Source organism: Gossypium hirsutum, chromosome D09 (genome assembly GCF_007990345.1).
Source record: "Gossypium hirsutum isolate 1008001.06 chromosome D09, Gossypium_hirsutum_v2.1, whole genome shotgun sequence".
Classification (NCBI taxonomy): Eukaryota; Viridiplantae; Streptophyta; class Magnoliopsida; order Malvales; family Malvaceae; genus Gossypium; species Gossypium hirsutum.
Window position 1 is genome coordinate 9,471,590 of NC_053445.1, and position 72,089 is coordinate 9,543,678.

The 72,089-nt window shown below is 33.9% G+C and overlaps 2 protein-coding genes across 2 annotated transcripts; one reads left to right on the plus strand and one right to left on the minus strand.

Moving 5' to 3' along the window:
- Positions 1 to 6,379: 6,379 nt before the first annotated feature.
- Positions 6,380 to 6,967, minus strand: LOC107892749 (uncharacterized). The gene has a single exon (XM_016817802.1). The coding sequence runs from the start codon at positions 6,965 to 6,967 to the stop codon at positions 6,380 to 6,382; it is 588 nt and encodes a 195-aa protein (XP_016673291.1).
- Positions 6,968 to 18,534: 11,567 nt separating this feature from the next.
- Positions 18,535 to 40,802, plus strand: LOC107892253 (nuclear pore complex protein GP210). Its single transcript, XM_016817277.2, has 36 exons — positions 18,535 to 18,861; positions 18,948 to 19,213; positions 19,630 to 19,796; positions 19,883 to 20,099; positions 20,258 to 20,604; positions 20,858 to 21,037; positions 21,178 to 21,316; positions 21,400 to 21,548; positions 21,784 to 21,895; positions 21,978 to 22,570; positions 22,710 to 22,833; positions 22,938 to 23,218; positions 24,074 to 24,187; positions 24,414 to 24,476; positions 25,596 to 25,787; positions 26,622 to 26,681; positions 26,778 to 26,846; positions 27,242 to 27,388; positions 27,505 to 27,624; positions 27,777 to 27,896; positions 28,522 to 28,677; positions 28,759 to 28,821; positions 28,935 to 29,035; positions 29,857 to 30,268; positions 30,498 to 30,600; positions 30,679 to 30,788; positions 32,178 to 32,249; positions 32,541 to 32,616; positions 32,701 to 32,808; positions 32,935 to 33,076; positions 33,683 to 33,763; positions 33,850 to 34,066; positions 38,918 to 38,984; positions 39,669 to 39,760; positions 40,057 to 40,117; positions 40,197 to 40,802. Exons 1-36 carry the CDS (start codon positions 18,680 to 18,682, stop codon positions 40,553 to 40,555), a joined length of 5,862 nt encoding a protein of 1,953 aa, XP_016672766.2. The 5' UTR covers positions 18,535 to 18,679; the 3' UTR covers positions 40,556 to 40,802.
- The last annotated feature ends 31,287 nt before the right edge of the window (positions 40,803 to 72,089 follow it).

Sequence of the window (72,089 nt, forward strand, 5' to 3'; positions counted from 1 at the left end):
AACATTTCATAACATATATCATTCATGTTAGAAACCAATCATAATCATGCATATTGTCCCTAATACAAGCCCTCGAGGCCCAAAATACACCTTAAAAACAAATCGGGACTAAATCAGAAATTTAGAGAATTTTTCAGAAACTTATAAAATTTTTAAAATTGAGGGGTCACAAGGCCGCGTAGCTAGTCACATGGCCAAGAGATACGCCCGTGTCTCTGGCCATGTGGGCATTCGAAATAGGGACACACGGCCGTGTCCCAACCCATGTCTGTGCCCGTGTAACTCACTGACTTGTCACACGGCCAAGCTACACGCCCGTGTGCCAGACCGTGTGAGCATACTGACTTGCATTCTTTAAAAGATACAGGGGACACACGGTCATGTCACTTGGCCGTGTGTCACACATGGCTGAAACACACGCTCGTGCCTCTGCCCGTGTGGACGAAAATAGGCCATTTTCCAAGCCACATTTTTCACCCAATTTGGTACCAACCTAAACACAACAATTTGCATATAACCAAGTCATAAATAGGCATCCAAAACCAGCCAAAATCAAACTTAAAACTTGTAATATCATTACATACAACCAATACGCCCTTAGGCACCTCAAATGACAACTTATAATATGAATATTCATGTATTCAATATATCCAAATGGATAACTCACTTATATGCATATTTGTAACCAAATTTTATCAAGCAAATTTACATCATTTCTTACCAAATTACTTACCATCCAAAACATACCATTTGGTACCAATTAAACTATTTATTCACCTTCTATTATTCCATCACAAATCAAGACATTCATCTATCATATAAGGCAACATATCAAGACACCAATTCATGATCAATTCTTTACATTCCAAAACACATATATGAAATGCACATGAAGCTACCTTTTTACCACTCTTCATTCAATCATAAACCAAACCAAACATCAACCATAATAAGCAAAATATGCAAATATCCAACATTCCATAACACAAATCAAACAAGTGGCCAATCTCAACAAAACACATATAAACCAACAGTGGTCAAATTAACCTATACATGCCATTATAACCAAAATGTAACCAACTAAAAATACCAAAAGAGCTGATGGATAGTGTGATATAGCTTCGACAAGCTTCCAACCCAAACGAGCTTCTGAATAACGATAAAACACAGAAAAAAACCCAGAGTAAGCATTTAAGCTTGGTAAGTTCGTATAACATAGAATTTAACTTACCATTTTACCACAATAAGTAAACATAGTATATCCCAACCAATTTGGCCAAAAGCCTAAACACATGTTCACCAACATATTAGCCATGTAAATCACATATATAATTCAATACAAATGGATAAATTCAACAAGAAATCACATTTCATATACATGTATTATTCATTTCATATATCAATGTATCATGTAACATAACTTCCATGTGTTTCATGTAATACCTATAATAGTTCATAGTGAACTCATATAATCTAGTAACATAACTGTGCGCGTTGAACCATTTAGAATATTGGTGGATACGTGGGTATTACACACGAGGTGTATTGAACTGTAATCCATCAATTCAAGTACATGTATGCTCATACGAGCTGTAAATGGTAAGCTCCTCCAAGCTGAATAACGGTAAGCTCATGCGAGCTGAGTATCGGTACGCTCATAAGAGCTAAAATTAGTAACCTTAATGACATGTCATTTTTATCCTACGAATTTCTAAGATTCAAACAGGGCACAGTAATTGTCGCACGTCGTCGAATATGCGATCGGTATTCATATATGATGATAATGCAAATAAAATACGTCTAATTAGATCAAAGCATATAATTACACAATTTAATTACACGAACTTACCTCGACGAGTGTGCGTACATACGAAGGCGACTAATCCGATATTTTTCCTTTGCCCCGATCTAACTCCGTACGAGGTCTAACTGGATCTATACGAATGAATTTAACTAAATTCAATATAATTTATATTCAATTTAGTCCAACACACTTTTTAGAAAAATTACCATTTTACCCCTATACTTTTAATTCTTTGCAATTTAGTCCCTAGGCTCGGAAAATGAAATTCATTCAATTTTATCCCTACCTAAGCCTAGCCGAATTATAAACATATTTATAGCAGCCCATATAATTCAAAAACTCATAATTTTACTACACAACTTACCACATTTTTTAAATTTAATCCCTAATTGATAATTTCATCAAAAATTCCTTTACAAAAGTTGTTTATCTAACAACCATTCATTTTCTACCATTAAACTTCAAAAACCTAACTTGTTAATAAATGGAAAAAGTCTAATACTTTAACAGTTTTACAAATTAGTCCCCGGGCTAGCTAGATTCAGCTACAATGATCCCGGAAACATAGAAATCATCAAAAACGGGTTAAAATTTCATACCTAATTGAAGAAATTAAAGATGGCTGAATAACCTAGCTTCTATGGTTTTCTTTTCCTCCATTTTCAGTTGAGAAAGATAAGCACAAGATAATGTTTTTATTTTATTACTTTTATTTTAACTTAATTTGTCATTTATTAATTAATTACTTAATTAACCTATAACATAATTAAAATTTACACAATTGCCAAACCATTATCATCCACTAACATACTAAAGGGCTATTTACCATATAAGGACCTCCACATTAATGTTATATAGCTATTTAATACCTTTAGCTATTAGAACTTAACTTTTACACTTTACCTTTTTATCAAATTGAAAATGTAAACAGTAAAATTTCTTAACAAAATTTTTATAAGGTAATGCTATTGTTAACACCATTTTTGTAAAACGGGGTCAACTTGGACTTAAAAAAAAGAATATGGGAGTCGCCACCAATCTTTTTTTAATGAGGTGTGATCGGGTCACCTCAAAAAGTAGTTGTTTTTAATAAATGATTTGATTTTATTAAAACAACAAATTTCATCCACGAAATTCAGAAAAATGGGTTCGGGAGTTGGTTACGTACGAGGAAGGATTAGCACCCTCGTAACGCCAAAAATTGGTACCTAGTTGATTAATTAACGTCTTAGTGTCGAAGATTCAAAACTTTAAAGAGATTTAAAATATGATCGTTTATTGAAATGTTGAAAATTTTCGAGAAAAGGGGCATATTTTACGTTAATCGAGAAAGAGAATTATATCCAGTAAGTTAGGACACAATGTCTTGAATTCCCGATGCGCGAATGAATGCCAAAATTTACTTATTTAAAATATTTAGCTATCTCGAGTTTAAAAATGGATCATGCCCAGTAAGTTAGGACACGATCTTTTTTTAATTCCCGAGATCATTTAAAACTTGGGTTTGAAAAGATTTGTGTATTTAGATTTATTGTGAAAATCGAAACCCAGTAAGTTAGGGTACGGCCTTCTCGAATCTAAACACGAGATTTTACTTATTCGAAAATCATAATTTATGCCTTGAATAAAATCACTAAATAGTAAAAATAAAACACGATGTTAAAACTCGTAACAAAACAATATTGAATTCGATAATGTAAGCATAAATAATACGAGCAATAGCAATGAAAATAAGATAAATAAAATGGACAAATTAATAACATACAAAATAAATATATAAACAAATAAAGTTAAAGCATTCTTTTAAAATAATAACAAAAATGTAAATAAGTAAAGAAAATGAATAAAATATAAAAATATAAAAGGATGTATATATTTGTATATATATATGCATATAAAAATTATAAAATAATATATATAAGTATGTATACATATATTTGTGAAAATAAAAACATAAATATAGATATATGTAGATATGTATATAAGTTATAAAATATAAAAATATATAAGTATGTATACATATATATAAGTAAATTATGAAAATATGTACGTGTATAAATATATATATTATAGAAATGTATATATATAACAAAGTTTGAGATTAAAAAGATAAAAATGAATAAATAATAATAATAGTAATAATAATCAATAATAATAATACAAGATTAATGGTATAATATAATAGTAGTAATAGTTAATTTAATAATAAAGTAGATGAAATAACAAAAGGAGGATTAAATTAAAAAAAACAAATCCTAGGGGCGAAATCAAAAAGTGAAAAACAAAGAAATAGATTAAATCTTGACGCGCGTGAAAGGAGGGGGACCAAAAAGGTAATTTACCAAGTCCCCCAAACGCAGCGCTGAAATGGACTAAAATGGAACAAAATAAAATTATGCGGCTACATTAAAATAAAAGAAAAGAAAGAAAAAAAAGGCCAAATTGCAACACCTTGCAAAATCAAAGGGACTGTACGCGCAAATACCCCTTTTTAAGAAAGCACGCGGATCCTCCCCCAGGGTCGGGTCACAGCGCGGGTCAGGGCCAAAACGACGTCGTTTTGGCACCTGAACCCTAGTTTCAAAATGGAGCCGTTTTTTGGGGATATTTAAGCCCAAAAATTTTGAAAATTCTCATTTCAGCAGTCTTCCCTAAAAAAATAAAAAAACCTCCCCTTTTCTCTCAAACATCCAACCTTTAGGCCACCATAGCGCTGCCATAGCGCCACAGTGAACGGTGGCCGATGTTGCGCAAGAGGGCATTTCAGCCTCTCGGTTTAAGACCCGATCGAGGGCTAGATTTGTTTAGCCCAAAGGCCGAGAGAAATGACTCTTAAACTCAATCTTTATAGCCGATTTCGACGATGAGCAAACTCCCGACGGCACAACTGAAAGGTGTTTCAGGTAAAATCTTCCCTACCTCCTTTTCTAGTTGTTTTTGTTTATAAAAATAAGGAGGAAAAAATAGAAAAAAATAGAAATATAAAACCGAAAATATATCTTAAACTGAAGAAAAACAAAAAATCACCTTAAATGCTCTTTGCTTTTTTTTATTTTCTGGAAGTGTTCGTAAAAAAAAAAGGAAAGTGCAACCCCTTTTGATGAATACATTCAGCTTTCTGTAGCCTAAATTACATGTTATTTTTGCTATTTTTCTTGCGTCTCTATTGTTTGCGTGTCTTGCAGGTGACGGCGCAAGTGGGGGACGGCGATGTGACCATGGCGGTGGCAGACGCGCGGTGGCGGCGGCTGGCAAGTCAAGGGTTAGAAGACCCTAGGTGCGGCTCATAGTTGTGTTGCACTCATAGTTTCACGAGACTTTCTTGTTATCCTTGTAAGAGAAAGTTGCGGGCTTCTGAATTATTATCTTTGGTATTACTGGCACTCCCACCTCATTACTCCTTGGTCGCGAGATGATGACCACGGGATGGTTTACTTTCGAAACCCTTGTTGTTGATTCCGATGCGCATATGTTTCCTTCTTCCTGGACCTCTTCGTAAAACTTCATTTCTTTGTAATCCATTATACTTTGAACGAATGCTCTAAACTTCGTGCACTTCTAGATCTCATACCCCTCTTCGCAATGGAACTCGCAATAATTTCTCGTCTCTTTGCATCTCCCTTCTAAACCCGAACTGATTATCCCCCTTTCCACCATTTTCCTCCAGACCCATTTAAGAGGGGTTCTTACTTCTGCGATTTCTGCCTTGGATTTTCTTTCCATGTTTCCACTTATCATGTTTACCCCTTTATCAGCATGGCTAGGCAATGGATTTTCCGCACTGGATGAATCATCAATCTTGACAACACCCATACTGAATTGCTTTTCAACTAGCCTTTTGAAGGCTGTGTAATTCTCTATTGAATGCCCCGTAATCCCCGCATGATAGTTGCATTGTGCATTAGTGTCATACCATTTGGGGTACGAAGGTTGTAAGGGCTTTAAGTAGAAAGGGGAGACAATATGTGTATCAAACAAGCTTTTATACAACTCCCTATATGGTACCGAAATTGGCTTATACTGAGGCTTTTTCGTATTTTGTCTTGTGCCGAATTCCTACTTTGATGAACCTTGTTGATTAGTAGCCACATTTTCTGGTTGGTTCACCATGATCGATTTTGAGTAACCCTTGTTATAGGTGCTCATGTTGTTTACCTCATTTTCCTTTTTCTTCGGGTTCGACCTTCGGTTACTTTCTCCATCCTCAATCTTCCTACTTTTTATGGCGTTTTCAATCATTTCTCCGTTCATAACTATGTCAGAGAAGCTTTTCGTGGCACTTCCCAACATATGAGTGATAAACGGTGCCTTCAATGTGTTAATGAAGAGTATTGTCATCTCTCTTTCTTGCAGTGGTGGCTGGACCTGAACAGCAACCTCCCTCCATCTTTGTGCGTATTGCCTAAAACTTTCGTTGGGCTTTTTCTCCATATTTTGTAGAGTAATCCTATCAGGGACCATATTGGCTACATGACTGTATTGCTTCATAAATGTTTGTGCTAAGTCTTTCCATGAACTAATCTTGGTACGACTTAATTAATTGTACCACTTAGATGCTGCCCCTGTAAGGCTATCTTAAAAGCAATGTATAAGCAGTTGGTCATTGTTAACGTATCCAGTCATACGCCTACAAAACATGGTAATATGAGCTTCCGGACAACTGGTCCCATTGTATTTCTCAAATTCTGGCATTTTGAATTTATGGGGAAGTACCAAATCCGGGACCAAACTTAAGTCTTTAGCATCAATCCCCTGATAATTCTCAATACTTTCCATTGCCCTGAATTTTTCTTCGAGCCATTTACATATTTTCTCTAGCTGTTTTGGCAATTCTTCTTTTGTTTTCTCTTTCTCAACCACTTCGTCGAAATCGGGGACAATGGGATTGGTAGGGTTCTCTCCGGGGCTAGAACCTAATCCAGTTTGGAAGTTCATTGGTATTGAAGTGCCAACCTGAAACTGCTGAGGCCTAATTGTAATAGAAGACCTGCGTGGGTGTATATCAGCTTGGGGCTGTACATGTGGAGGAGTAAAGCCTAGAGGGTATAGGGGTCTATCATTATCTCCTTCTTCAACATTAATTATGGGGTCCTTTCCTTTGTCATTTCCCACAGCTAACAGTTGTGTTAGCTGAGTCATCATGCTTCTTTGGGACTCCGCCATCTTTTTTACTAAATCTTGCTGAATTTTTTCAGCCACTCTTGCATTTGGTCTTGCATATCTTTTTAGAGCTGTTCAAGCTTTTCTAATCTTTGATCCATGTTCTTTGATTTCGCCCGAGTATCATAGGGGTGTTGATTTTTCAGGTTAACTGAAATAATTTTATTCAATTAGGGTCTTTTAATGGTCGTTAATGCATATGATACGATGCAATGCATAAAATGAATGCAAAAAAGGCGTCAATCCTAATTCAATTTCATTTTTGAAAACTTTACTAGAAATCAAACTTCTTTACATAAGATGGATTACATATACGGCTTAGCCCTAATGTTCAAAAATCTAATCTTCTTATGTAACGAGGCTAACTCCTGTCCCCAACTCGATTCCAACCCATACTTCACGCTCAACGTATCAACTTGTACTGCCAAAGTCTGCAAGTGATCAGCTACCTCTCGGATCTGAGCCAGGGCTTCTCCCATTACATGATCTCTATTTCTGACTTGGTTCTACAAGTGGTGCAGCTGTTCAATCTGACGATCTTCATTAGCTTCTAAGTACTCGATCCGGATCTCACAATTTTGTAGTGTCGTTTCTAACTCTTCATCTTTTCTTTTATTTCTTCGATCTTGCTTAAGCTTGTTTTCAATTCTATCACAGAATTCTGATTTCAATGTCGATGGAGAGATCCTTCTAACTTGGTCACTCTATTCTCTAGTTCGCCTTTTTCCTTTTGGTTTTCTAACAAACTCTTCTTTAGAGCCTTATTTTGTGTCTGGACCTCTTGGAACTTCTTTTCCTAGCTATCGGCCTTGTTCTTTTCTTCTCAAATCTCTTCGCACCACTGCTCTGAAGTTTTTCCCAACTCGGCAGTTCTCATCGATAAGCGGAGCTTCTTGTAATCTACCTTCAAGCTATCTAGATCTTCTTCGGCCTTAACTTTCCCTTTTCTTAACTTTTCTACCTCGAGCTTCTGAACATCCGCATCTAATCTCAAGTTCATCTTTTCTTCTTCCATTTGCTCTATCTTCCTTTCTAATTCTACATTTCTCTTTTCAAAATCCTGCTTTATGATTTCTAGTTCAGAAGGGATAACTTCCAAATGTTCCTCTATCGACTGACTGTTTTCATGACTCGGCTCGGGGATATTGTCATTGATTTTTCTAACCCACCATTCATTATATTCGAGAGTTGTCATTGGTCCCACAGCCAATGTCTTCATCCGACGAGTCTGGTTCTACGCATTGGACGTCTCTCGAATATTCCTTTTGTTACCATCACCCCCGTACGAGAATTCACACTCAGCTAGTCCGTGAGTTGCGGGTATAAACTGTCTTGACCTATACTACCTCAGCACTAGCAATAGGGCATAACCAACAGCTCTCCAAATTCCCAGCAAGGGAACCCAGTCAAAGTCACCGTATCGATACAAAATCTCATCTGGAAGCAACCACGGGGCTCTCCATTCGATGTCCTCTTCACGCAGATTCTGTAGAATTGCCATCCACTTTTCTTTCGAGATGCCATCTCTCCTTAGTGTAGCTACTATCTCTTTCAGTGGTGAATAATTTTAAGAGAAAACCTGATACAAAACCTTATCAACTCTCCAGAAGTGACTGTGGAACAATGCAAGTAAAAGCTGCGCACATCCGACAAATCTACCTTCACCCGCTCTCCGGCAGGCATTTAGCGACCTGAATGTCTTTGCCAAAATCGTTGGGACTGGTGTAACCCTCTTATCAAGTCGGTCGAACAAGTCAGTGACTACCTCATCAATATGTCCCAAAGCCTTAGGGAATATAACTAAGCCGTATATGCTTAAAGCAAAAACATCTACCCTCTTCTTCACATCTGGGTATGCAAGAATTATATCTTTCAAAATCTTCCAAGAAACGCACTTGCTATCCTCTTTCTGTTGGATTCGAGCTGTAACCCACTGCTCGCTCATCTCGGTTATGTTCATCGGCCTCTTTTTTAAGAAGGTCGGTGCATTTATAGCTCTCGAGTAGACTCTATCGACTTAAATTTTTGAGCATCTTAGTAAAGCCATGTATTCTTCTACCGTAGGTACCAAGTCAACTTTTCTGAACGTGAAACAACTATAGGCAGGGTTCCAGAACTGTACGAGAGCCCGAAACAGACGCTTGTCTACCTTTATATCTACCAGATACAACAAATCCCCGTAATTAGAATAGAATAGCTGTCTAACCTCCTCTTTCCATTGATCCCAGATTTCCTTCAATTCTTGCAAACTGTTCTGAGTTACACTAACACGGGTAAAGTCCCACAATTCTGATACATATCCTTCAGCCAAACTATCACCTTTATTGTGTTGTGTCGTTTCTGACCAAGCTCGGACATCCGCATTGTCTTCCACCTTATCAAGAAACCTCTTTTCCAAGACAAGCTTTCTATATAGCAACCGAATATGAACTAACTCCTTTTAATAGTGAAGTTTCATGTAGTTGAAATGTCATGCATTCAAAGTAAAATACAGAAAGTCAGTATCAGGTATAAACATACAATCCAAGACAATATAGCAACAATAAAACACATATTCGGGTATCTAACAATGTTAATGTGTAGTTCTACCTAGGGTGAGTTCCTAAGGTTCACTACATGCAGCTTGGCTTCTAGGGCAAGGGTACCCGAACTGGTAGATTCCTCGATCCTCACCCATTATAGGCTCATATAGACCGAGTTCAGTTCAAGGGAATACATTTCCCTATGGCTATGCGGAGATAAAAACCTCAAGAAGACATAGGTACGGATATATCCCGGAAGCGATTCACTATCCCATGCGGAGGTGAAAACCTCACGAAGGCGTAGTTTCTCACTTCCACTTAAAAGGGTGTGACCAGCGGTCATGCAATGCAATGTGCAGAAAGATACCAAAACTTAAACTAACATATCAATTAAGAATCACGATGATAAAAATAGGATGAAATGCAGTAAAAGGATCGTATATTCTAACCAAATTTAAATTTTTGGCAAAAAGACACAAATTAATCAACTCGTGGCTTAACTCTCTTATTTTATCATCCTCAGTGGAGTCGCCAAGCTGTTGACACCATTTTTGTAAAACAGGGTCAACTTGGATTTAAAAAAAAAAAGAATACGGGAGTCGCCACCAATCTTTTTTTAATGAGGTGTGATCGGGTCACCTCAAAAAGTAGTTGTTTTTAATAAATGATTTGATTTTACTAAAACAACAAATTTCGTCCACGAAATTCAGAAAAATGGGTTCGGGAGTTGGTTACGTACGAGGAAGGATTAGCACCCTCGTAACGCCAAAAATTGGTACCTAGTTGATTAATTAACGTCTTAGTGTCGAAGATTGAAAACTTTAAAGAGATTTAAAATATGATCGTTTATTGAAATGTTGAAAATTTTCGAGAAAAGGGGCATATTTTACGTTAATCGAGAAAGAGAATTATATCTAGTAAGTTAGGACACAATGTCTTGAATTCCCGATGCGCGAATGAATGCCAAAATTTACTTATTTAAAATATTTAGCTATCTCGAGTTTAAAAATGGATCATGCCCAGTAAGTTAGGACACGATCTTTTCTTAATTCCCGAGATCATTTAAAACTTGGGTTTGAAAAGATTTGTGTATTTAGATTTATTGTGAAAATCGAAATCCAGTAAGTTAGGGTACGGCCTTCTCGAATCTAAACACGAGATTTTACTTATTCGAAAATCATAATTTATGCCTTGAATAAAATCACTAAATAGTAAAAATAAAACACGATGTTAAAACTCGTAACAAAACAATATTGAATTCGATAATGTAAGCATAAATAATACGAGCAATAGCAACGAAAATAAGATAAATAAAATGGACAAATTAATAGCATACAAAATAAATATATAAACAAATAAAGTTAAAGCATTCTTTTAAAATAATAACAAAAATGTAAATAAGTAAAGAAAATGAATAAAATATAAAAATATAAAAGGATGTATATATTTGTATATATATATATGCATATAAAAATTATAAAATAATATATATAAGTATGTATACATATATTTGTGAAAATAGAAACATAAATATAGATATATGTAGATATGTATATAAGTTATAAAATATAAAAATATATAAGTATGTATACATATATATAAGTAAATTATGAAAATATGTACGTGTATAAATATATATATTATAGAAATGTATATATATAACAAAGTTTGAGATTAAAAAGATAAAAATGAATAAATAATAATAATAGTAATAATAATCAATAATAATAATACAAGATTAATGGTATAATATAATAGTAGTAATAGTTAATTTAATAATAAAGTAGATGAAATAACAAAAGGAGGATTAAATTAAAAAAAACAAATCCTAGGGGCGAAATCAAAAAGTGAAAAACAAAGAAATAGATTAAATCTTGACGCGCGTGAAAGGAGGGGGACCAAAAAGGTAATTTACCAAGTCCCCCCAAACGCAGCGCTGAAATGGACTAAAATGGAACAAAAATAAAATTATGCGGCTACATTAAAATAAAAGAAAAGAAAGAAAAAAAAGGCCAAATTGCAACACCTTGCAAAATCAAAGGGACTGTACGCGCAAATACCCCTTTTTAAGAAAGCACGTGGATCCTCCCCCAGGGTCGGGTCACAGCGCGGGTCAGGGCCAAAACGGCGTCGTTTTGGCACCTGAACCCTAGTTTCAAAATGGAGCCGTTTTTTGGGGATATTTAAGCCCAAAAATTTTGAAAATTCTCATTTCAGCAGTCTTCCCTAAAAAAAATAAAAAAACCTCCCCTTTTCTCTCAAACATCCAACCTTTAGGCCACCATAGCGCTGCCATAGCGCCACAGTGAACGGTGGCTGACGTTGTGCAAGAGGGCATTTCAGCCCCTCGGTTTAAGACCCGATCGAGGGCTAGATTTGTTTGGCCCAAAGGCCGAGAGAAATGACTCTTAAACTCAATCTTTATAGCCGATTTCGACGATGAGCAAACTCCCGACGGCACAACTGAAAGGTGTTTCAGGTAAAATCTTCCCTACATCCTTTTCTAGTTGTTTTTGTTTATAAAAATAAGGAGGAAAAATAGAAAAAACAGAAATATAAAAACGAAAATAGATCTTAAACTGAAGAAAAACAAAAAATCACCTTAAATGCTCTTTGCTTTTTTTATTTTCTGGGAGTGTTCGTAAAAAAAAAAGGAAAGTGCAACCCCTTTTGATGAATACATTCAGCTTTCTGTAGCCTAAATTACATGTTATTTTTGCTATTTTTCTTGCGTCTCTATTGTTTGCGTGTCTTGCAGGTGACGGCGTAAGTGGGGGACGGCGACGTGACTGTGGTAGACGCGCGGCAGTGGTGGCTGGAAAGTCAAGGGTCAGAAGACCGTAGGTGCGGCGCACCTAGGGTTAGAGTGGCTGCTTTGTTTTTTTTTCTGAAAATGGGCTAAGGTATTTTAGGTATTTGGCTGTATTTGTGTTTTGGGTATTGGCTATTGGGCTGGGCTTGGGTTAGTAATTGTTTAGGTTTGTTGTTTGGGTTGTGGTGTATTGGGTTTTTGGGCTCGGGTAAATTTGGGCTCGTACAGCTATCATGCTGAAGACCATAAAAAATAGTAAAATAATTTTTTCGACTTCAGATTTGTGGTCCCGAAACCACTATTTCGATTTCACTGAAAATGGGCTATTACAATATATCTAAAGCTTGTTATGGTTGGACGCACTTGAAGTTGCAAGTTTTTAAAAACTGTGAGTATAACTCTATAGCATTCAGAATAAGTTCTCAATTAAAATTACATGAAAAAATACTACTGATAAGAACCTTGCAAGAGAGAGTTTATTCAACTCTTCATGATTCAAATGTTCTCCTACGGTAATAATATCATAAAATTTTTTTTACTTATGATTGAATAAAAGTCTTTAACCATGAAACCTGACCATTCCCTAAAGAGAATGTAACAATATGTAATAAATTCGAAAGATATAATCTTTGACGTGGATATAGTAAATTGGACTATAATAATAGTCATGGGGGATGGTCGTAATAAATTTTCTCACCACCAAAATTGGAAAAATGAAGAAAGTAAGAAATTAATAAGAATTTTCAATAACTTTTTAAGAAGAGAGACAATTTATTTATGAAGAGTCATTGGTTATGTACCTATTGTACACTTGGAAAATAATATACACTCTCAAAGTTTACTATTAATAGATTTTGATTGGATTCAAAGTCTACTACTGAAGTTTAATTTGTTTACTTCTTATCGTCAAGACTCAACGTAGAATAAAAAAAGGTACGTATTTAAATATCAAATAAATTTGATATATGGTTTAAATATTTGAGATGGTCTTCTTTTTAAGTTTTGATTACATGGGTCACATATTGTTTTAAGCATCTCATTTATTCATGAAAATGAATATTAATTAATTAATTTATGTCGCTATAGTAGGTTTTATAATTTAATAATATATTTGATTAAAACATATCTAGTATTCAAATTTGTGTTAATAAACCAATGAATTTTATGCTTATCCAGATTTGATTTAGTTCAAAGAATTGTTAAAGGTAGTAGTTTATACGTTTTATATTATTTTATTTGTTAATTATTTAGAGAAATGACATGAACAATTGTAAATGAAAAGTTCTATGAACTTGAATGGTTGGATTTTGAATTAAATTTCATGCATGTTATGATAATGGTTATGAAAAAAATTGCTAGTTTTTCATTATGTCATATTTTTATGTTTGAGATGTGACTTTTAGTGATATATTTAATATGGGTTTGTTTCTATATATGACCTAGGTAGTTATTCTTGGTAGTTACTGATTATGTAAAACTCTTGTTAAAAGGGTTTTAAAAGTATTTTGAATCGAACTCGGGACTTTTTACACCCAAAGCAAGAATCATACCACTAGATCAAATGCCCTACATTTGAAGATTTTGGCATATTCTCTAAAGCGAATCTTGCATATAATTATTTAGAAACTATATTTATTGACTTAGTGGTATTTTAGACTTCATATTGATTTAGACATTTCTAGTAGTAAATATCACAATAGTACTTATACAAAGTAAAGGGAATGATAGTAAAATTATCAATTTGTTACAATGTTAAAAGTAAACTAGAAGTTTACTTATACAAATGCATTTACTACTTGACGTGACCAGTTAAACAATCGTGGATCATATATGATGTAATAATTAAGAATTCATATAGACATTCATTAAAGAACCAGAAGATTCTTTAGTTGAAAGAATTCTCATTTACTTATTGTTCTCAATGAAAATTGATTGTTAGAAACTCATTAGCTAAAATTGAGATTTAATATCTTGCATTTCTGAAATGAATATGGGCTCATTCATCCACCATGTGGATGATTTTGATATTATATGATTTTGGTAGATGCATCTACAAAATAATCACATATGTGTTATCAACTTGCAACTTGTCATTTGCAAGATTTCTTGGTTAAATAATTAATTTCAGATCATGCAATTAAGACAATTCATATTTATTGATAAGCTTATATCTCGGTCTTTTATTGATTGAGTTTGAAAAACTTTTGTAAAAGTTTGTTATTTATGCGCATAATGGTTTAGAGAAATTATTGGTTGAATGCCTCTGGTTAATGTCTAAATCATTACTTATGAGAACTAAACTTCCTATTTCAACATGAGATTATGTTGATTTAGTGTTGTACGCATCAAGCCAATACCTTATAAATACTCCCCATTACAATTTGTTTTTGGTCAAGATTTAAATATTTTTCATCTTTAAATTTTTGTATGTGTGTATATGTTCCAATTGCTCCACCACAACAAAGATGAGTGAATACTCAAAGAAAGTTGAGAATATATATTAATTATGAGTCTTATTGTATTATTATATGTTTTAAATGTACTGGAGATTCAATTATGACATGATTTGTGATTACTATTTTGATTTGATAATTTTCCCGACATTAGGGGGAGAGAAATAATAACTTATAATGAGTCAGGGGGAGAGTAATTTGAACTAGAAATTCAACAAGGATAACTCATTACAAGTTCTAAATATGAAAATTCTCATAAAAGAAAATAATAAATGTAGATGATCATATCGTGGAGGCAGGTGCTCCAGAAGAGACCCAAGACATAACTAATAAGTAAAACTCAAAAAGAGATTCAGGTACCTGAAACTGAAGATTAAAATAGTGAAAATAAGAGATCTCGATAACTTATGTCAAATTGAGAAAATGTCGAACTGATAATAAAAAATGGTCGACAATGGTTTTGTATGCAATATTATTGTTGAAATAATGAAATAAAAGGAGGGTCTTGAATAAATCTATTGAGAAATATAGATATGAAATAGATTGGTCATAATAAAAAGACGCAACTCAAGTACAATTAAATTTGTGGAGTTTTTGGACCAATAGTCCAAATATCTAAAGGTATAAAGCCAGTGAGGGTGCAAATGAAGTAGTTTTGCAAAATAGAATAAAATATGAAGTTTTTTCTAAGTCCTGACATTGATTATGAAAAACTATAATATTTTTTTTGCGATGGATGTAATAACTTTTAGATATATTATTAAACTAACAATTCATAAAAGATTTAACTTATGTCTAATAGTTACTGCTACAACCTTTTATGAATCATTATATAGTAAAGTTTATATTAAAATCTTTAAAGGATTTAAAATGCCAAAAGCATATTGAAATTATCGGGAAATTGTTCATTTATATGAATTGAAATAATTAAACATATGTAGTAAATTTGACTTAGTCAATAGTAGTTGAAAGAGAATTATAAAATGATCTAAAATACCTATTTGTATTTTTATAGAGGGATCATGATTAAAGTTTATTATGATTATTGTTGAAACTCATGAAGAGATCAAAATATATTTCCCCCAAAATTTTTCCTCACTCATGACTTTCAAAAGAATATTTATATAAATGCTTAGCAAATACGTACAAATGGTCATTTGAAAAGCTAGTATTCAAGATTGAATACATATAATATGAGATATTATATGATGTTTTCAAGAGAGTGAGTAAATACGCACTGTACTCTTTTTCCCTTAACTGAGGTTTTGTCTCATTAGGTTTATCTAGTAAGATTTTTAATGAAGCAACATATTATGTTTATTATAGATATGTGTACTCTTTTTCCTTCACGAGTATTTTTTTCCACATGATTTTTAACTTAGTAGGGAGTGTTATGAATATCTTATTAAGTGGATGTCCATTAAGATCAAGATAAGTTTTGATGTACTTTAAATTCTAGTAGTGATTAGAAGTAGATCTATACTTTATTTATACTTCTTATGCCTATAAATAAAAACTTTGGAAAAGTTTTGTAGATATCCTAATTGATAAATAAAAATACATTCTCTCTTTACTCTCCTATCCTATTTGTTCTATATTATCTGTCTTTTATTTTATAACAAAAATCAATTTCTTATAATTAATAAAAATTAAATGTGTGATATTAACATTATATATATAATATTAATATATTGGAAATCTAATATATAATAGATAACATCAATATATTGGTAATCTAATCATTAATGTATAAATTTATTTATTTATTCTTAACTTATATGTCAAAACTCAAAAAAAAATAAATATATTTTATAATTAAATTAAATATTAAATTTTTTATAAATATCAATTGCATCTTACCAAATTGATTTGATTCAACACAAATCTTGACTCGACAAATAGTATGACTCATATCAATTTGAGAAATTAAGATAAAAAAAATCAAGTAAGAATTAGTATTTTGTATTATCTTGAATATAAAATTACAATCACAATAAATTATTAATACAAATAATAATTATAATTATATTACATAATTATTTTAAAATTATTATTTTATTAATAATATTTTTATTATCAATGAAATAGTTGTTATTACTTAATTAGACTTTGGACTCATATTAAAGTACACTTATTATTTTAGATTAATTATCACTTAATTATTGTTACGATTATATACCGATTAAAATCAATATTTAACACTATAAATATGTGTATTAGTAAGACATTTTAGTTCAAAATAACATTTAAAGAATTACTGAAAAAATGATATTTTAGTATTATTTAATAGATTTTCTTTTCATTACAAAAAAATATAATTTTCTTTATTATTTGAGATGTTTAGTTATTATTATTTGATATTTGACAGTTTTACTAATATATGATTTTAATAATATTTACATAATTGTGAATATTGTTTACTACTGTAATTATAAAATATTACATCAAAGACAATGAAGTAATACAATAATGGTTCTGTGTAAAATGGCATTGTTTATTGATAATGCTATTTGTTATTATGTTGTGATTTTAATAATATTATGTTGCTCGCCATTGATTATTTTATTTAATTACTTAATATTTTACTATCAATTGTTTCACATTTTTTTTTTATTACTTTAAAATGTTATTTTATTATTTCAAATATTTTTTAAAATTAATAGACTTTTATTATAAATTAGATAAATTTTCATTTAATTACTAAATATATATTTTAAAAAATTTATAAAAACTATATTATTTAATAAAATTTAAAAATAAACATGTAAAATCACAAACAATTTACGCGACATGAAACTAGTATATATTATAGGAATGAGTATTTTGATAAATAAAAAATTAAAAAAAATTGAAAAGCGTTATCATGATTAAAATAATATTTTTAATTTAAGGGGGGGGTGGTTAAAAGTTGGATTCTCGAGCTTAAAAAGAAAAGGAAAAAGAAAAGCAAGATTCTTGTATAAAGTTTGTATAAACTTGGTTCACGTTACATGCAGATTTGTTAATCCTATTAAATTCTATGAAATGTGTATAAAAATGTAAACTACCATTTTAGAATACAATTGTTAGATTAAAATAATATATAATAAATAATAAAATAATTTTAACGTAAGTGATTAAAATGATCGAATTATGTAATGTGAGTATCTAAATTACAAATTTTTTATTTTTGAATATTTAAAATAAAAATTTCTAATAGTTAAATGATCATTTGTGCAATTTACTTTAATAATAACATGTAAAATATGTACAAAATTAAAATGTAAATATTATACTAAAATAAAATATGTATAATACAATTAAAATTTAAATATCATATTATATTAAAATAAAATTTTAATTTAATAATAAAATTAATATTTTATTGATTTAAATAACACCATCCATATAAATTTTTTATTGGATTTTTTAGCAACTCAGTCATAAGGAGCAAACAAAGATTTTAGTCACTTTTATACATTTGATTATTGGAAAACTGGGAATTCGGAAAACCGGGAATGGAGTGAACTGAAAATCACCCAGCACCCCTCAAATTGATCATCTAAAACATTGGTATGCGCAAAAAGGTAGCAATATTTTTCAACAGTCAAACCCTAAAGAAGCATGGACGGCGACTCCTTAGCAAAACGACTAGTAGATAAAAGCCACTTTTACAATTTAAACGACGAACAAACTGATACCAAGTCGTAAACCACGTGACAAGCAACATCCCTATTGGTACCAAAATATAAAACTACCTCCTTTTTTATTACCACCAATCATCTCCCGCCACGTACTCCCACCGCTCCCCCCTTCCTCTAAACCCCCTCTTAAACTTCTCTGCTGTTGCTGCTTAGGGCTTCCTCCTCCTCCTTCAAAAGAGCTCAACTGTCACTAAATCTTTTACTATGCGCAAGCTTCCCTAGCTCTGGCTTTAGCAAAAACGTCGATGTCAAAGATGATTCGCTTCATTTTTTGTCTTTTTTCCACTGTTTCGTTAACGGCGGTGATCGGAACGGCGTTGCATTCGAGCTCTGGTCCTCACATAGCTGACGTCAACATACTTTTACCTCCGAAAATGACGAACCCCGTCGAATATCGGCTTCAAGGAAGCGACGGTTGTTTCAAATGGTGCTTTCTCCGTACATTTGAAAACATTACGTATATTTCTACGAATTCGAAAACGTATGACTTTTTTTTTATCACGGTTTTTTCAGGTCGTGGGACCATCATGAGATTTTATCAGTTCTGCCGGAGTATAATGTGACCAATCATTGCTCGACAAGTGCACGGCTGAGATCGATTGCGCCGTACTCCGGTAGAAAAGAAACTGCGGTTTACGCTAGGGACGTGCACACTGGAACCGTGATCCGGTGCAAGGTTTTCATTGATAATTTTGATAGAATTCAAATATTTCATAATTCTATTAAGCTTGATCTTGATGGACTCGCTACTCTCCGAGTTCGTGCCTTTGATACTGAAGGTAATTTCAAAAATTAGGAACACACACACACACACACACACACACACACGAATAGACTAACATTCACTTCGTTTGATTATTGCTTTTCTTACTTAAAGAAAAGAATGATACCGAAGAATTAGTAATTTACAAAAAAAATTATTCGAATAACTATGTGCATGATTTTAGTTTTATATGGAAAGAGATCGTAATTTTTTGATTTTGGTCATTTGTTAGTTAATTATGATTTTTTTATTGCAACATTTTATTAAGTAAATTGTAACGAAGCATGTCAGCCAGTGGTGAAGACAACTAAGTTAGCATTATGTTACTTTTAGCTTATATCGAAGAACATTCACTCTTATTGTTTATTTTTTGGTTTTTGTGTGTGTATATATATTATGGTTTATTATCTTCACTTTTTACTTGTATTCCAGACAATGTGTTTTCATCATTGGTGGGTTTACAATTCATGTGGAAGCTGATGCCAAAAACTAGTGGGTTGAGTCATCACCTTGCCCATGTTCCTTTGAAGGATTCTCCCTTAAGTGACTGTGGTGGACTGTGTGGTGACTTAGATATCCAGATAAAACTTGAAGAAAAGGTAATTGTGTGGTACAGTTTCTGTAGTAATGAGTTGACTTGTAATCTTGCATTAAATCGAAACTTATTCTGTAATATATGCTGCAGGGTGTATTTTCAGATTTATTTGTTGTAAAAGGCATTCATATTGGCCATGAGAATGTTTCAGTACAATTGCTTGAGCCACCGTTAAAGGGCATGGGTGATAAGATTGTTCTAACTGTTGCAGAAGCTATGTCACTATATCCACCGTCACCTGTTTTCGTCCTCATTAAGGCTACTCTCCATTATAGTCTTAAGGTTATCCGTGAGAATGTTCCTCAAGGTTTTCTTTTCTGAATCCCTTCATTAACATGTTCTAGTAATTGAATTGATGGGTGTTTCTTTATGCTGTCAAGTCCATTTGGAGTAAACTGGCTATTTTTGTTGCATTGATTGATATTCTTAGGAAAAGACTAAGTATCTTTCAACTGGTATTTGCAGAGGTATCTCTTCCATCGCCGCATCATCGATGGTCTGTCACAAACAGTTCAGTTGCTGAAATGGACTCTACGATGGGTGTCATTCATGCGCTAACATTGGGTGAAACAACTGTCATTGTTGAAGATACTAGAGTCGATGGCCATAGTCAGATGTCATCTCTTAAGGTGGTCTTGCCAGATACCTTGTCTATGTACATATCACTATTTTCTGCTTCCGGTGATCCAATAGAAGGAATGGAACCCATTCCACCTATGGCACGTTGGTATGTTGTTTCTGGAAAACAATACCTCATTCAACTCAAGGTTTTTTCTCGGGGTCCATATGCACAGGAAATCTACATTACTGAGGTACCTTATGGGTTATTTCTGTTATCCATTGATATAGTTGAGCTATGTTAACATCAAGAACTTTTTGGTTTGATTCGCTTGATGGTTGGGTTCTTGTACTTTTTTTGACAATACTTAAAGGGTCAAAAATTTTTTAGGTTAAAGATTTTGTTGTCACTCGGTTGTTAGCTCACTTGTCTAATTTGATATGCTAATATGTTTCTTATTATTTTCTTGGTCATTTTCAAACCAGACTTTCTTTTTTCCATTGCAGAATGATGATATTGAGTTTTATGACAACCAATCTGGCTATTGGAAAATTGTCCCAGTGTTAGAGCCTATTGCATCTAGATACGGCTGGAGGAGTGCTAGAATTTTGGAAGCTACTTCAGAGGGACTGGGGAAACTGACAGCCTCTTTAGTTTACTATAATGGACATCATGATACCAAGGAGGTGAAATGTCATTTACTTACCTTTGTTCTTTTCTTCCTATGCTTTTAAGAGACAAGATTATAGAAGCATCATTATTTTTTTCCTTCTAATTTTATTGTTTGCAATTGATTACTTTTATCTCTCTTGGACTTGTCATTTAGGTTCTCAAGGTTATGCAAGAGGTTATTGTATGTGATCAAGTAAAGTTTAGCTTGGAAAAAGTAACTGGTGAATCTCAAATTATTCTCCTTCCTTGGGCACCTGCAGTACATCAGGAGATGGAGTTAAAGGCTGCTGGAGGTTGGTAGCATTTTACTCATTCAATTCATAAAATAAAATTTACAAGTTCTAACACCTATTTATGGGTTTCAATGCTATTGTAGGTTGTGCAAAAGACTCGAGTGACTATAAATGGTTTTCTTCGGACATTACTGTTATTTCGGTCACTGCATATGGAGTTGTCCAGGCGAAAAAGCCTGGTAAAGCTACAGTGAAGGTGGTGTCAAGTTTTGATTCATTCAATTATGACGAGGTAATAAATTTGTTTCTTCTACTGCGTTTTTCATTCTTTTGGTTGCAAATCCTAGTATAGCATAAAATTTATAAAAATTCTATGATAGCTCTGGTGCTGTTGCTTCCTTTTTCATTGATGTTTAAAATTCTAAAATATAGACTTGTTTGTTTTTGTACCCTATTAAAGCTTCCAGTTTCACTTGTTCATTGTTTATATTTTCTTTTGAAGTTGCTTTCTGTAATGTTTTTGACAGGTTATGATTGAAGTTTCAATTCCATCCTCTATGGTTATGTTACAAAACTTCCCTGTTGAGACTGTTGTGGGATCACATCTCCCAGCTGCTGTTTCAATGAAAGCATCAAACGGTTACACCACATTCCAGAATCATTTGGAAACTTCTTTTCTTCCTTGCAAACTTTCTTGTTGAAGTTGACTTGCCATTTGCAGATGCCTACTTTTCTAGATGTGATGCATTTCATTCCTTTATAAAGTGGAAAGCTGGAAGCGAGTCTTTCATTGTTACCAATGCTACAGGAGAGGCACCAGTCCTTGAAAAGGAAGATAATTTGGAACTCCATGTACCAGTAGATGGTCCTCCATGTTCATGGACTTACATATATGCTTCCGCATCTGGTCAAGCTATGCTGCACGCAACATTTTCAAAGGAATATCATCATATTGATCCCTCTTTAAGTGGGCCTATTGTTTTAAGAGCAACTTCCAGAATTGCATCATACATGCCTCTTACTCTGCACCAGGCAGGTGATGGTAACCGGTTTGGTGGTTACTGGGTTAATACAGCTCGAATAGAAGCTACTAATCAACTAGAAGATCGAGATAAGGTATATCTTGTCCCTGGAACACAAGTAGATGTCATTCTTCATGGAGGGCCAGAAAGGTGGGGCAAAGGTGTTGAGTTTGTGCAGAAAGTGGAGATTTTTGATGAAGAACATGGACATGACAATGGGGTTGATGTTCATCTGATTTCTAGCAGCCATGGCAGTTTGTATAGACTTTTATGCCAAACACTGGGGACCTATGTAAGCTTCTGTGCTGTTTCCTGGATGGCCTTTTACGAGTTTCAATTGAAGTCCATATTGTTGCTATTTGTTTCTTACAAATATGGTTTTTCAATCAAGAGTCATGATATGTTGTTTTCTATGGTTCCTAACTGTTCAGAGACTTGTTTTTAAACGTGGAAATTTGGTTGGAGATGATCATCCTCTTCCCACATTAGTGGAAGCTTCATTGTCTCTTGCTTGCAGCCTTCCTTCCTCAGTTGTGGTAATAGTGGATGAACCTGGTAAATGTTGTTTATATTGGGTGGATGTGAAATATGACAATTGATTTTTCTACTCCTATTTTTCTGCTGTTTAACCAGTTGTGTGATTTTGGTTGATGTTATAGTTAATAATCGAGATGTTATTCGGACTGCAATTCAAGCTGACCGTAGCCCGGGGCAAATTCAAGTCACCCCAGTTACTGTGGCTAATGGGCGAACTATTAGAGTGGCTGCTGTCAGTATTAGTACCACTGGGGAGCCTTTTGCAAACTCTTCTTCCCTGTGCTTAAAGTGGGAATTAGGCAGTTGTGACAGTCTGGCTTATTGGAACCATGCTTATGATTCAGAGAACTATAATACGTCTAGTTGGGAGAGGTTCCTGGTCTTGCGAAACGAATCGGGATCGGTACATCTGTTGATTCATTACTTTCTAGTTCTGGTTTTTAGTTATGTTTAGCAATATCTTTGCCATGAGGTAAGTAGATAAACCATCATACAATTGTATGCTAAGGGAAGGAGTGAGAGGTCTTTCTAAAAATGGGAAGGGGAGGTTGAGTGAAGAGCAAGTGCACTCAAATACAGTGAGGATAACTGTGATGATAATCTTTAAATTAAATGAAGATATCACAGCAAAAATACTATTAGTAGTATCTCCCTGAAATAATATCTTAAGAGTTGTAAGCATGAAAAAGTGCATATGGGTTTAAATTGGCTTCAAATGTAAGTTGGTGATATAGGTAAATAATTTTTTGCCTCATTTAAGTATCTAATATTGGTTTCAGTTGATTAAAAAACAGGTTAGAGGCATCATTCTTGCGTGTTAGGTTATAAGTAACTAGAGAAGTATAAGAAAACCTAACTGGGGAGCTTGCATCTGCTTCATTCAGTTTTTCCCCATCCTGTGTGTTTTATCCTCACTTGTGTAGTAATTATGTACTCTTGGGGCATAATGAGTGTGAGGTCAACATTCCTAAAGAACAATATCACCTCTTCTGTTTAGAGGTTGTACAAGTTTGACTATTTGGATTATTCGCACCCTAGCATCTAGTCTTCTCATTTTTGTATTTGTAATATATCAGTAGACACTGTTTGCCTCTGAATACTGTTATTTAATATTCTTGATACTTTAGAGCTATAATATCTAGATGGTTGGCCTTCTATTTGTTTTTATTCCTTAAGTATTGAATAATTTATGCAACTTTTTTCTTCTCAGATGTGTTAAGTTGGGATAAAAATGAGATTTAAATTGCTTTTGTCTCAGTGTATTGTTCGTGCCACCATTACTGGATTCTTTGGTAGTTCCTCAGCTGATCGTTATTCTGCTAAATTGCTAGAAGGTTCAGATAATTTTCTTACACATGCTGCACGGTTACAGGTAGGCTGTTTTGGCATGTTTATATTTCCGTTTTTATTGCATAAAATTGAAGTGTCTTCTCTGCTATTTTTCTTGCTGTGAATAATCTACTCAAACAAGCTTTGTTTGCCCTCTATGATTCTTTCTTTAGAAAAAAGAATATTGTTATTAATGTGTTATTCTTTCTTTGGGGCACTAACATAATATAAAAGTTTATTCTAATATTTTGATATGTTAATCTTTGCAGCTTGTTTCTACTCTAAGAGTGAGTCCGGAGTTCAATCTGTTATATTTCAATCCTAATGCTAAGGTAGAAATCCAGTACCATCGCTGCTTTAATCATTTGGTAATTTCAGTTGAATATGCTTTATAATTTTGAACCATGTTAGATGAAGTTGATGTGATACATTGCTTTTGAAGCTGATTTGATCATTTTCTTTGTAATATTCATTGCCGGAGAAACATTTAATACATCTTTTGCTGGTGGCTTATATATTTGTTATGAAGTTTGATGAACTTGCCAATGAATTTATGTTTTCGCCTTCAATAAACTTGTTTGCTTTATACTTTTATTCTCTAACAAACTGGTGACAGTGGCTATTTGGTTTCCCATTTTCTGAGCCATTGCATTTTCACAGATCTAATTATTAGCTTAAATAATCTGTTGCTATGGTTCCCTTGCTAGTAGCTACATGAGGATTATGGGTTTGCATGTCTAATGAAAAATAACAGTTTGGATTGGAGTGTTACCGTGGTTCCCTTGCTAATTGCTACATTTGGAATTTAAGGAATTGTCTTGGGCAGTGCTTGCTGTTAAGTTCTTCAATAAGGAGTAAATGAATGGATAACTGAAGCTTCAAACTGTCAATAATTTTTGTTCAAAATAACTTTCATCTTTGCATGTCTTTATGATAATGGAAAAGATGAATGGTAAAATCTGGGGGAGCTATTGTAATAGCATTACTGTATATACAACCAATTTTAACAATTTCATCCTGCCTGAGTCACAGTATATCATCATCTTTTTTGATTTATCATGCTAATCAGTCAAAAAGATGGTATGCTACTAACAACATATATGTAGTTATCATGATTCCACATTCTACAGCTCTTAACAGGATGGGTGTCTTTTTCATGCTCCCTTTTATTTGTTAATTATGCTGTTGCTCCTTAGTTGAATATTGAGCAAATTAGATTTTAGATTAAAGGACTATAACTATGTTTAGTTACTGTGATGTTTGATGGTACCTCAATGTATAGAGGCTTTTGAGCCGGACATCTTCAATCCTTTTGAGCATAATTTTTTTTCAAACCAACCGTATTGGTTTAATTTTGTTTTCAGGCATAAAATACTCCTAATTGTCTTTCTTCTGGAATTTTAGCTGTTTATGATTTTCATACAATATACTCAATCATTGTATCCATTTAGACAAATTTGTCAATTACTGGAGGGAGCTGTTTCTTGGAAGCTGTTGTGAATGATTCTCGAGTCATTGAAGTTACTCAGTCACCACCTGGTTTACAATGCTTACAACTGATTTTATCACCGAAAGGCCTTGGAACTGCAGTTGTGACAGTTTATGATATTGGGCTTACTCCTAATCTTGTGGCTTCTGTCGTGGTAATCTCTCCATTTCGAAAATGAATATACTTGTTATTTGTTAAAGTGCGTTTCTGTTTGACAAAGTTGAAGAGAAGTTTGTAGGAAACCCCTTTAAGTGGATGTTGATGCTATATGCTTTTTATTCATGCATTATGAATAGGTAATTTATGAGAATCTTGCATGAAATCCTTTTGGTTTTCCAAACATATCATGCTTCAATGTGTATATATTTTCAAGAGAGCTTCATTTTAAGTACTTAAAAAAAGTACTGCTTGTGAAAGTTGGTGCTTTACCTTAAGTCCCAAACTAATTTGAAATACATGAAATATTTGGACTTATATTGTTCAAGGTTCAACCATGCTACAGTAAATAATGCTTTTTATTTACTTGGAAGTAAATCTGGGCTCTCTTGGCAAATTTGAAGGAAATGAAAGTCTGGAAGAAATCCCTTTCTGAGGATGTTGATGCTGTTCACATTTGAAAAATTATCTAAAAGCAACTTGCTCAAACACATTTCTTTATTGTCTAGAAAAGAGGTGTCTTTTATGTTTGTTCAGGCCAACAAATTCAGTTATAAATGAATCCCTGTTTTAATTAGAGGAAGGTGTGGTACTATGTTTTTTTTAATCTTTATCATGGCATGCACGTGTAAAGTGATTGCTGACATCAACATGAAGTTTTCTTTCATTGCTTCAAAATGACATGTTGGGTTAAGCTGAAATTACAACATGCTATGTATTCAGAAGCTCTTATTTACTATTCATACCAGCGTTATGCATTCTCCCAGTGATGATACCTTCATGTTTTATATCTCTTTGCTCATAATTTATTATTCTGATGACATTTTTACAGGTCCAAGTTGCAGATATAGACTGGATTGAGATTATGTCTGGAGAAGAGATAAGCCTTATGGTGGGTTCTTCACTGGACCTTATACTTAATTGATACTTTTCTTTTCCACTTCCAATCCGGATTAGCACTTATTGACTGGTAATTTTTTATCTGAAGGAAGGAAGTTCAAAGTCAATTGGTTTGATGGCTGGGGTTGATGATGGAAGCACTTTTGACATTCATCAGGTTTGAAATGATTGCCATTTATCATTCTCCTGAAGCTTTATGTACCAGATAATCTTTTGTGGAGATATGTTTTAGACTAAATGCTGTGGGAAGTGTGTTAGGTATTTAGCCAAGTTGAGTCCACCAGAATCTTGGCACACAGTTCCTTATGCATATCTGTCCTCTCATGCCAGAGATCCTTTTATAGTAACCTAATGGCTATCTTAGAAGTAAAAGATATATACACAAACTATTTTGACAATATATCTCATAATACACGGTATTGCATTGAAAATATATCTTTGTACATGTCAGTTTATCCTGATTTTGAAAGGTTTCTGATGTGTCTACGGCTCTACGCTCATGCTTCCATGTATGAACCATGTTTTCACATTCTTTGTGTTCCTATTGTGCAGTATGCGTCCATAAATATCCATGTGCATATTGAGGATGATATAGTTGAACTTGCGGACAAGGATGATTTCTCAAGCCCTAGCGGTCGATATATAGGTGCACAGACTTTCAAAATCAGGGCAAAACATCTTGGTGTCACAACTCTTTACGTAAGTCATTTAGTACACCTGAAAATATCTTTGATGTTATCATTTCCTTGGGGCTTGTTGAGGTTTCTCAATCAAGAGTTTGTTTGCATAAATTTCAAGATAGATCTTGATAACAGGTCAGTGCTAGACGACATTCTGGACATGAACTGTTGAGTCAAGCTATAAAGGTTGAGGTTTATGCTCCACCAACAATTCACCCACCAAATATTTTCCTAGTACCAGGCGCTTCTTACTTGGTGTGGCTCTGCATTCCATTACTTTCTATGAACAGTTCTTGTATCATATGGAGCTTCATATCCTTTTCCCCTCAAATCCTTGTGCCCCCTTTTCCCTTTTCCTCCATGTTTCTAACTATATCAAATATCACATGTATTTTTCATGCTTTTAGCTCACTATTAAAGGAGGTCCAACCCTTGGTGCCTTTGTGGAATATACAAGTACAGATGATGCCATTGCAACAGTGGACAAAACTTCAGGGCGATTGACTGCAACTTCACCTGGAAACACTGTAAGATTTGAGATATGATAAATAACAATTGTGTTGTTTATCTATACATACAATAAAATTGTTTACGACTTCTTAACTTTATCTTCATGGAGATTAGTGTCAATGAAGCTGTAGTTTGTTGAGCACTTTGTATTTTCAAGTTGTAAATAAGCTAGACAGGCCACTTGAACAGATTTGGTTTGTGATGAATGGAGACATTTTCTTGTGGGTGGACACTGTTGAGTGTTTATTCTTTGCAGTCATTTCTTGTCATACTCTCTATTTCACCAGCCATACATAGAAGTGGGAAAATCTCATTTGTACTCAGCAGCCTTACTAAATGAACTGAATGCTTATACGCTGCTCTTAGAAGAGCATATATGTGGATATTATTATGTCTTTGTCAGCTGTTCATGGTCATATTAATATGTTTAGCCCAAATGTACTTGCTGCCTATGCAAAGTGATTTAACATGAGTTCTTCTGGTAAAGTTCATCATTTAAAATTCTATCAAGGTTAAATCTTTATCCCCAGCTTGCTTCATCACCGAAACAGTGAAATGCCAGTGCTTGATTTTCCCTTAACAAACAAGTTTTAACTATATGTTAAGTTTTTATTTGGATTTACTTTTTGGTTTTTCCACCAGACACTGCTTGCCACTGTTTATGGGAATGGCGGTGATGTGATTTGTCAAGCAGATAGCAGTGTTAAAGTGGGAGTACCATCTTCAGCAATATTGAATGTACAAAGTGAACAACTTGCTGTTGGCCGTGAGACACCAATTTATCCTTTATTTTCTGAGGCAAGTATGGCTAGCCTAAAGAAATATCTCAATCAACTCTCTATTTCAATCTGAATTTTGACTGAGATTTTGTATTTTCAGGGAGACTTATTTTCTTTCTATGGGCTATGCAAAGACTACAAGTGGACCATAGAAGATGAAGAGGTTGAATCAAGTGTTGTTTCCAGTAGTATTTGTCTTTGATTTATTAATTTGTCATATGCTTCAATTTTGTTGATTTTTTTGGTAGAAAAGATTCATTTCCATTTCCTTTATAGGTGTTAACATTTGGGGTTCCACTGGTTGGTTCAGAAGCAGTTCAACGCGTTAGTTATGTGGATAACAAAGAACTTAGTTTTATCAATGTTCTGTATGGAAGGTATACTTGTGTTAATGAAAATTATATTGTTTTCCTTTTGAAATACAAATTATTATTGTTATTTATCTGCTGCTTCATGTAGTAAATAAATATTGGCTGTGCACTTGAAATTTCATTTATTTATTTTAAAATTTCTGGAAGTGATGGGGTGGGAACCACCTTAATGATTATGGTTGTTGTTTTCCCTTCTCACAAAATTGTTCATTTTCAGGCATCCTTTATTAAAACTTGCTGGAGTTTGAATGCTTGGGATTGAATAACTTATGCTGCATCTTATTCGTATGATAAATGATTTATAAATGTCTTATTCCACAAAATTTGTTTGGTTTTAGAAGTTATTAGGAAGATTTTAAGTGGATGTCTTTCAGTGAAGGTGTTTGATTTAAGTTGAAGGTTTATCTGCAAGGCTAAAGTAGCAAACACTTAGCAAAATGACTTTGTAATAAATAAGACAATCATGAAAAATTTTCTTTCTGCCTCTTTGTAGTAATGAAACTTGGGTCTTAGATATTGGACATCAGTCTGTAGAATGATGATATCTAGATAATTTTTCTGACTGAATTTGCTCAGTTGAACCACAATGTTCATGACATAGATGATCTAGTCTTATAGCTAAATTCAGGAAAAATAAGCTTAGGGCTTATTTGGATTTTGACATGATTTAACTTATATATCCACTGAACTTCAGTGACCCATTCTTTCATATTCTTAATCTTGAAGTGATTATATATCAATCCTGGCAAGCAGAATCTCCTTTCTGATCTGACCAAACTATCCAATTATACTAGCTTTTCAAATGAATAATTCTCTCTCTTGTTCAGGGCCCCAGGGAGGACAAATATTGCAGTTTCATTCTCATGTGACTTTATTTCTTCTGGTTCACACTTGGAGGCAAGGACTTACAATGCTTCTCTCTCACTATTGGTGGTGTCTGATCTTCCCCTGGCACTTGGAGCTCTGATCACATGGCTTCTTCCTCCCCATTATACCACATCTAGCATCTTGCCTTCATCAGCTGAGTCACATGGGCAAAAAGATGGTCAGAATCGCAAAGGAAGCATAATCTATTCTTTGTTAAGAAATTGTGAGGAAGCAACAGAAGCTTCACAGCGTGCTGTTTCTATTGATGGGGACAAAATAAAAACAGAAGAGAGCAATAATCTTGCTTGCATTCAAGCCAAAGATCGCATCACTGGGAGAACTGAGATTGCTTCTTGTGTCCGGGTTGCTGAGGTATTGTACAACCTTTTGTATTTCCCGCTCAATGACTAACATATGTAGCAAGTAGCTAATACTCTTTTTCCATTCTCTCTGACTATCAAACTTTGTTACTGTCTAGATATTTGTTACCTACTAAGCTGCATATTATTTGATGTCCTATCATTCCAAGGGCAGAATGTTAACAAATGTGTTTTGAAATTTTCGTAATATCTTTTGGAAAGATGATCTATATTCCTTTTAGGTGGAGCAAATAAGAATAACAATCAAGGAGCTTCCAGTCCATTCAATTGATCTCGCTGTTGGTGCAGAAATTGAACTTTCAATAAGTTACCATGATGCTATAGGTAAACTTATGTTAATTATTTTCACTCTGTTATTTTGTATCCTAATTGATTACCTCTTATGATTTTGTACTTTCTCAGGAAATCCCTTTTACGAGGCTTCTAATGTTATTCTCCACCATGCTGAAACTAATTATCCTGATGTGGTCTCTGTTAACAATACCCGTGACACCAATATGATTCATCTAAAGGTCTGTTGATCTCTTGAAATTAATTGAAAACTTAGGGTGACCAGTCAAGCAGTTTTCTTTCTCTTTTTACTTCTATTGCTTTACGATTTATCATATAGACTGCACTGCATAAAAGATCTCATTCAAGCGCACAACAAATTTACCTCAAGCTATATCATTTAATCAAATGTTCTGCTTGAAGGCAATGCGACATGGTAGAGCTCTTCTCCATGTTTATGCTGTGCAGTCTATATGCTGAAACTAATTATCCCGATGTGGTCTCTGTTAACAATACCCGTGACACCAATATGATTCATCTAAAGGTCTGTTGGTCTCTTGAAATTAATTGAAAACTTAGGGTGACCAATCAAGCAGTTTTCTTTCTCTTTGTACTTCTATTGCTTTACGATTTATCATATAGACTGCACTGCATAAAAGATCTCATTCAAGCGCACAACAAATTTACCTCAAGCTATATCATTTAATCAAATGTTCTGCTTGAAGGCAATGCGACATGGTAGAGCTCTTCTCCATGTTTATGCGGTGCAGTCTATATGCTGAAACTAATTATCCTGATGTGGTCTCTGTTAACGATACCTGTGACACCAATATGATTCATCTAAAGGTCTGTTGATCTCTTGAAATTAATTGAAAACTTAGGGTGACCAATCAAGCAATTTTCTTTCTCTTTTTACTTCTATTGCTTTACGATTTATCATGTAGACTGCACTGCATAAAAGATCTCATTCAAGCGCACAACAAATTTACCTCAAGCTATATCATTTAATCAAATGTTCTGCTTGAAGGCAATGCGACATGGTAGAGCTCTTCTCCATGTTTATGCAGTGCAGTCTATATGCTGAAACTAATTATCCCGATGTGGTCTCTGTTAACAATACCCGTGACACCAATATGATTCATCTAAAGGTCTGTTGGTCTCTTGAAATTAATTGAAAACTTAGGGTGACCAATCAAGCAGTTTTCTTTCTCTTTTTACTTCTATTGCTTTACGATTTATCATATAGACTGCACTGCATAAAAGATCTCATTCAAGCGCACAACAAATTTACCTCAAGCTATATCATTTAATCAAATGTTCTGCTTGAAGGCAATGCGACATGGTAGAGCTCTTCTCCATGTTTATGCAGTGCAGTCTATATGCTGAAACTAATTATCCTGATGTGGTCTCTGTTAACGATACCTGTGACACCAATATGATTCATCTAAAGGTCTGTTGATCTCTTGAAATTAATTGAAAACTTAGGGTGACCAATCAAGCAATTTTCTTTCTCTTTTTACTTCTATTTCTTTACTATTTATCATATAGACTGCACTGCATAAAAGATCTCATTCAAGCGCACAACAAATTTACCTCAAGTTGTATCATTTAATCAAATGTTCTGCTTGAAGGCAATGCGACATGGTAGAGCTCTTCTCCGAGTATCAATTGATAATCATCCACAGAAGTCAGACTATATGCTGGTACGTATTTCCTCGTCTCTAAATCACTAACTATATCTTAGATTTATCACTGCACAACGTGCATCTGCATACGTGCGCGAACAAGATTCAGCTCATAAATGCTACACTTTCTTCAGCTCAAATTACTTGAGCTTTTTTCTAAGGATGTAAGGCCTTGTTCTGCCATGCATTTGATTCAAATTCATTACTTCTATTGCAATAAGAAAAGTTTTATGCTTTGACCAAAATCTGTTAATTTGTGTTGATTGATAGTTTCTCTCCAGCTTATAAGCCTTATCCTTCATTGTTCAGATTTCAGTTGGTGCCTATGTGCATCCCCAAAATCCAGTTCTTCACCAGGGGAGTTCTATTAACTTCAGCGTAGTAGGTGGGTTTATGGTGGAATATTATTTCTAAGAAGGAATTTATCATGTTTCCTCTAATACTCTGTTTTTTGTCCATTCTGTGTTAGGCTCTGATGATCAAGCTTCAGGTCACTGGCATAGTGTCAACGAAAGTGTTATAGTTTTACACACTCAATCTGGACAGGCGGAAGCAGTTGGAGAGGGATCGACCCAAGGTACTAAATAATCATTAATAATATCCTTTACTGTGTTAAATCTGCTGGATTTTAGAAAATTGATGTGAAATATGTCATTGTATTGAGATGCCATTCAGTGATTTAGTTTTTGTTATTTCTAAATAGTTTCTTTCGAAAGTTCAAATGTCAAGCTGCGAACAACAGTCACAGTTCTACCTGGAAGTACACTTGTTGTGGAAGCCCCAAAGGAGATGCTGACAAATGTTCCGTTTCCCTCCCAAGGATTTAGCTTTTCCGTGAAGTTCAGGTTTGTACATTAATTAGTGCTTTTAATTGTGTTATGCCAACTTACAACTTGACTCTGGTCAATTTATTGGGAGGTCAACAGTTATTCTAAAATTTTAAGTGGGTTAGAAGACAACTTATGGCAAATCAACCTTATAAACATTATTTGAAGCACACTAATCATCTGCTTTTGGAGAATGTTAGCATTACTTCATTGTTCAAGTGAATGTAAAATAATTTTGGTCTGGAATAAGCTTTCCACAAGATGTGTTAAAATATTCTAATTTTCTTTGGTCTGAACACTGATGTACCTGTAATGTAGTCTCGATATGGTCCTTGTTATAGTTTATTTATAATTCAGTACTACACACTAATTCAGTGGGTTTCTTAAATATATATGTATGACTAATGCTTAGGTTTCCTTTTCTGAATTTTGATATTTGTTAATTTTAAGAAATTGTATATGACAATATTTTGGTGGCAGATCATCATCTTTGGTATTAAGTATACTGTCTATAAATTGTGACTTGTTCTTTTATGTGAAAGACTTAACGGTTATTTATCCAGTTGTGTTTTGTGCAAAATAACCAATGAATAAGAAAAATTTTTAACTGTTGCCATACACTAGTGATTCAAATGACAAGATCAACACAGTTGGAAGCAGTAAAGGAGCCCCATATGACTGTAGGGTAGACCCTCCTTTTGTCGGGTATCTCTCTCTCATTCAAGTTTGAATGTTGATCTAGCGTATAACAATTGTACTATTTGTAATGAATTTTTTTTTAATCTCTGCAGCTATGCAAAGCCATGGATAGACCTTGATACTGGCAACTCGTTTTGCCTTTTCTTCCCTTACTCCCCAGAGCATTTGGTCCGCACCATACCCAAGTTGAAGGACATGAAACCATATATATATGTTTCCATTAATGCTTCAATGAAAGAACACAGCCATGTTTCTGGATCTGCATCTGCACTTTTTGTCGGGGGATTTTCCATAATGCAAATGGGAAAGGTAATCGATTGATGATTTATATTAAATTTTCATTTAATATGGAAGACTTACTTTGATTTACTGTTCTCTGTGTCACATAAGGTTATTGAACTATTACTATTGGGTTTATATTTTAACTGTTTCAGTTCTTATCTTGATGCCCCTTTGTACAAGTTCTTTGACTTAACATGTTGGAATCCCTATAATTAAGGATAGAAATCTTACCTTATTACTAGTAGTTCCCTTGTAAATAGAAACTAATCTCAGTTACTGATTCTTAGGAAATTAGGAATTGTTTCCTTTAAAATGATTATTCCTCTCTTTATAATCTGTAAACTAAAGCAGTAGAAGAATAACAGAATATTTTCCTCTGAGTTTTTTTTCTCCAATTTCCCTTCCTAAAAATTCCTTCGGTTTAGTCCTCCAATGGGTGATATCAATGAAAACTTCTCTGAAATTGAGACATCACAAATAACTCAGAATATCAATCAGGGAATCACTCAAGGTGAAATTAATTCTTCCCTTATAATCACCAATCATCGGCTAAATGGGAAGAACTTCCTGCAATGGTCTCAATCGGTTCTTATGGTGATTCGTGGTCGTGGCAAATTAGGGTACATCAATGGAGAAATTCCATGACCAACCATAGCTGATCCTACTTATGCCACTTGGGAACTCAACAATTCAATTGTAATGGCTTGGCTAATCAATTCGATGGAAGGCCATATAAGCCGCACCTATCTTTTTTTCAAAACTGCAAAAGACATGTGGGATGCAGTCAAAGAAAACTACTCAGATCTTGGAAACGCCTCCCAAGTATTTGAGATCAAGCTTAAGTTAAAGGATATCCGACAAGGAACACTCGAGGTAACTCACTACTACAACAATCTGAAAATTTTGTGGCAAGAACTGGATATGTATTATGAGGCAGATTGGGGTGAAGGCTTAGAACACAACAGGTTTATGACCCATCTCAACAATGAACGTCTTTATGAGTTTTTAGCAAGACTGAACTGTGAGTTAGATGAGTTCCGTGGCCGAATTCTGGGTAGATCGCCTCTTCCAACGATCGGTGAAGCTTTGCAGAAGTTAGAAGAGAAGAAAAGCGTCGTCTTGTCATGATGGGAGATTCAAAGGAACCTAAACCTATGACCTCGATTTCTAACCGTCCTACTGAATCCTCTGCTCTAATCTCCAAAGGTCCACAGCCACAAAAACGTGCTGGAAATGATTCTGGATCAACAAGACCATGGTGTAGTCACTGCAATCGTGTTGGTCATACAAAAGAAAAATGCTTCAAACTCCATGGCTATCCTGAAAAAAAAACAGAAGGATAATAAGACTGCCATGTTATCCTCCACTACGGGTGATGATGTTCTTGATGTTCGCTTAACCAAAACACAGCTTGAGACTCTCCATAAGATACTTGGTACTCCCACTACTCATGAATCTCTAGCCACTCAAGGTACTGCCCTCAACATTGCTTTTGAATCTAATAATCTATCTTCTTGGATACTCGATTCGGGTGCCTCCGATCACATGACAGGTGACTCCTCGTTGTTTCACACCTACACTCCTTGTCATAACAAATCCCGAATCCGCATAGCTGACGGTTCTTACTCACCTGTGGTTGGAATAAGAGAAGTACAAATGACAGAGAGTTTTTCTCTCGATAAAGTCCTACATGTCCCAAACTTGTCCTGTAATTTACTTTCAATTAGTAAACTAACTAAGGATGAAAAAGTTCTTGCTGAATTTTCTGCAATTGGTTGTGTGATACAAGAACAGAAATCGGGGAGGATGATTGGCACTGCTAAAGTTGATGATGGATTATATATTTGGAATAAAAACAGTACACAAGGGGGATTGGCTCTATCCACTTCAAAAGAGGACACTATTATGTTATGGCACCGTAGGTTAGGACATCCAAACTGTGTATTTGAAAAAACATCTTCCGCTGTTATTTCGAAATAAAAGTATTAATTCCTTGAAGTGTGAAATTTGCCAATTATCTAAACATACTCGTGTGCCATACCCATTCAAACCACATATTCAGTCCCAACTTTTTCGTTAATCCACAGTGACATATGGGGAGCCAGCCGAGTGAAAAATATTACAGGGGCTAGATGGTTTATAACATTCATTGATGATCATACTAGGGTCTGTTTGGTCTATCTACTCAAAGAAAAATCTGAAACACCCAAAGTATTCCAAAATTTTCACTCAATGGTTCGAACCCAATTTAACTCTACCATACATGCCCTCCATACTGACAATGGGAGAGAATACTTCAACTCTATCTTAAGTTCATACCTTTCTAACCAAGGCATTATACACCAAAGCTCTTGCCCTGACACTCCTCAACAAAACGGGATATCTGAGAGAAAAAATCGTCATCTCCTTGATGTGGCTTGAGCCATAATGTTCACCATGAATGTTCCAAAATACTTGTGGGGAGAAGCTGCCCTCACTGCCTGTTATCTCATAAACTGAATGCCATCAAAGATCCTCAATTTTCAAACACCTCTAAATACTCTTTTAAAGGCCTTCCCTCTATTTCATGTTCCTAATCTTCCAGCCAAAATATTCAGCTGTAAAGCTTTTGTCCATAACCATCAACCAAATCAATCCAAACTTGATCCTCGAGCCCACATTTGCATTTTCATTGGATATTCCCCTACACAAAAAGGCTATAAGTGTTGCTCACCAACATTGCGCCGAATGTTTGTCTCTCGGGATGTTACATTCTTTGAAAATGAACCATATTTTGTAGCATCTCATCTTCAGGGGGAGATTTTTTAATGAAGATGAGACCCTTAATAGTCTCCTCATTATACCTCCTGATCCTACTACTACTATCACAAACAAACCTATCCCAGATTTAGTTGCTGTTTCCCCTGTGCAGCAAGAATTTAACATCGTCCTTCCCAATTACATCTCCAACTGAGGACTGTTCTGAAACAGAAGTCCCACCTCCGTCACCATCCATCTATCTTCCAATTGCAGTTCGAAAGGGTAACAAGGAGCTGCACTCAACATCCTATTTCTCGGTTTGTATGGAAATTTATCTAAGTCTTACAAAGCTTTTGTGACTAATGTTGATTCTGTAAAAACTCCAAAAAATATAGAAGAGGCTCTTGAATCAGCTGAGTGGAGACAAGCCGTGATGGAAGAAATGAAGGCCCTCAAATACAATGAAACATGGGAAGTCTCGGATCTACCTAAAGGGAAAAAAATCGTAGGGTGCAAATGGATTTTCACTACGAAATTTAAACCCGATGGCCGTATTGACCGATACAAAGCTTGACTTGTGGCTAAGGGATTCACCCAAACTTATGGTCTCGACTACAACGAGACGTTTGCACCGGTTGCCAAGCTAAACACCGTTTGGGTCTTGCTATCTCTTGCTGCCAACCTTGATTGGCACTTGACTCAATTGGATGTAAAAAATGCTTTTCTCAACGGGGAATTAAATGAGGAGGTGTACATGGATTTCCCACTCGGGTTTGAAGAAAACAAGGACTAAGTGTGTAAGTTGAAGAAGTCCTTGTATGGGCTGAAACAATCTCCACGAGCGTGGTTCAGCCGATTTGCAAAAGCTATGACTAGCAAAAATTACATTCAAGGACAGGCAGACCACACCATGTTCTACAAGCACTCGAAAGAGGGTAAATGCTGCATCCTTATCATTTATGTCGACGATATAATATTAACAGGAAATGACTTGAGCAAAATTTTGAGATTGAAAGAATTTCTTGGTACAGAGTTTGAACTTAAAGACTTGGGGAGTCTTAAATATTTTCTTGGTATGGAGGTAGCAAGGTCGAAAAAAGGTATCTTCATTTCCCAAAGGAAATATGTTCTTGATCTACTGTCGGAAGTTGGTTTGATGGGCAGCAAACCAGCCGAAACTCCTATAGAGTTTAACCTTAAATTGGGAACTAATGAGGATGGAGAAGAAATCGACAGGGGGAGATATCAACGTCTAGTAGTAAGGACTGTACTTCAGTGTGAGTGTTATTAGTCAGTATATGCATGCCTTGAGGGAGAAGCACCTGGAAGCTGCATATAGAATATTAAGATATCTAAAAGGAACTCTTGGTAAAGGACTGTACTTCAAGAAGACTGTCAACCGAAGCGTGGAAGTCTACACTGATGTAGACTGGGCAGGTTCTGTTAATGATAGACGCTCTACAAGCGGCTATTGTAGTTATGTTTGGGGTAATCTCATGACGTGGAGGAGCAAAAAACAGTCTGTGGTAGCACGTAGCAGTGCAGAGGCAGAGTATCGAGCACTATCTCATGGTATATGCGAAGGAGTTTGGATACAAAGACTTATGGGATAACTAAAAGTGCCTTATACCAGACCTATGAAGATGTACTGTGACAACCAGGCTGCTGTCAGCATAGAACATAATCCTGTGCATCATGATCGGACCAAACATGTGGAAATAGATCGTCACTTTATAAAAGAAAAAATACACTCAGGAGAAGTATGCATCACCTACCTACCTACTAGACAACAAGTTGCAGACATGTTAACTAAAAGTTTGAACAGAAACATGTTTGAAGAACTTATTGGCAAGCTGGGTTTGATTAACATCTACACTCCAACTTGAGGGGAGTGTTGGAATCCCTATAATTAAGGATAGAAATCTTACCTTATTACTAGTAGTTCCCTTGTAAATAGAAACTAATCTCAGTTACTGATTCTTAGGAAATTAGGAATTGTTTCCTTTAAAATGATTATTCCTCTCTTTATAATCTGTAAACTAAAGCAGTAGAAGAATAACAGAATATTTTCCTCTGAGTTTTTTCATAACATGAATAGGGGGATCATGGATGATTTTCTAAATGTTTTGCTTGTTTCAGGATATAGCACAGATAAATCTGACACCAGACTTTAACAAGACTATTGTAACCATCTTGGGAAACACAGGTAAAATGACTCAGGCACACACTCTCTTTCTTTTCATCTCCTCGCCTCCTATACCACCACCTTCGTAATTTATTTTGAAGTTTTTTTTTTTATATGGACTAGAGTGCACATGATGCAAGATTCCTTATACACCCCCTGAGACTAAGTAGCCAGTGGCTGTAGAACAAAAATGATTGTATTAGGGCTATTAAGGTATCTGAATGAAGAAAAAAGGGTAAGGGTGGTTGGGAAGAGGAAGCAAGTTACCGGAGTTTTAAGCTTTAGGTAATGATTATGTATGTGTGAGGTTGGCCTTTTGTATTCTATGTAAGCATAAAAGAATTCATGGAACATTTCTAGTTAGGCAATATATGCTGTGACTTACTTTTGCCAAGTGAAACCCCATAGCTCATTGATGGACGACTGCAAGTGTGAAGCATTCATGTATGACATTTTTCCATTTTGATAATTAACCTTCTAGAAGTTCTGGTTTATAGCTTGTAGAAAAGCTCCTATAGTTTCTGTTTGACCTTATAAACACCTGCCATTGTATACTAGGCGCACAATGTAAGATTATTGTTTTTGCAGTGCCCGCTCTTGCTCCCTACTCCCGGACTTATGTCTACTGCTTCCATGCCTCTGATGCATTCCATAGTTCCATTTATCAGTCAAATCTTATTCTTCTCTTTCATTTGGTCTTTGTAGATGTTGAAATCCACTGGCGTGGCCATGATTTGTTAGCAATCAATCCCATCCAGAAAGAAGGATTTGGTCTGAGTCGCCGCATAGATTATGAGGTGAGATTGCGAATATTTTCTTAATCTAAGAACAAATTTGTTCAGTCGCATGGGTTAGCCAAGTGGTAAGGGTCGGTTGGGGTTGTACAAAAGAAAATGCTCTGCTTTCTTAAATACTCAAAAGCACAGTACATCTTTTGAATTGAGCGAATTGTAGAATGAAAAGCTCCTGTGATGGAATATATTCAAAACTGTAACAACCTTCAAAATTATGATATTTGCAATGAAATATTTGGAGGCAATGTTCAAAATTCCAATCTTTTCATTTCTTGATATTATTCTATTTGTGATTTCAGGTAAAAGCACTTAGTGCCAAGCGATTTGCAGATAAAATCATTGTCAAACTCCCATCCACCGGTCAGCCTAGTCTTGAATCTGGATTTTTTTTTTAGTCTGGTGACAACAATGAATAGATTCGTATCCTTTTTTTTTTCAGGTCAAAGAGTGGAAGTGGATGTCAACTATGAACCAGATGAAAAATCTGAAGCTACTATTAACTTTTCCTTTTGGGCGAAGGTTATGGGAAGTATTGCCCTAACAGTAATCACACTGATCATTGGCTTCATATGTTTCCTCGACCGACCTCTTGGATCATCCCAGCCACCATCCACTCCTCTGTGCAGTTCAAGCATATCAGCACCTGTAACGCCAGACCGGAGAAGTCCCCTTCCTTTGGACGAACAATCTCCACGAACACCGCAGCCATTTGTAGATTATGTGAGAAGAACAATAGACGAAACTCCATACTATCGGCGAGAAGGTAGGAGGAGGTTTAATCCTCAGAACACATACTAAAATAATCTGGCTGCCCTTTAACTTCATTTTTGTTGTATTGCTTAGAAGTTAGAATCTGGCAAAATGTATGCCAAATTTTGTTGCATCATGTATGTGTATATACAGGCGAAACATACAACCTCGAATTTCATTGACAGACTCGATGATTGGATCATATCAGTGATTTGGTTTTGTTGGTATGATTTCTTATTATAATCCGTGTTTAAGGTGTTTCATAAATTTTGTTATGGTAATAAGTTGTTCTATATGAGTTGTCTCGTTCATGTTTGTGTTGTGTTATGCCGTATCTCAGTCAAGGTTGTTAGTACCATACCGGTATTGGTACCTACCGTAGATCAGTACCAAGTAGTTAAGTTTAGGCTAATTTGGTTTGTATTGGTGCATTTTGTCGAGGGTGAGTGTTGAATTAAATTTTGTAGAGTTGACTTCAAAGAAAATTATTTCTTAATTTGAAATTTTCAATTTGAGTTGAGTGAAATATAATTCAAGTAGAGTTGAATGAATTTGTTTAGAGCCAAATTAGAAAAAGTAAATATGTAAAGATAAAATTTTGTTGTCAATAATCTAAATTTTAAGTTGAACAAGGTTGTATATATTTCAAAGTAAATAAAAATGATAAATTTGATTTGACAATTTATTTATTTATTCAAGATTTTAAATTAACTATCTAAAAAGTTAAAAACTCTTGCAATTTAACATTAAAAAACACTAAATTTTTAATTTTTTATAATTTGTATAAAATTTAGGATTTTTGAAGATTATTTTAAAATTTAATTTTTAGGGATTAATTTATTTATTTTCAAAATTATAGGGACACAAGTAGATATATTAATTTGTTATTTGATTTATTCAAATTAAGAATATTTAATTCTAACTAAAACTCAAAAAATAAAAGTCCTTATTTGAATTGATTGGAAAAAAAAAAGAATAACTTAATTTGATTAACTTAAAATCCAAAGTTTTATTCCATTTATTTTTAAATCAAATCAAGTTTTGTTTACCTTTAATATCAACACATGATTTGGTACAAGATTTTGATATAAATCAGTTTGAACATATAAAGAACTCTAAATTGGAAGTTTCAACTTAAAAAGATCCCAAATTTTCTTAAAATATAGACACCAATAGCATACAGTAGGGAACACATAGCTTCAGCCAGCGAACCCAAATTTCAGATTTAGGAAAAGATCATTGAAGAATTAAAATACAACCTTACTACCAAATTAATTAAATATAAATACTCACACCTATCCTTTGGAAATCCAAAATAAATAAAAAATCATATTTAAGATTAGATTTAAGAAATCAGAACTCCAAAATATATTAAAGTAAAAAAAATACAACACGAAACATATCAGATTTAAGAAAACCCATTTGAATCAAAACCAGAGAGAAAGAGAGGGAGAAGATCGAATTAAAAAAGAAAAAGAATCTCTGTAGTTCGAAACAGGGGAGAAATGCAAAAAAGAAAAAGTGAGAGAACTCAAAACTTAATAAACCCAAACTTTCAATCAAGAAAAGGGACATGAAAAAATAGCTCTTGAATTTCTACGCTTCAAACTGACGATCTCAATAGTGTAGAGGCGTGACTGGTCATGAGGAAGCTACATTCGGAATGGTGCGACGATCATATGACAGAATCGACCAGAAGAAAAGCAGAAAAGAGAAAGGCGGACAGAAGCAGAAGCCGAGAATTCAGAAGAAAACAGAGGAAACAAAGAAGCAGAATAGCAGGGAGAAGGAAAAAGAAAGGGGAAGGGAGACGAAACAGAATCACTTCATCAAATATTCAATATGTATTTCCCCGCATACACAACACTTCTTATGTAGCAGAAAAGAAAACTAGTAACAGCTTGATTAGTTACTACAGCTGTCACTATCCTATTTAAAATAAAATGTACCCTTTCACTTCTATGTTTTATTTTCCTAATTTTAATTTTGTCCCGAAACATCGACCGATTGAGGTAATTTTCCATAGATTTTGGGTTTCAGATCTGGTGGCATTTGAGAGAGTTCCTCGAAAATCTAGTCCGATAAAAAAAAAGGGAAGTAAAGGATCATTTTGACGAGGAGAGGTAAGTCGAAAAGCCAACGACGATGACAAAACCAGGCAACAGAAACAAGGAGACTAGAAAAGTTTTTGAGAGTTTAGGGTCATGGAATTTATTGGTGCTTTTAAAAAAAATATTAATGCTCTTTATGATATAACTGTTTTGGAGTCCCTTACTTTGACTAGTTGACCTTTTTCTTGACATAGCCACATGTCAAATGATGTCGGTATTTAACACCTTTAAGGTCAGACACCAAACCGGTCAACGAAATAAAAGTTGATGTATTAAATTGGACAAATTAAAAATATGTTGGGAAGATGGAGGCTTTGCATCATGGAAATCAGAAAGTCCTTTGAAAGCATCCTTCCAAACTTGAACCGAGTTTCTTTCTTTTCCTTCGTAGATGGCGGTATTACAAGCTTTCCAAATTTCCCAACAAATGTGAGCAATGAGATCACCATTGAGCAAAGGATGGACACCTGACTGAATTTGGGTCACGATGAAAGATAAAAAGCATGCTAAGTAGGCCCAGGCTGCTGGTTAGAAGAAAATAATATGCTCCAATGATTCCCAATGATCGTTATATCTAGGAAATAAGTTGTAAAACTTAGATGTCTTTTAACCAAATTTTCATTGGACTTTAGGGAGTATTTTACGGTCCCAAATCAAGGCCCGTTTCTTTTTTTCCAACATAGTGTTGGAGCTTGAAATAAGTTGTAAAGCATCATTTGGAATGTTATCATGGGATTATCTGTTGGACAATACACACGTTAGTGAAATAAAATATATAAATATAAATATAAATATAAATATAAATAAATATTTATATAACTAAAATATAAATAGAATAATTTATAATTAAATTTTGAAATACGAAAATCAAATAAAATCGTAATAAAAATTGAAATAAAGAAGAATAGAGATTTTACGAAACATTGAGGCCTGTGAAACAAAATTTCCTTAAGATAGATTCAACCGCTCCTACAACACTTGGAGAAACGTTGGTCAAATGTCTCCCAGGATACAACAATAATAGTATCAAAGTAGTAGCACCTCTACAACGATCAACGAACGAACGTTGTCTTTTTCTATCACCAGAACGTTTGAAAAATTCGGAGAGGAAAAGGAAAAGTTTTGAAAGCAAATGAGTTTCAATGTGAAAGAGTATGATTGTGTGTGAATTTATACATAATACATAACCTTTTATAGGCATTTAGGATGGTTGAAAATTTAGAAATAACCACAAAATATGCCATTAAAGAGTAAAAAAATCAAATTGATTTAAAAAATTGAATCAAATTTGATTGGAATCAGACACCGTCCATATATAAGTAGATTATGTCTGTTGAGGAAAATAAATTTGTTTTGGGCTAAAATATAAATAGGCCTGTTTGGGCCCAACTAGTCCAAACATTTCGCGTCGCCCACATTGTACGAGTGTGCCCCAACCCCGTCTGGTTTGGACTTGCACCCCCTACGTGTGAGGCAAAGTTTCAAGTTTAGTTATTCAATTATCCTTCAAAAGGGTTCACATATATATACACATCTCACACTTGGTATTTAACCAATGTGGGATCTAAGCTTTTACTTTTCCTCAAATATTTCTAAGTAGCTTACTTTGAGCATCAATTTCTCATTCATCACTTAATCATTTTGAGCATATGATATACCGTTGTAAAGGTCTCATGGAGTAGAATAAGAAACCATAATTTTATGATTCAACTCTTCACCTTTACCTATTGAGAATATGCCTCAAAGTTCCATAAAAATGCAATTTTTCCAATAAACCCCTACATGAATGATAATTGATAGTTTTATCGAAAAACATTCACTCAATGTGGCAATAGAATCTACGATCGATAGTTGCATAGGATAGGTAGGTATCCACCTTTGAACTTTCCCTTGTGAAAGTATATTTACTTTACTAGCTGATCAGTAGACGTGATGTCCTTAAACTATTCTGCCTTTTTGTGTAAACGATGATATACCTCACACAACTACCTCCTTGGCAAGGTTTTAGTTCTCATGGGTATGTTCATATAGCCGTGAACATATCTTGGTTCTGCAAGAGTTTGAGAGAACTATGCCCCAGTAGTCTTCTTGAAGCAGCCCCACTTCACTCTCATATAGGTGACTTATGTTGTTCGGCTCATCAAAACACACAATGGTCATTAAAAGCATTGCTTAAACTATCCCCTTTTTAGTCACTGTTTACATCATAGGAACGAACTTGGGATAAGTACCCCCACAGTGACTTCACAAGGTCTATGCAATTAGGTTGTCATTTTGAACCTAGATCTTGGGATCTCCAGTCAACTAGGTAGGGTTTTCCTTCACATAATGCCTTTTATTTTCATAGGCTTTAGTCACATTCCTTTTTATGTTTTATCAACATGATCTCATTTAAGCCTTTAGTTAACGAATTTGCAATGTTATCTTTTGATTTTTCAAAATCAATAGAGATAACTCTGTTTGAGATCAGTTGTTTAACGGTATTGTGTCAATGACATATATGTCTCGACTTGCCATTATACGTTATACTAGCAAGATCCCCATACTTTCAAGTGGTTGTAGGATGGTTTTATACCTTTCCATAACTCATATGGTGTCTTGTCCCTTTTCTTGTGGGTACCTTATTTAAAAAGGCAATTAACTCATAGAAATGTTCCCCCCGCATTTTCTGTGATAACCCAGAGCTTTTTAGCAATGCGTTCATCTTTTCCTTTAGAGTCTGATTTTTTTGTTCGGCTACTTTATTTGAGGAAATTTGGTGGTGTTATTAAGTTGTGTACAATATTCAAATGATTCAACATATCCACTGCCACGATCACTTAATCTTTTTATTAAGTTGGTTTTCAACTTCTTACTTATAGAGAATAAAATTCTCTTCGTCTTTGCTCTTAAGCAAATATACGTAGCAATGAAGTTAATAAACATTTTTATTCCTTCCTTTCGTTTGAACAAGCTTTACAAGCATTGCTATGTATTTTGCCTTAACACATGTTTCACATTTATAATTATAATTATTGTAAATGAAGGAATGTGCTCTAAGTTAATTAATGTATATAAAGTATCATAATTAACATATCCAAGCCTACTATGCCATAAATTAAATGACTCAAGCATATAAACAGAAAAAGAAGCAACGTTCTTATTCATGGTTTTGCTTTTACAGATATTGCATTTAGATTGATACATATCCCTTTCCCACAAACATTCCCCCTTTAGAAAGAACATCTTATTCATAGTTCTTGCGTATGTTAGGCACATAAGTCCATATCAGACACTTCCTTGGAAATTTCTTCCACAGCATTGGCCTCGTTAGCTCTAAATTTCTTTGGGATCCTACAGTTGGATGATTTGTGCCCTATCTTGTTGTAATTCAAGCACTTTCCTTAAAATTTTTACTTCTTGGAAACACCACCTTTTGGTCCTAGTTTAGACCCATTTTGTGGTTGTTTTCCCTTCTTGAAGTCTTTCTTGACTTCTATGACGTTTGCCCTAGCAACATTGTCATTTGCTGCTTTGTTGAGCCTTTTTTTCGTACCTCTATTGTCTTTTTCAATCCGAAGTCTGACAATTAGGTCTCCCATTGACATTTCCTTTCTTTTGTGCTTTAGGTAATTCTTGAAGTCATTCCAAGCAGGAGGTAGCTTCTCAATAATGGCTACCACTTGGAAGGATTCACTTATTATCACCCCTTCAGTAATAATTCTGTGAATGATCAATTGAAGCTCCTGCACTTGATTCACAACTAATTTAGAATCAACCATTACAAAATTCAAGAATTTAGCAACTGAAAACCTTTTAGTTCCAGCATCTTCGGCTTTGTATTAATAGTCCAACAATGTCCATAATTCCTTAGTTGTTTTCTTAACACTATACACTTCATATAATGCATTCAACAATCCATTCAGGATGTAGTTTTGGCATAGAAAATCTGAATGTTTCCAAGCTTCAACAGCAGTGAAAGCAGTAACTTCATCTACCTAGCCCTCTTTAACAGTAGGAGGGTTATCTTTCAAAATTTTGGCCAAGTTCAACATGGTCAAATAAAACAATATTTTCTATTACCAAGTCTTGAAATTCTGTCCTGAGAATTTTGCAGGTTTCTCGTTGTGGTTTACAGTAGCTGCCACAAACAATATTGAGTTTTGGATCAAAGATTGCGTTTGAACCAAAGCTTTAGACTGCAAATTGATTGACTTGGTGGGAGTCTCCATTTTTCTGTTAAGAAACAAAATCAGAGTTAGAAAACTTATCAACTTTTGTTAGACGGCAGAAATTTAATAAAACCCGAAATAAAAGTTTATAAGGTATAATAAAAAATACAATAAAATAATGCACCAGGTTGGTAACCCTAAAAGAGAGGTGGTGCACTTGGCATGCTTAAATACGAAGTCTTTCAAAGAACCAATCCTAGACATGCATTCTCATATTGTCTTTTTAATTCATCATTGATAAGTTTCTTTTAATTCAATTTAAAGCCACAATTAAGGCCACCATAAACAGAAAAATTTCCCTTTAATTTGTTAAGTGGCAGAATACAAATTCTGAAACAAAGTCAAAAACAATTTTGTTAAACGGCAGGATTAAATCCCGAAATAAAATTATATTAAAATAAAATATGTTAAACGGTGGGAATAAATCCCGAAACAAAATTATTTGATTACATAATTTGTTTAGAAACAAAAGAATATTGAATAAAATCTTGTTAGACAATGGGAATAAATCCAGAAACAAATTTTATTTAATTTTAATTCTAATTTGGAAAAAAAATAAAATCAAATAATTTTTTTTTAAACGGCGGGAATAAATCCTAAAATTTTGTTAATTTAATTTAATTCTGATTTGGAAATAAAATAAAATAAAATAAAATCTTGTTAAACGGCGGGAATAAATCCCAAAACAGATTTTATTTAATTTTAATTTCTTGTTTTTGGAAACAAAATAAAATTGTAATAAATTCGTTGAACGACGAGAATAAATCCCGAAACAGATTTTATTTTACCCGTTTTTAGAAATAAAACAAAAATTGGAATAAAATCGTTGCACGACGGGAATCAATCCCAAAATGGATTTTATTTTACTTGTTTTTGGAAATAAAACAAAATTTGGAATAAAATCTTTGAACGGCGGGAATCAATCTCGAAATAAATTTTATTTTACCTGTAATATCCTGTTTGGAAATAAAATCAAAATAATTGAATAAAATTCGTCGAACGGCAGGAATTAATCCCGAAACAGATTTATTTACCTTTAATTTCCCGTTTGGACATAAAACCAAAATTTGGAATAAAATCCATTGAACGGTGGAAATAAATCCCGAAACGGATTTTATTTACTTTTAATTTGGAAACAAAATCGAATAAAATCTGTTAAATGACGGGAAAAATTCCGAAAAAAATTTATTTAATTTAAAAAGAATTGATTTTCGAAAAATATTTTTTTCTCTTTGGTGTCTCATTTGTCTCGGATTAGAAAATTACAAATAATCAATTTTGTCTTAAGATTGTTGGACAATACACACGTTAGCGAAACAAAATAGATAAATATAAATAAATATTTATATAAATAAAATATAAATAGAAAAATTTATAATTAAATTATGAAATACGAAAAATCAAACAAAACCGTAATAAAAAATTGAAATAAAGAAGAATATAGATTTTACGAAACGTTGAGGACTGTGAAACATAGTTTCCTTAAGACAGATTTGGCCGCTCCTATGGCACTTGGAGAAACGTTGGTCAAATGTCTCCCAAGATACAACAACAACAACGGTGATCAAAGTAGTAGCACCTCTACAATGATCAACGAATGAACGTTGTCTTTTTCTATCACCAGAACGTTTGAAAAATTCGGAGAGGAAAAGGAAAAGTTTTGAAAGCAAATGAGTTTCAATGTGAAAGAGTATGATTGTGTGTAAATTTCTACATAATACATAGCTTTTTATAGACATTTAGGATGGTTGAAAATTTAGAAATAACCACAAAATCTGCCATTAAAGAGTAAAAAAATCGATTTGATTTAAAAAATTGAATCAGTTTGATTGGAATCAGATACTGTCCATCTATAAGCAGATTATGTGTGTTGAGGAAAATAAATTCATGTTGGGCTAAAATATCTGTAGGCCCGTTTGGGCTTGACCGGTCTAAACATTTCGTGTCGCCCACTTTATGTAGGTGTGCCCCAACCTCGTCGGGTTTAGACCTACACCCCCTTATGCACGAGGTAAAGTTTCAAGCTTAGTCATTCAATTACCATTCAAGAGGGTTTACATATATATACACATCTCACACTTGGTATTTAACCAATGTGGGATCTAAGCCTTTACTTTTCCTAAACAAATATTTCCAAGTAGCTTACTTTGAGCATCAATTTCTCATTCATCACTTAACCATTTTGAGCATATGATATACAGTTGTAAATGTCTCATGGAGTAGAATAAGAAATCATAATTTTATGATTCAACTCTTCACCTTTACCCATTGAGAATATGCCTCAAAGTTCCATAAAAATGCAATTTTTCCAACATTATCGTAGAAAGTGATAATTTGATTTAACAGTGAAATTCCCATTCATCAAATGATGTCAAACAAAGAGTTTTCTAAGGATGAATGACTAATAGGGATCTTTTTGGTTGCATCTACCTCAACATGGTTGAAAAGGGAAGCATGGGTAGCAAGGTTTCATTCTTTTCCGAATCAATGAAAAGGTGATTTATGAAATGAAGATCACGATTTAAGGGTAATGGGGAAGTGACTTGGAAGTTTAGAAGTGATGAGATTTGTTTGCCATCCCAAATTAAGATAAGGTTCATGCTCCTCACATTTCAATGAGAGCATTGCATGATAAGTGAGACTCCTTCCTTGAGACTATTACTTGCCTATGAGGAATTTTTTGAAGCTAGTGCATTAAAAGGGGAAGATGTGAAATGGCCCTAAAACCACTATGTTATATAAGTGAAGAGTTAATATTGGGAATATGCATAGTGGGATTTATTAGTTAAGTGAAATAATGTATATCCATAAGAGTAGAAAAGACAAATGGATATTGAAGAAAGTTGAAAGAAGTAGTATGTCATGAGATATTAAGTTGAGGTATGGACTAAATTGTAAAGAAGTGAAGGGGTCAAATCATAAATATTTAAAATTTGAGGGGTTAAATTGAAAAAAGTAGAAAATTTAAGGGACCAATTTTGAAATTATACCAAAAAAGGGAATGGTTGAAATGTAAATATTAAAAGAATTTAGAGGTAAAATGATCATTTTACGGCTGAGATAATTTTTAGTAAAATTACCGAAATACGCTTAGACATGTGTATTAAATACGAGTCATTGGATTTGCTTTATGATGAAGGATTTAATATGCTTCATTGAATCAAAGAGGATATTGATGAATAATAATGAATTTCCCTTTGTGTACAAGGTAAAGGCCTTTATATAGGCTATCTAAATGAATATAAATAAAACTCTTAAATATATTATAGCTTTAATTAACCTAAACAAGAAGTAGTTTTAAACTAAACTTTCTTGTTGGCATAAAACTCTTAAATAACTTAAAATACTTAATAATTATAAAAAAATTGGAATAAAAAAATAAAAGAATAATAAAAGTTGATAAATACAATATTGGACTCATATATGATAAAAATTAAGCCTAAAACTAGAATCCAATATGAATTAAACTTGAATTAAAAGCTTAAAACTCGTAATTCCTGTCATAATCCCGTCCAAAAATTCTACTCGCGCAGTCTTCACTAAAACAGTCATAACTTGAGCTCCCGAACTCAAAATTGAGTGATTCAAAGTGTGTTTCGAAGTTAAGAGATGGATATTCAGACGCCATGCAGACATCTTAACCAAGAAATTCATGGATTCCATCTTAAAAGCTGTCGCAAGTCTATTGATTCCCCAAGCTTAAAAATTGACAGCTTCGGTGAATCAAATTTAATAAATTTCACCCATTTCATGCATGTATCATTCATTGTTTCCTCAAAAAGATCCATCCTCACATATTTACTTTGATCGAATCTTTGTCATAAACCAAATCACATCCATTAAACCATTTGCTATCAAAATAATCAATGCAAGTAATATTTCCTGAAATTCAAATCCCACATTCAATCCATAATACCACAACATTCAAACAAGCCATCACTAATTATTCATTTTATCACAAGTCACACATATATATATCAGCATTTCATTTCATTCCATCACCTACCATTCATAATCCACACTCAAATTTTCATGCACGAATCATTAACAACTTCGCCTATCCAACAAATCCATATACATAACTTGAACTAACACAAAACATATATGCTTACATTAACACATACGTACATAATTTACACCCTCCTATTACATGCTACAAAACCAATTAGAATGGCTTTAAAGTCTACCGAAAAGAAGTTAGATAGTGTGGTCTTCAAGTTGATCTCTTTGTCTGGTTTTACAAAACGATATCTACAAAAAAAGCTGGGAAAATGACGCAAGTAAGCTTCAAAGAGCTTAGTAAGTTCATAGATTGAAACGATATAACTTACCGTATAATCATAGTTTAATAAATTAACAAAATCATTAGCTAACATTAACCCTATCAACCACAACCATTAAATAGGTGAGTTCCATACACACGTGTCATTTAATCATCTCATTTGTATAATATCATTCAATAAAAAATCACAATATAATATCAGAAATCAGGAAACATATGCAAGCCATCAACAAGGCATCATAATCAAATATCAAATACATATAATCAACATGTCATTTAACCAATGAAAATTTGCCCAATGAATGGTATAAATAGATACGAATACACAATTATCCAGCCAAAACTCGCCAGAATGCTCAACTGAGCCAATCTAACCAAGAACACGCTTGGGCATCAAGTGCTTAGCCCGTAGGCTAACATCCCTCTAGAAACACACCTAGGCACTAAGTGCCAAGCCCGTAGGCTTTACATATGCTCCCAGAAACATGCCAGAATCACTGTAAATATAACTTAGTAATCCGTAACAAATGTTAGACTCCGGTATATCCAGTGTATAATAACAAGTCAAGAATCATCATCTCATCACAGGTCAATCCTATACAACGCACAAAATAACCTATTGGCATGCCAATTGTATCCTATTCTATGTTCATTCGGGCTCGATATACAAGATTGTATAACACTTTACAATTCAATCACTTTCTCACGTTGTATTAATTTGTAATAATTTAATTATATATACACATACGCAACAATCCATAATTCACAAATCAATATAATATTATAAATTATATTAAATTAAATTGTATGAACTTACCAGGGCTAAACAACAAAGAGTGCAATGTTAGAGACTAATCATCATTTTTCTCTTTTCCACGATTATCTATTGGCTCTTGATCTAAATAGTAATTTATTAAATTATCAATCCTAATACTTTATAATAATCCATTTAATGCATATGACTTCTTAATTTAAATTTTTCACAATTACCCTAAACCTTTGCATTTTATTCAATTTAGTCCCTAATATCAAAACAAACTTATTTTCACAATTAACCAAAAAACCCATATTTCTAAATTTTTAGCCATCTCTGTACAACTCTCTAATTCTAAAATTTTTCTAGAAAACCCTCCTAAATTTTATATACTTTCAATGTAGTCCTTACACTTAAAAACTATACAAAATCACTTTACAAAAAATCCTATTTCAACATCAAGCTTGAAACTAAACCATTATTAGATAAAAAGCTTCAAAAACATAAATGAAAAGTTTTAAAAACTTTGGCAGTATCCCAAATTATTCCCTGAGCTAGTTAGATTAAGCTACAACGATATTAAAAAAAAAACATAAAATTCATGAAAAATGGGTGAAAAATGGACTTACATACAAGGAAATAAGCAATGCCGAAGCTTCCCCAAGGTTTGATAACGGTGTTTTGGTTGTAAAATGATGGAATGAAAAAGATGGATGCTTTTTTCTTTTGTTTTATTATTATAATTATTTTAACATTAATTTAATTAAAATTTTTAATTATAAAACTTAATTAATCATTTATGCCAACCAACCACTAATATAAATGTGGCTAAATTTTCATATAAAACCATTCACATATGCTTTAATACCCAATTTACCCTTTAAACTTATAGCGATTGACTTTTGTAATCTTTTACGATTTAGTTCTTTTTCTTTAATTAACCTATCAATCATCAAAATTTCTAGACCAAAATTAAATACATTTATATAGTAACACTGTAAATTTTTAATAAAAATATTTACGAGCTTGGTTTACAAAAACGAGGTCCCGATACCTCATTTTCTAAAACCACTTAACTTTAAGGACAAACTACTTGACTTTATCTAATCATTCAATTAGTAAACATTATCAGATAAAAATTCTATATAATACCATATTTGACTCGTAAATATTAAATAATAATATTTATGGACTCACTCATCGGATTTGTGGTCCCAAAACCACTGTTTCTGACACTACCGAAAAATAGGCTGTTACAAAAACATTTGTGTGAAAAGAGTTCGAGTGAAGCTTGATCTATCACATCTCATCTGAAAAGTATGAGCTTTAATTTATGGAATTAGAGTAACATGTATTTAGGTAATAGAAGTGTTAAAAAGTTAGTGTAATGGTAGGAAGTTGAGTATTGAGTTAAGAAAAAGTGTTGAGAACCATGTAGCATAGTTATTAATGTAACATTATTTGGACTCGTGTAAGGGGTATTACAAGAAGAATGGAAATAGATCCCTTTTATGAATCTTTCCTAAGGCGTGTTTGGGTTTTTAGTAAGTCTCCATGCTTGCTTTTCTAAGAGAGCTAAGTTGAAATGGAAATCCTTGAAGCTCATTCCTCCCTTAATTTTCTTCTGTGTTAATTTGAGCCAACTCACGCAGTAGGTCTTGCAATAATCTTCATCCGTGTCACCCAACCAAAACTCATTAAGAAGTGTGCTTAGCTCTTTTCAAACCATAGAAGGGAGCTTGAAACAACGCATAACAAAAATTGGTATTGAAGAGGCAACCACCTTAATAAGAATCTCTTTACCCGTTTGAGAAAATAGCTTTCCTTTCTATTTTTGAACCTTTGTTTGCACCCTATTGAGAATAAATTTAAGACTTTCGACTTATTTCATCTTCAAATTGTAGGAAGACCAAGATATTTGCCTTGCGAATTCATGTAAACCATCCTCAAATATTGTTGGATTTGGTGCTTTAGACTCATGTTTGTGTTTGGCGAGAAGAAAGTTGATTATTTAGAGAAATTTACTTCTTGACTTGTTGCATCTTGGAAAAGTTGAAGAACTTTCTTCAAAGTGGCACAATTTCCTTCGATGGCTTCGAAAAATAGTAGGAAATCATCTGCTAAGAGAAGATGAAAAAGCTTGCGGTAATGCTAATTGATTTGGAATCTATCCAATTAGCCTTATTTTGTAGCTTTATCGAGAAGTAATGATAAAACATTTTCAGTGACAATGAAAAGCTATAGCGAGAAAGACTTTCTTGTCGAAGTCCTTTTTTTGGAGTTACACTCCCAACACTAGAACCATTAATGATAAGTTTCATACAAGAACCGAGAACATGCCATGATTCGATCAACCCAAGTATTTGAGAAGTCTATTTTTCTTAAAAGACAATCAAGGAAAGAATAAGAGACTTTCCAAATGCTTTTGCTAAATTAATTTTGAGTGTCCTCATTCATTTTTCACCCATCACCTTTTCCTTGGAGCATAGAAAGCCTCGTAAGTGATAATATGTTATCTTGGATTTGTCTTCCCAACACAAATGTAGATTGAGAGGGGGAAATAACTTGGGGTGGGAAGGATTTCATACGAGAAGCCATGATTTTTGTGATTATCTTATATAAGAAGTTGTAACAATTAATAGGTCGGTATTGAAAGATGAATTTCGAGTTGCCAACTTTCAGAATGAGGATCACTTTTGTACGATTAATTTCTTTGTTAAGGATGTCATACTTGCAAACATTTCTAATCACGTGAAAAACATCATGTTTTATCAAATCCCAGAGAAACCATTGGGACCAGGGGCTTTGAGTTGAGAAAGCCAAGGTGGAAGGTGATGTCATGGATTTCATCTTAGAGTCTCTAAGTGAAAAAGTATTCATTTCGCTAAAGATACATTCTTCAACCACATCAAGTGCTTCACTTGTGCAAGAGCTATCTCGGATTTTAAAGAGGTCTCAAAATGATTGAGGATGTAGTCATGAAGAGCACTTTTGTTTTCAATCCATACCCCATTTGTATATTTTAGGCATTAATAACATTCTTTCTCCTATGGTAATGGGGGGTTGCATGGAAAAATACCAGTGTTTTGATCACCTTGGGTAAGCCATTGTACTTTTTTATTTTTGAAGCAAATGAAGTTCTTCCATTTCCCATATAAAGCCAAGTTGTGTTAGTAAGTGTATGAAAATAAAATAGAGAGTAATATAGAATGAAAATGACTGAATATTCTGGTATTATTTTCTTAATTGGACTAGTATAGGAATAGGACTTATATACATGAATAAGTGACTAACAGCTACTAACCAATTCTATTAACAGTATACTAGATTGTATAACTGATTACTAACAACCTAACGTAACCTTATACACTAACATTCACCCAGCTTCTCAATAGGTAAGACCCAAAGAAAATTATGAAACCGAGTGAATAAAGGGATAGACAGAGGCTTTGTGAAAATGTCAGCAACCTGGTCACAGGCTAGTACCTCACCAACAACGAGCGAGCCCTTAGCTACCTTTTCGCGGATAATAAATAGATCAAGTTCAACATGTTTGAAGTTAGATTGTAAGACCGGATTAGCAGCAACTGCTGCTGCACTAGAGTTGTCGCACCAAATAGCAGGCGAATCGAAAAAATGAATTTGTAACTCCGTTAGCAGAGAGACTAACTATGTAATATCATTGGTGTTTGCAGCCAAACTTCTCTACTCAGCCTCTGCTGTCGACCGGGAAACAACTTGTTGCTTTTTCGAACACCACGAAACAGACGTATCACCAAAATACACACAATATCCTGTCGTAGACCAGTGATCATCAAAATCCAATCCCTAGTTGACATCAGCATAACAAACGAGAGATACTCTATCAGATGGATGAAAAATCAACCCATGATCAATAATCCCACGTAAATACTGTAGGATTCTTTTTAAGGCCACTAAATGAACTGAAGTGGGTGTATGGATGAACTGACACACACGATTCACGGCATAAGCAATATCAAGTCAAGTCAGGACCACATATTGAAGTGCACCGAAAAGGCTTCGATATTCTGTAGGATCAGCAAGATGATCACCCTCATCTTTAGATAACACTGACGAACTGATCGTTGGTGTGTGGACACTTATTGCATTAGTCAAAGAAATTCTATCAAGTAGATCCCTGATGTACTTGTGCTAGCATAAATGAAGACTTTTAGTGGAGGATCGAGTGACTTCAATAGCTAAGAAGTAGTGAAGGTCGCCCATATCCTTAAGGGAAAACTTATTATCTAACTTCTGAATAAAGCTATTTATATTGTCAGTCGTACTCCCTACAATAAAGTCATACTCCCTGTAATAATAATATCATCCATACAAACTAGAACATAGATAACGAACTTGATCGTTATTAGAACAAATAGAGACGCATCAGACTTGGATATGAGAAACCCAGTAGAAACAAGAAACCTTTTAAATTTATCAAACCAGGCGCGGGGAGCTTGACGCAACCCATATAATGCTTTCATCGACAACACACCAAGTGCTCACTAGTTGGACCAGACTAAACATAGCCTAAAGGTTGTTGCATGAACACTTTGTTGAAGAGATCACAATTTAAAAAAAGCATTGTTGACATCGACTTGATGAAGTTTCCAACCAAGAGAGACAACAACCGAGAGTATGGTTCGAATAGTAGTAGGTTTGACCACTGGACTGAACATTTCCTTGAAATCACACATGGGAACTTGCGAACACCCCTTTGATACCAACCGAGCCTTACGCTAAGCAATAGTCCCATAAGGATTTTCTTTACTTTGAAGAGCCACTTACACCCTATCACCTTCCATCCATGAAGAAGATAAACAAGTTACCAAGTGGATTTAGCCATGAGAGCATCAAATTTAGCTTGAACTGCTAGTCTCCACTCTAGATCAGCAAGAGCTTTCTCAACTATGCGTGGCTCATAGTCAACAGCTTTAACAGACAAAGCCTTGGGTTTAAAAATCTCGTCCTTAGACCTAGTAATCATAGTATGAGTATTCCCCAGCAGAATAGACGTTGAAGCCGAAGGAACTATGTTTGGAGCAGACAGATTACCCTCATCTGTCGAGGTTGAGGGTCAAAATTCTTCATGAGTAGTCCCCAACTCAATCGATAAACCACCTGTTGTAGACTGCATGGAATTATAATGAGGAGGAGAAGAGGAAATACCAGTGGGACTCTCGATTGTTGCAATAGGGCGAGAGGTAGTAGAATGAACAAGAGGAACATATGTGGAGACACACGGGCTAGGTTTAACTCTGTCCATGGTAGATGAAGAAAAAAGAATCGTTGTTCATTAAAAATGACGAGAAACAATTACTTTACCATCTGGTGTGAGACAGTGATAACCTTTATGTTGGGAACTATACCCCAAGAATGTACATGGCTGAGAACGAAAATCCAACTTGTGAAGTGTAAACGGTCATAGATATGGTAGCATCCAAACACCTTTAAATGATCATACGTAGGCTCACGACCATGAAAAAACTAGTAGGGAGACTCACCTTTCAGGACTGGAATAGGTAGACGATTTATGAGATGAATAGCACTACAAAAGGCATAACCCCAGTAATCCATAGGCAGATTGGCGTGGGCTAAAAGAGTAAGACCAGTTTCAATAATGTGTCTATGTTTTTGATCAGCAACTTCGCTCTGCTCAGATGTATGTGGGCAGGATAGGCGATGTAGTATCCCAAGATTAGCAAGTACGGATGTGAATGCACGATACTCACCACCCCAATCACTTTGAAAACTCTTAATATCTTTCCTAAAGTGAGTTTTGACCATCTTTTGAAATTGAAGAAAACACTCAAATGCCTGAGACTTACGTTGAATGAGATACACCCATGTAAAACGGCTACACATGTCAATGAGTGAAACATAATACAGATTAGTACCAAAAACAACCGACATCGGTCCTTATAAGTCAGAGACAACCAAATAAAAAAATCTTTATATTCAGGAAAAGATTTTGAAAAAGGCAGTTTATGAGATTTCCCCTTTTGACATGCAATACAAATATTATCAAGATATATTTTATTGGAGACAACTTGACACTTACCAAGAATAATTTTAACATTCGAGGCAGATGGATGACTAAGTCTTTGGTGCCATAATGCGACCGTCATTGCGAGTCTGTAGTCTAGTGTTGTGGACAGAAGGAGCATTGTCAGAAGGATCAGAAGTAACTGGCAAAAAATAATAGAGCTCGTTACGAGTGTGGCCCTGCAGTAAAATTTCCCGAGTCAGGATGTCTTTAACAACACAATAAGATGGATGAAATTCAAAGAACATGTTATTGTCATTAGGAAACTGAGAAACAAATAATAGATTCTTCCGTATATTTGGAACGCACAGAATATTGACACATGAAACATCTTACTCTTCGTAGGTAAAATAGAGTTCCCAACACATGATATTTTTGTAGGGGTCCCATCACCCATGAGAAGAGGAGATGTACCTAAGTATGGCGTGGATTCATGCAAAGCGGTGGCCTCCCGATATACATGATGTGTAGCCCCTGAATCAAGGCACCAGGAGGAGGTCCCTACAGGTATAGGAATATAAGAATTGTCATTATCAAAATTAGACCCATATTGATTCGTATTGGCATTGGACCTAGAGCTGGTCAAAAAATTAGAGGCATGAAAGTCAAGGATACAAGGTAACCCAACGCACGGTGAGGCATCAACATCATGAACACGGGCCCCCGATTTAGTTCGCCATGGCACACCAGTCCCATTATTTTGAACTGAAATATTTCTATTGGTCTCAAGCCCAACAAAGTTGGCATTTGGCCCAATATTCTGGCCCACATTAGGGGCTGAAGTAACCGGCCTAGCATATGGCCCAAAACCATAGACTGGAGCAACCGGCCTATTAGCACCAAAACACAGTCCACATTGAGGACCCAAACCGTGTGGCAAGAGAGGGGCACCATTATGGCCATAGTATGGGCCCGATTCATCACTATTTGGCCTAACCATTTGGCCTGCTCCATTGCTATGACTAGCAACAAAGGGTTTAGTAACCCTAGCAGATGGCATATTGGACAAAGAGAAATCATTTTGCAACCCTCCCCATGAAGCGCCTTAAGAATACGCCATCGGGGCCGCCACCGAGGTTCCAACGTACTGCCCAGGTCCACCGAAGGAAACTAGACCACCATGAGTCGACAGGCACCAGCTAGGCTCACCATGACCGTCTTCGCGCGATCCTTGACCCGTACGACCAGAGAACAAAAGAGCCATGGTCAGAGTCGGAGAAGAGGAGCCACCGTAGTCGCTATTAAATTGATAATAACACCTTTGTGCCATATGTCCATATCTACTATAGATTTGGCACTGAAACCGAGTCCGAAAACCATGCCCACGAACAATAGAAGAAGAACGGCCACCATGCACGGAGCTTGTCGTTGGTGTCATCGGAGCAGCCTCCACCAGATGTGCATGAAAAGGCGCTTCAGTCACCGCACGGGTTTGCCGACTCTCAAACTCTAGAAGTACATCAATAAGCTTCTGAAGGGGAAGGGTTTCAGTCTAGAACAAGGCCAAGGTGAGAATGACATCATAGTTCGACGAGATGCCGGCAAGGATGATCTCTACCTTCTTTGCCTCCGGTACCACAGATCGAAATGCCTCAAGCAACGCGCAAGTATTCTGTATTTTAGCAACATATTCTTTTACCGAAATCATCCCCTTCTTGATTTAGTGGAGTTAGTGCTTTATGCGCGACAACTTTGCTCTAGTGGCAGCGATGAAGAGACGGTTCGTAGTTCTCCACACCTCACACGCTGATTTTGCAACTGTAAAAGAAGATAACAAAGAAGAGCTAATCGTAGATATTAACCAAGAAGCAAGAAACTTTTCTTGCTGAACAAACAGAGTGGCATCGGGATTCGGAGTTAAAACTCCATTTGGAGAAGAGACAAAACGAGGTGAAACAGGTAACGTCCCTTCGAGAAATCCTAGCAACTCACAACCTTCAATTATTAATCGGATATGCTGTTGCCATTGCACAAAATTTCCTTCATCTAACTTTACTGTATCATGACGAGGAAACGTCTGAACCAAACAAGATCCAGAGAATGAGGGACTACCACAATCAGTAACAGCAGAATCAACGAGGCGAGAATGACCTCTAGGAGCTAAGGCGACTGATACCGTGTTAGTAAGTGGATGAAAACAGAATAGAGAGTAATATAGAACGAAAATGACTGAATATTCTAGTATTATTTTCTTGATTGGATCAGTACAGGAATAAGACTTATATACATGAATGAGTGACTAACTACTGCTAACCAATCCTATTAGCAGTATACCAGATTGTATAACTGATTACTAACAACCTCACGTAACCTTATACACTAACAGGTTGCTTCTTAATATTGTTCTCTTCAATTCTTGATTCCTTAGTGGAAGGTTGATTTTGGATGAGTGCTAGTTTTTAAATAAGAAAATCATTTTTTTCCTTTGAATTTATATACTTCAATTTTCTCCAAGCTTGGAGACTAAATTGTGTAGACATGAGTTTATCTTGTAGAGATGATCGTGTGGAGGACGAAGAGGATGAATCCCAAATTCCTCTTCTGATATCTTCACTTTCTTCATCAAGACTCTATTTTAGCTCAAATTTGAAAAGCTTTTTATTTCCTTTTCTTTGAGTTGAATAATGATGGGAGAGTGATTTCGAGTGGATTGTCGGACCAATCACCCTTGATGCCGAGGGGAAGAGAGCAAACCTTAATTTTTTGAAGAGCATTCGATCGAGTCTTTCTTGTATAGCTTCAGTTCTAATTTGGTTGTTGTTCTAAGTGAAAGCTCCCCTACTAATAAACATGTTCATGAGATTTCAATCATCAATCCATTACGAATGGATTGGACTCCTCTTTTTTTCCATTAAGATTCTTAATAGCACTGGAATCTCCGAAGCAACTCCAGTAATTGTCTGATAGCTTTTAGTATACCAATTATTTGTTCTCTTTGAGGGCTACGATAAACAAAACTACAATTCCATGGATTTTTAGCCCAAAATTATTACAAAATCACTAATTCAGTTTTTAGCCGCAGTAAACAAGGGTGGATAAATCATATATGCAAAACAATTTGTCCACCACACTAGATAACTCTTCCAGTGCTAAATCTACACGACACCGAGATTGCACATAGTCCCAAGTGAATCATAAACAGAAAGCCTCTCGACCAGACCAAGTTATAAAATGACATGAGACCGTAAACACCAGGGCCCTCTACCACACAAGAATGCAGTAAAAGTACATAACAGAATCTTCATATACAATCAAATATATACACAATCGACTATATATACAAACATAGATGCAGTATCGCTACGATTTCTATTTGCATGACAATTATATCGAATTCCAATCCTACCTAGTTTACTAGGGCCTTATAACACTTTTCATATAAAAGCATTTACAACGGAGGAATACACACCCCATCTCCTTGCATTTACACAATCAAATTATATATAACCATATTTATTCCAATGGCTTCGAGCACCAACTACTCATGCCACATAACATCACTTTACCATTCAAAAAACTAAAATCATAGCCTTTTAATATAATTCATCAAACTTTAATCACATACTCACTTTTATTATTTTTTTCTAATTACCATGTCATTAACTTATACAAATTGATCCATTTATAACAATTTTTTTCTTGTCACCAAAATAATTACCAACAATCAATATTAATCAATTATACATATTCATTCACTTTAGTCCTTGGCTTATAATTATCTCATTATTAACTATGCAATTTATTCCAATTTAAAACTTGTATTGTGAATATAAATTTAGGGAGCACATACGAAACTTCCTAGTTTTTCAAAAGAGGTCACCAAGTTACTCCTTGTTAAATCAAAGTCCTTTTTCTTTGCCTTTGCTTGAATCACCTATCTCTAAGGGCTTCTTTATTATTTTTTAACTTCCCAAGGCTTGAACCTAGTATTAAACACACCAAAGCCCAATTAACAAGTGTACCTAATGGGAAATTCATGCTAAAGAAACTTTGTAGAAAAATCTCGTTCAATGACCAAACAAAGTTCAATAAACGGGGAGGGAGGCTTACGGGTATTGCTTTGTCTCTTCCTTCTTCTACTTTACCGAATAATCAAAGCAAGTATATAAGTTTAGAATCTCTTCTAAATATTTCTTAGTGTAAGCTCTTAGATTTCCACTTAATAAATCTTTATGGCTAACATTACAACTACTAAATTCTAATGGGATCTAATAGCTTAGAAGGATTCTCTTAATTATCATAATTTAACACATATAATAAGCTTGTAAAATGACTATAATCACCTTCCTTTAATAACTATTTGAAAAACCACACCATGGTTAAGAGGTAATTCTCCATCTCTCTAGGAAAATTCTCCACTTAAGTCCTTGACTTATTGCAATAATAAATTGGCTCAAACATCAATTAAGTCCCTTTACTAATTTTTCCTTTAATTTCATATAATTTCAAGACTCAAATAAATTCTTAAATGCCCAAATATATATCAAAATTGCTAAACATCTCATAAATTACTATCTAGGACTTGGAATAGAGTTATTACAAACACCAAAAATTTGAGGATGTTACATGTCGTGATATCTAAAGAAATAAATCCAAAAAAGGTAATTGTGTATTGAGGCTTCTAAGAGATTTCCTTGTCATAATACCACTCTGGGAAGGTGCTCAGACTTTTTGATAAACTTGAATTGAAGTTTAAATGTTTTAAACTTTCAACCAATTGATCTTCTCTACTATTCTAAAACTCACGATTGCTTAGAGAGTAGGCTTTAAATCATTAATCTCATCAATGGACTCAATTGTTGACTTTTTTATTGCAAAATCTTTTTGAGCATTGAAAGCAATATTCTTTTTACCCTAATTTTGTTTCGTTTAGCCTCCTCCAAATTCATGTCAAAGATTCTAAGCAAACCAATAAGCTCATCTAGCTTGAGATTGGTAATGTCTTTGGTATCTTCAATTGTGGAAAAGACCACAACACTTTGCACACTAGTTTGGCATTTGAAAATTGTTCACCAAGACATATGCCTCGTCAAAATTCTCACATAAACACCCATAAAAATCATAAATGGTTTCATCTTCATAAATTTTTAAATTCTCAAACCTTGTTGTTAGTGTAACACCTTACACCCGGTCCAGTCGTCGAACCCGAGCTATAAGATGCTACAATAATTAACGATAATTACCAGCTATGAGTTTAGCTTAAATATTCATTCAAACAACAAAGCATTCAATAATACAAGTGAAATATGATTTACAACCAAAATCGAGTCTCAATAGAGCTTACAAAACTCTTAATCCAACTCAGAATCAATTTAGGACTAATTTGAAACTTTTACAAAAAAGATATTTAAAAAGACAAAACAGGTGACACACGACCATGTGGCTAGGCCGTAACACACAATCGTGTAGCCTAATCGTGTGCGAGAACTAAAATTGTGTAATGCAGAGTCACATGGTCATGTCGCCAGGCCATGTAACAAACTGTGGACGTGTGCACTAATCATCATCCAAATCATACAGACTACATGGCCGTGCCATATACCTGTGTATGACACACGACGATGCGTCAGACCGTTTATACCTAAAAGATACCCTACAAGGAAAGTTACAACTCCAAAGTCTAAAATATTCTATAACCATGCAACATACCATTCTTCAACCTACTCAAATACACCGAAAACATGACAAAACAAAATTTTAATAATTCATCCTAAGTGCCTAACCAATATGCCACAATTGACACCTCAATTCAACAATTCATATCTTACCATTCATCATCATTCATGCCTCAATATACATACTTAACATTTACATATGTTCCCCATCCCAAAGCCAAGATTTCATCAACAAAGTTGATCCCTTCTAAGTGTCAAAACTCATCAAGAAAAATATGCCAAACTGATCAAAACATATATGCAACTCACGTTGCAAACCAACCAAATTAAAATCATCACTCTCAAACATTACACTTATATCTAAATAAAAAAATGAACCAAATCATTCAACATCATCAACATAATTAAACTAAGATCATGAACATCCAAGATAAATTAACACGCAAATACAACCCTATATACATGCCACATAATCAAATCTATAATAAATAAAATATTACCAAATTAAAGACTGGATAGTTTAAGCTCCGAGTTAATCCGATCAAAGCGTTCTACAAAATAACCTATTCAGAAATAGAAAAGTAAACAAGATAAGCATTATGAATGTTTAGTAAGCTCGTATAAAATTTACAAGACATACCTTGACCTTAAACTAAATTAAATTAGTAAACCAATTTGGTAATTAATATGACATCCTTGTCTTCCTTGTACTTCCGTATACATTTACATAAAAACAATCAATAGGTTAGTTGTTTTATACATCAAGAACTACTAATGCAAATCACATATACTTGGTTTACGATTTAATATAGCAAAACATGTACTATCCAATTCATCATCAATATATAAACACATATAATTAAGTTCTCTTTCATATCACATTCAATCATGCTTGTTTTGCAACATTTCAAATTAATTCATTCACTCTTTCTTTCACATACAATTCATACATGTAACAATCGATTTCGCATTTAATCTTTCTATTCATTTTGGAATCATTTACTTACTGTTTTCGACCGAAAAACTATAGTAAATTAGCTTCGGATACTTGGGATAACTTTGCTCACACAAGCTATAAATTGGGATATTAACCATTACTTGATGTTGCTCACACAAGCTGTCGAGAATCCGCAACAAATGCTAGATTCTAGCCATCGGTATGGTATCCACCATCAGTACATAGTACCTAACAAATATAACACCGAGACATAGTGCCTGATAAATATAACACTGGCACAAAGTACTTGATAATATGGTCATTTGTACATAGTATCTGATCAATAAAATCACCGACACATAGTGCTTGATAAACCCTAAAGACATGCCATTTGTATCCTAGCTATTCACTAAGTTCACACGGGCCTCCATATTCATATTCATTTCATTTCAATCCTTTGAACATTTACATATACATGTAATTAAACCATATACATTATCATATTCATTCACATTTATCAATTTTATTTCATTTCACAATTTAATCCTTTCAATACTGATGTCGTTATTTTGTAACAACTTAATCATAATTAATATGCATACAACCCAAAATAAGTAAAAATTAATTGAAATAAACATCTTACATATATCATGAAATTATATAACAATTTCACAATCATTCAATACCAAACATCTATCCATTTTATCATATATTTCATTATTTTTCCAATTTAACCCGTTTGATGCCAAAAATTTATATATATAATTTCTAACTAACAATAAAAAAAACAAAATCATAACAAAATTTAATAAAGTAAGTCCATACGGAATTACCTAACCAAAATAGGCTTAAACACGACTCTGAGGACTATTTCGTAACTTTTTTTCCTTTGGTTGGTTCAAATCTCGATCTACAATAAAATTTAGTTCAATTTATCAATTTCAAATATTTTAAAACAGCCTATTATAATCATATAATAGTTGAATTGAAATTTTCAAATATACCTTAAAATTTTGTATTTTATTCAATTTAGTCCTTAAAATAGAAATAGTTATATCTATCAAATTTGAGCTCTGACTTTTAAACCAATTTTGGTTACCTTCTTCTAAATCTCTTTAATATCTATAATTATAGAGATTTAGCATTATTTTAATTTTTTTATATCTTAGTCCCTAAACTCAAAAATATCAAATTTCACACTACAATTTAGTCTCTATTTCATCTCCAAGTTTAACCACTAACATAATAACACGTAAAACTCCAAAATTTATTAATGGTAACATTTAAGATCTTTAAAATTTTTAAAATCGAAGGTACGAAGTAGCTCAATCGAGTTACAATGTTATAAAAAAACATAAAAATTATGAAAATCAGGTTTAAAATAACTTACATGAATGGAAGCCGAAAAGCTTGAAGGAAAAACCATGGCTTGCTTGTGTTCTAAATGGTGGATGGTGAAGAGAAGGAATAAAATGAAAAGTAATGGCTTTTATTTTTATCATGTTACATATAATTATAATAATATAGTATAATTTAACATATTTTTACGTTTAACAAAGCCCTAACCATCCATAAATTTAACACTAAGTTCTAATTGCCTTATAGATCCTTGATTAATTAATAATTAAGTATTTTAGTTAATAAAATTCAATATCGATTAACTTTTATAATTTTTACGAATTAGTCTTTGTACCTTAATTAACCATCAAATCATCAAAATTTCCAGTCCAAACTTCAATCCACTTATATAATAGCTCCGTAAATATTCAAAAATAATATTTATGAGCTTGGTTTGTGAACACAAGGTCCCAATATCTTATTTTCTAAAACCACCGGCTTTCAGTATGCAGCACTTGTACCTTAACTAAATGGCCAATTAACAAAAAATTATCAGAAAAAAATTCTATAAAACACTATAATAAACTCGTAGATATTATTAAATAATATTTAATGACTCGATCATCAGAATACAAAGTTCTAAAATTGTCATTTCCAGTGCCACTAGAAAATGGGCTGTTACAGTTAGAATTCAAATTTTGGATATGCACACAACAATAGTTCTTTCATCTTGCTTTTGCAATATCATCCATGCTTCTTTAGTTGACTCACACATCCAAATGACCTTGAATTTTTCATATCAACTCAATTTAATATTACATTTAAGGTTTTAAGGTTGTAGTTGTTAGATTTGGTACCCTAAGTGTAGTATATTCATTTTGTATACTTGTGATACAGAGGCATGCAGAACAAGAAATTCAAATTAAAGATTTGAAATAATTAAAAAAGAAAAGAACAACAAAAGAATGAAACAAGATAGATGGAAATATGGAAAGTGGCGTGTAGAAGTCCTAAGGAGCCTTGGAAACCAGATGAATCCACAACCCCTTCAAATGGCTCTAATTTCCCCTCCAAGAAAGAAAACTTGGCAAGAAAAAAAAAACTTGAATTTGATCCCCCACAATCTAAAAGGATTGTTTGAACTCTTCTAAAAGAAAACTCAAGAGAAATTCTTAAAGAGAAAAACTCAAAGAGGATTTTATCAACTCAAAAGAGAAAAGTTGTTGAATGAATTATGAATTGTGTACAATGAAGGGACCTTTATTTAGGCTAGCTAAGTACATCCAAATAAAACTCTCAAGTATATTGAAACTCTAATTACCTAACCACGAAGTAGTTTTAAACTAAACTTTCTTTTTGACATAAAACTCCTAAATAACTTAAAATACTAAAAAAATTCAAAATTTTGAATAAATAAATAATGAAATAATAATACCTAATAAATAAAGTATTAGGCTCATATATAATAAAAATTAAACCTAAAAATTGGACCCAATATGATTTAAACTCGAATTAAAAGTCCGAAACTTGTGATTTTCATAATAATCCTGTCTAGAAATTTAGCTCGCGCATTCTTCACTAAAATGGTCATAACTTGAGCTCCTGAACTCGAAATCGAGTGATTCAAAGTGTGTTTTGAAACTAAAAGATAGAAAGTTAAATGCTATGAAGTCATCTCAACCCATAATTCTTGGATCCCATCCAAAAAATCATCAAAAATTCACTGATTTTCCAAACTTGAAAATTGGCAACTTTGGTGTATGGAATTTAATAAATTTCACCCCACCTATGCATGTATCTATTGGAAAATTGGGTTCAAAAAACACAGAGGAAAATACGTTTAATGGGAAGCGCAAATTTTTATTTTTCCCAATAATAAGAACTTGGTTGTGTTATCTAAAGTAATAAAAACTTAATCAAAATCGTACCTTTATGAATCACCTAGAATGGATGCTTCAATCGAGTAGTCTTATTTACTATCCTCAAGCTCACATCTGTCATGTGTGGGCTTGCTTTGAATCAAAAAAATTTCACAAAATTATCAGTGGAGCAATTTTGTAATTTCTTTAACAAAATATCTTTAGAGATTTTCTAAATTAATTTCTTTAGAGAATATCTAGTAGTCTCATTTTTCCACTACTTTACCACCAAATAACCACCGCCGTCGACCATCCCCGGCCACCGGATCGTTTTCATCACAACTGTCGTGCCATTACTCCTCGACACCCCGAGCCGACGTCATTTTTCCTGAATGGGCCAGGCCAGTTTGATTGCTACTGGTTTGATCCTGGTCAGTGATGACCTGAACGATTTGATCCAACCACCGGTTGGACCTTTGGCCCAGTTTCATACATAGGGCCCGATTCATCTAGTTTTGTGTTTCGGTTCGAGGGTTAATTTTTTTATTTTAGGTCCAATTTTTAGGTTCAATACCCATTAAGTCAATTATCTGACTTGAAAATTAATTTTCAAAATTATATATATTTTTATTTTAATTAATTTAATTTTACTTTATCAAAATTAATTTTTCCCAAAAATCATTAAGATTTTCCAAATTAAATTTTCAAGAAAACTCTTTAATCAAACTCTCTAATGAACAATTCATACGACCATCTAATTCCACCTAATTTAATTCCTCATCGAATAAATCAACTCAATTAAATTATTTCCAAAGTTGTAGAATTTTCTTCTGATCCAAATGCAGTCCGATCGAGCTTTTGTTGGGCTAATGGAGGGACCAATCAAACATATTAAAATTATGTCTAGAAGCATTATTCTAATAATTCGTAATTTACTTAATCATGGAGTCAGTACACAAGAAGTATCAGGATTGAAAAATCCGTATTGTATACTCTTTACAAAAGAAATTCATCAAACTACTTTGTCTAATGACCTCACCATATGTGTGTTATCTTCATTTGATATCCTTGATTCATTTGAGTTAAGTCTGTTCACTTAATACAATCCTATTTTATCTCATTGTCACTATTATGTCTTCTTAATGATTAATATGATACTATCAACTAATTACTATGATAAATTGCTTGTTTAAAAAGAAGCAACCCGTGGTCACATTCCATATTTATCGATCCACACAATGTCAATGAGAGGATACCGTTAACTCTTTAATCGAACTATAAATTCCATTGTTGCTAGTAAAACCATGTCATAAACAAGTCATGTACCCAACATACCAGCTATTGGCTCAATCATCTTTAGAGCATAAGCCTCCACCTATATTAAAGGACATGAGTTGCATACGCATGGTCAATGACTAACTTAGGATTTAGATAAGTCACACCATGAACGTCACAAGTGAATTAATTAACAAACGGATTCAGAATTAATTCATTTTGGGTCTAGTCCAATGTATCATTCTGGTAATGAATACATCTATGTCTCTACCCATAGAGTCAACTGCTCCGATAGCTAAGACTAGCCTTCTCCCCAATTGGAATTGTAGATGACATAGTAATATTTGAATCAAATTCTCACTTTGATTCTTTTATGAGATTATGGACTCGTTTAGATTATCTACTAAAGTAAGTTGACAAAATACATAATAGTGAAATGTGAAATTAACTTTATTTATTTATTCATCGTTCAAATATATAGAGAACAATTACATGTTTACTATAATATGGGCATATTTCCCATCAATCTCCCACTTTCCCTAGTGAAGTAAATGTGTCATGTTTTAAATTCCCATATCCTCGACTTGTTTGTTCTGGAAGGTTATCTTCAGAAGCTACTTTCACCACATCAACTATGCCTATGGCTACTGCCTCTCGTATTAAGTGATACTTCCAATCAATGTGTTTGGTCCTCTTCTGACTTTTAATTTCCTTGGTATTACCTATTGTAGCACTGTTATCACAATATAGTGTTATAGCTTTTTCCATACCAGGAATGACTTTAAGATAGGTTAAGAACTTTTGAAGTTATATAATTTTTTACTGTCTCAGAAGCAACCATAGTAGAGTCCGCATTACAAGTATTCTTTACACTTCTCCATACTATGGTTCGAATACCTAGGACGAATACTCTTCTCGATGCATATTTCCTCAAATCTTTATAGGTTTGGAAGTCTGAGTTTGTGTATCCAAATAATACTTGAATATATGCTTTATAGCTTGTCAATGCCTAAGACCAGAGTATGTTGATATCGATTAACCATTCCCATTGTGAAACAAATATCTAGACGTGTGCAGAGCATTGCATACATAAGGTTTTCAACTATCAAAGCATATGAAACCTCACTCATATGTTCTCTTTCTTCCACTATCTTAAGATAGTCATCCAAAGAAAGATGAAAGCCCGATATAGTTGGTTGAGCACCTGACTTCGCATCGATCATTGCAAACTGTTCTAGTACCTTATCAATATATGAAACTTGTGATAAAGCTATCGTTTTATTCTTTCTATCCATAAGGATTCGAATTTCAAGATTACAACTAGCTTCACCAAAGTTCTTCACGCTAAACTGTTGAGTAAACCACATTTCATCTAATGATAACTGTCCTACATCATTTTTGATAAGAAGAATATCATCGACATATATAACGAGGAAGACCACATTTTCTCCTTTATACGCTTATAAACACAAGTTTCATTAGCATTTTGCTCAAATCCAAAAGTCTTGATCATTTGATCAAATCTTTTATCCCAGGAGCAAGACGCTTGCTTAAGCCCATATATGCATCTTAGCAGTTTCCAAACTTTTTGCTCTTGTCCTTTGACAACAAAACCAGTAGGTTGAGCCATGTAAATGGTCTCATCAATATAGCCATTTAAGAATTTTTTTCTTAACATCCATTTTCCATATCTCGTATTCAAGAGTAGCTGCAATGGATAAAAATATGCGGATAGACTTGTAACAACATATTTTTAGTGAAATTAGAATAGTGGTTTCGGGACCATAAATATGACGAGTAAATATTTATCTTATCATTATTTTAATATCTATGGTATGTTAGTAAGGTCGTATAAAAATTTTGTGAAGAAATTTTGACGTTTGCATGCTTACTTAAGTGAAAAGGACTAAATCGTAAAAGGTAAAAAATTGGAGTTCTAGTAGTTAAAGGTATCTATTAACTATGAAATTTTAAAACGGGTGGAATTAAATGGTAATTATTCCATTCATAGAGTTAGTGGACATTTATGTACATAAAATTAGGTGATTTTGATGTTATAAATTAATGTTAAATTTGTAATTTAATAAATAACTTAAAACTAAAATATCGTAAAAAGGAAGTATCATCTTCCTTAAGAATTTTAACCACTGAAATTAGGGTAGGAGGAAGCCATAGCCAAGCTTTGAAATTTCGGCAAGCTCATCCATTGCATGTAAGTGATATTTTGTCTCATTTTTAATGATTTTTAAGTTTTCGGGGTTGATATAGCTTAATATAGATAGCCCAGGGACTAATTTGCAAAATTTTTAAAGGATTAGGGTTTTTCTATGAACAATTTTTGCATGATTTTATGAATTTTGATGAAAGATTATGAGTCCTTGTTAAATAAACAACTTTTGTAAAGTGATTTTTGATGAAAATGTCAATTATAGACTTATTTGTAAAAATAGCAAAAGTACATGGTGAAATTGTGAAATGATGATTTATATGAGTTGATATGTGTTCATAATAAATTCGGCTAGCATGGGTTAGGGATGAAATTGCGTAAAGTTCTATTTTCAAGCTTAATGACTAAATTATAAAGTAGTTAAAATATTAGGGGCTAAATTGTAATTATGCAAAAATATAAAGTGTGGACTGAATTGAATGATAGAATTATTAAATGGGTTGAATTTTTATATTTAGATCAAGATAAAGCTTGTACGGATTTAGATCGAGGTAAAGCTAAAACTTCAGATTAGTTAACTCTATTTCTACGCCTTAATCGTTGAGGTAAGTTCGTATGATTATATATCGTTTAATGTTATGTTTTAATCCATATGTTAATATGTTGATTGCTATGTAACTGAATAATGTAAATCCAATGAAGTTACGATGATTATCGAGCCCCGTTTGAACCTTAGGAATTTGTAGGATACGAATGACATGTCATTAGGGTTTCCATGTTTCGAGTGCTGGTCTTGGATGTCCTACCAATGGTTGAGGTCCTGCATTTGTTGCGGATACTCCATAGCTCGTGTGAGCAACATGTGTAGCTTACATTCTGACCCACAACTTGTGTGAGCATGCCCATTTCATAGCTCGTGTGAGCAAAGATGTAAAGGAAAGGAAATGTTACGGTTATATGTTTAGC

What these genes read in the sequence shown, in the direction of transcription:
- LOC107892253 (XM_016817277.2), top strand. Translation starts at nt 18,680, where the DNA reads ATGTCAAAGATGATTCGCTTCATTTTTTGTCTTTTTTCCACTGTTTCG. An exon ending in TCGTGCCTTTGATACTGAAG is followed by an intron (nt 19,214 to 19,629) that starts GTAATTTCAAAA and finishes CTTGTATTCCAG; the next exon opens with ACAATGTGTTTTCATCATTG. An exon ending in TGGAGAGGGATCGACCCAAG is followed by an intron (nt 32,809 to 32,934) that starts GTACTAAATAAT and finishes ATTTCTAAATAG; the next exon opens with TTTCTTTCGAAAGTTCAAAT.
- LOC107892749 (XM_016817802.1), bottom strand. Translation starts at nt 6,967, where the DNA reads ATGGCGGAGTCCCAAAGAAGCATGATGACTCAGCTAACACAACTGTTA.